This window comes from Quercus lobata, chromosome 3, assembly GCF_001633185.2.
Source record: "Quercus lobata isolate SW786 chromosome 3, ValleyOak3.0 Primary Assembly, whole genome shotgun sequence".
Taxonomy (NCBI): Eukaryota; Viridiplantae; Streptophyta; class Magnoliopsida; order Fagales; family Fagaceae; genus Quercus; species Quercus lobata.
In genome coordinates this window covers 59,144,761-59,216,849 of record NC_044906.1, presented here as the reverse complement: position 1 = coordinate 59,216,849, position 72,089 = coordinate 59,144,761, and the positions used below count along the sequence as shown (strand labels likewise).

The 72,089-nt window shown below is 33.2% G+C and overlaps 2 protein-coding genes across 2 annotated transcripts; one reads left to right on the top strand and one right to left on the bottom strand.

Moving 5' to 3' along the window:
* Positions 1-19,805: 19,805 nt before the first annotated feature.
* On the top strand, positions 19,806-21,149 carry LOC115981675 (F-box/kelch-repeat protein At1g23390). The gene has a single exon (XM_031103972.1). It carries the CDS (start codon positions 19,874-19,876, stop codon positions 21,017-21,019), a length of 1,146 nt encoding a protein of 381 aa, XP_030959832.1. The 5' UTR covers positions 19,806-19,873; the 3' UTR covers positions 21,020-21,149.
* A 10,428-nt stretch (positions 21,150-31,577) lies between these two features.
* Positions 31,578-32,540, bottom strand: LOC115981169. The gene has a single exon (XM_031103340.1). The coding sequence runs from the start codon at positions 32,538-32,540 to the stop codon at positions 31,578-31,580; it is 963 nt and encodes a 320-aa protein (XP_030959200.1).
* Between the last annotated feature and the right edge of the window lie 39,549 nt (positions 32,541-72,089).

Sequence of the window (72,089 nt, the reverse complement as noted above, 5' to 3'; positions counted from 1 at the left end):
GACGAGTAACCACCCCAAACAAAGAGAGACGGACACGTAGATGAAGATTGGGAAGGAAATACTAGTATAAAAGGGAAGCTCGTTGCATTGAGAAGGGGACTCTTTCTGGAGGAACCAGAGAAAAAGGAGGAGGGGAGAAAGAATTCATAAGAAAGAAAGACGGTGAGGACAAGACGCTCCTCGGACTAATTCCGAGGAGAAAGATCTTCTCATCACATCTGTGTAAAGCTTAGCCATGCAGGCCAAACTTAGCTTTGTATGGACTTCCATGAAAATCTCGACCAAACCGTCGCCCAACGACCAAGGTCTAGCCTTCCAAAGCCCACTCTCTACAAATCGTATTGTTAGGGCCCCTTTCATATACGAGCCCATCCTTGGGTCGTTAAAAATTGTGTCCCTACAATATATATATATATATATAAAATCAAAGCTGAAATAAAATATAATTATATCTCAAATTGGAATATAATTTTATGTCATGTTTCTCATCCAATTTTCTTAATTTTAATGTAGCTATTCAGTACACTACAAAAATCAAAGTGTACAATCTAATTATTATTATTATTATTGTGGGGTACTGGAATTCCAGTAAGGTAATTGTGCCACGTGTCATACTTGTGGCCAAGGAAGACCATTATCATGCTGAGGAGGTCACACCCTCGAATAGTAAAGCCACGTCAATAACGCATCACTAGGGGAAGTTGCATTGAAGAGAAAGAATTTCGGAGAAGGAATTAGCACTGACGTGACTGAGGGTTTGGCGGCTGCCACCACATTTAATGCATCCCACCAAACCTCCTAGCTGCATTTATGTGGAGAAGACTACTGAATAGTGCTGCATTGGCTGCCACAACTCACAAGGGGTTTGGGAAGGTGTCTAATGGGACAAGCACTCAAGTAGCGGTCTGGATGATCAACAAATAGAAGGGCAAGATCATCTAAAATGAGCTATATAATGTAGGAGACCCTCCAGGGATGGGAAGGAGGAAAAAGGGAGAACACATTGTAGCAACAAGAACTATAAAAGTATCCAAGTTCAAAAGAAATATATATGCAGGATCATTCTTCCTCGAATTTCACCAAGAAAGGTTTTCTTTACATAAAACTTGTTCTTCTTTACTTTCTTACTGTCTTTGACCCGTGGCACGTGTTCTTGGATCCATTGAAACCTAGCTTTTAAGCCCACTCTCTATAAATTTATTATATTGGGCTCTTTGGGCCTTAACCCATTCATCTTTTGGGCTTAAGAACTAAAATCTGCCCTTACAATTATTATTATACAAGTAGTGGTTGGACAAACTAAAATTGAAAATTTCATGGATAACAATTTAAACGATTTTTTTTTTATTTGTTTCAAATAAAATTATAATTATTTTATTAGAAACTATTTTATATTTTCAAATATAAAAACATTATATATATTATATATAAACTTGTTAAAATTTTAATGCGCTTTTAGTTATACTTATTTGTAAATATATCACATAAATATGCATGAGGAGACAAACTGGTTCTCTTAATATAAGGGAATTAACTATCTAAAAATTAATAAAATATGTAACTTAAAATTAAGTTTCACTTAAATTTTAACCCAGCTGAAAAAAATTAACATCAAAATATCCAAAGAATGACATGTGGTTTAGTTTCAATTTTCCACCTTGAAGTATCTTAGATTTTTTTTTAAAATTATTATTTTTTGAAAAATGTGCAACCAGCACCAATAATTTTGGTCCTAGGCAGACAGAAGTCACAGAACAAATTTTTTCCACATTTTAAATGATTGCTACGTGATTAAAGTACACAAGAAATGAAAAAAAAAAAAAAAAATGAACGTAATATAGGGAGAAAAATAAAATAAAATAAAAAAGAAAAAGAAAGTAATGTTGGATAGAGGATATATGACAGATAAGTAATTACTCATCAAAACCACTCATTCTCTCCTATTTTCTATTCAAATTGAGGAGAAAATCATTTCACCTTAAATGGTGGGCCTAGGGAGAAAACTTGTACACCTTACCAATTTTACTCCCACCTCCCTTCCCATCCAAACACATATTTTTTGTTTTTCCCCTATCTTCTCTTCTCCTTATTTTCTCTCCAACCAAACCAAACCTAAAAGAATAATGAGAGGCATCTTGAAGACCATTTTATAATACATTGGATTTCAAATTTCAGTTCTCGGCACTTGTACTTTGTAGGTGTCCATTGGACCAAATTCTACTTCTTATTGGTCTTTATAGTCAATACATCCCAATAGGATAATTTGACTTTATTTTTAAAAAGCTATAAAAAGGACTTTCTTATTTACTCAAGAAAGATTATGTTATAATTCAGATGACTACAAATGAATAACATCATCTTTTTTCTGAACAATTGATAACATCATCTTATAAATTACACCCTAAACTAGTGAAGGTAACAAAAGAGTTAGGAAATGTGTCATCTCTTGAAATGAGAACTTCAATTTATGCTTGAGATTTTGACGAGTAATTCAGCAAAAAAAGAAAGAAAAATAGCTTATGCCATGCATATCATCTTTTAATCTTTTTGGACATTTGATAATTGTGTTATTATCTTTCAATCCAGTGTTAACCCGTTCTTTTAAATCTTAAAGTTGTCATATTTGACGTTTCTCACACCATTATTAGTGTTATTTTTTTTACCATTTACAACTTTTATTTGTATTTCGAGTTTGTTTGGGATCCGCTTATTTTGTTGAAACTGAAAACTTTTTGCTGAAAATACTGTAAATAAAAGTAAAAGTTAGTTAAGATAGTACATGTGACCCATGAATAGTATTAAAAAGTACAATAAGACGCATGAATAATAACAAAAATAAGCTGAACAGTAAAATAAATTGGCAAAATAATTTTTATCAAACACACACTTCTTCCCTATGGTACTTGTAATTTTATAACGATCCCAACATAAGGTATAAGTACTAATTCCATCCCATGTTGAAGGTATTACAATATTCATACAACCTTCTTATCATTGTTTGCTGAAATATCCTGTGTCATGTGGTTCTTGTTTTATTTTATTTTTATATAAATACTTCATTATATATACACGTATCTTTGTAATTAATTCACCCATCCAACCGAATTTAAACTTAAAAGCCTTATGTCGATCACTTTGACACTAACATCTCTATAGTCTATAGGCTGTCCTCATGGATGTGATATACTTTCCCATCATTTGGCCCTTTCGTTTTGATTTGGATAGTGACTAAAATCATTAGTTATATTTCATGTGTCTAAAATTATATATAGATAATTATTTGAATTGTCGTGTAATAGGTTTGAGGAACTTTCTTTCAATTTGATTTGGACGTAAGTTGTGTCTGTCTTTAATCCGTAAACTTTTTAGTTTTAGTGAGCGTTTGGTTTCAGTTGAAACCAACGTTCACATTTTCATTTCCGAGTTTCTGTCCTCTTTTTTTTTTTTTTTCTTCAGTGTATGAACAGTAAATTTACTGTACAGAGACAAAAATTACTATTTAGGCACTGTAGCAGTACTATTCATATACTGTAACAGTACTGTTCACGCATTAAAAATAGGTCTCACGATACTTTTCACACATTTAAAAATTATTTTGCTACAGTGTTTTCAGTTTTCAGTTTCAGCAACAATAAGCTCAATCCAAACGGACCCTTAAGAGTAATGATCATCATATATTTTTTATTACATATTCACCATACATATATTGTGCACATATTAACTAAAAAAAATTGATTACAAACAAATTAACTAACTTTGTATTAAAACTAAACTAACTTCGTTATTTGCCAAACATCGCAAGAATTTGTAAAGATGAATTTTTCATGTTTTCAACCTTTTCGTTATCGCATTGTTAATGTGTGTCAACCTGATATGCAACATATCTAGCCAATTGAGCTGTTGTGACTTTGAGGCCAGTGATTAAGATTGATATGAGCAGGATAGGGTCACTGGCTCACAGCCACGGGTTTTCATCAAAGTTCAAGGTATCAAATAGTTAGATAAACACATTAATATTGGATCTTGTTCTTATCTTTGTTTTTTCTGGTCAAATTTTGTTCTTATCTGAATCCTTGATGGGTATGTTTTTTAGTATTCCTTATCCTCATTCCTGACCACATGACACAATGCTTGTGGGAAAAAAACTGGACTATACTTTAATATTGGGCCACTCAATTTTTATCCGTATTAAATTATTAATGCTTGACGGTAACCGAAATAATCGTTATACATGACAAGAACTTGAATATCCCAATTTAATGGTTTTTTTTTTTTTTTTAAGGAAAATTACAAATGTAATTTACACGATATACCCTTAAAACTTAGAGCTATCATGTGCTTTATTTTATGATACTTGCCTCCCTTTCGGTTTTGGTTTTGCTTTATAAGGCATTTATCTCATTTATGATTTGTTTTACGAGGCATTTTTACAAATTTTAACAGAATTTGATAATGTGAACCTCATTGAGAATTTCATTTTAAAGAAAATGATTTTTTTTACATAAAAACCTACTCCTAATAAACAAACATAAACCCAAATGAGTGAAGGAGAATGTTAGAGAGAGAACTAGAAATGTGATGATTTAATAATCTTTTCTTCAATTATTTCTATATATGTATTGTATTGTTGATACTTATCACATTATCAAATTTCGTTAAAGTTACTGGAAGTTTTTCATAAAGCAAATCATAAGAGATGTATGCTTTAAACCATCTGTCTGGTACTTTGATTTTTATGACCAAATCAATTTCATCCTTGAACTAGAGACTTATAAAATGTCAACAAAAAAGATTGAAAACCATAAACTTTATGGTTCTCCATTTTTTATTTCAAAGAATATATTTCCCATTCGCTTGATAATTTAGATATTGTATAAGAACTCTTTTTTTTTTTTTTTTGAAAACTATAAGAACTCATATTTATAATAACATAGTTAGCATTTAAGATGAAAGTGTAACATTTTATCAAAGTTTAAGGGGAAAAGTGTAACATTTTCAATTGTACAGGAAGAAGGTAAAAAAAATTATGTTAAAGTATATGAACATAAATACAAACTTCATGCAAAACAATATTTTAGCCTTTATTTTGAATTTCAATATCAAGATCAGAGAGTTCTCTCAATCTCATAATTCATTAATTTGCTCCAACTAATCAATATTTTCATATATTCTAGTATATAAAATGCCAACCAACTTTTCAACATTCTCCTCAAGACATGCAGAAAGCTTTTAATATAGTGTGAAATTTTCAAAAATTGAATACAAAACTTAAAAATTCTTTCAACAATTCTTTATTCTCAGAGAGTCTGATGAGTCTCTCAGTCCAAACCATCAAACTCCGTCTGTTAAGGATCTTGTTGAACATTCTCCCACAATATCTAAAGACCGATTTTCTACAAATAATGTAGTCAAGGCCTCCAATTATTAGAATTTCTAATTTTGTTATAAGTCAAACTGTCAAAGTGCTCTTCCACAATAAGAATCGCAGTTTAATAATAATTCTAATTTTTTAAAATGGGTTATGCTATATAAAAAATTAACTTTCACAATATTCTTCACAATAATTGAGTAACAGATTTCAATAGGTTCTCATCTAGGTCCATTATCATCATCTTTTTGTGACTCTAGACTTATTGTTGATAGATTGTAAAGAGACCTAATGAAAATATATATATATATATATATATATTTTTTTTTTTTTTATATGACACAAATTATTTTATAACATTTTTATAAACTATTGATAAAACAAATTCTTACTGGTTTTTGTCTGGACTCACTACTAACATTATTTTTTCATTTATCAATAATCATTCACTACATTAGAAGTTTGTAAAAAAGTTTGTGGCTTTAGTTTTTTATTATTATTATTTTTTTTTGAGCTGAATAAGTAATGATTAATTGCAAAGAAGGAAATTGATCCTGCCCATCTGCCATTCGTGCATCCAAAACATGTATAGGAAGGTTGGAGTTGGGAAATTAAGAATCAAAGGACCCCAGACAGCTCTATTTACTTATTTAGTAGGTATGCTTCAGAATTTAGACTTTAGAGGTTTGTGGGAGTTGTTTTTCCCATTTTTTTTGTATGTGTAAGATGAAAGTCTATTCTGATGTGAGTTTGTTAATTAGTTCAGGAGTCACTTTGAGAATTTATATCCATTTTATGATTGTATATTGGTTGGTGAGCAGAATTTGGTTGATAATTTTGTTGTACTTTCCTACTTGTCTTCAGCCGCAATGAATAATTTATAGCTCAGAAAAGAACTCACAAGTTTGTGAACTTCGTGCTGGTAGTTTAACTGTAAATTAATCCTCCTTAAGTCTTCCCAGGAAGGACCCGACCAATTACCACATTAAAGGTTACCTTTCAAAGCTCATCCACCCAAGTGGGTCCATTTTTTTTTATATTTTCGTAATTAGTTCAATGACTTTATCTTGTTTTATTTATCTTTTCAATTTTCTGGCTCTTGGAATTCAATGTATAATGATCTCTCATGGAAATGTCAGCGATGGCCATGGAATCCTAGTTCTACCTACCTTGAATGTCCCTTATCCAAGGTAGAGTTCATTGTTTGTTAAGTTATTGTTGCTTTTTTATATGCCAAACAAAATAATGTACACTTTCTTCACTAAAAAAATGTGATCATCTCGTTGATTATATAGTTAGTTGATCAACTAATAAAGTTTCTGATAGTTAAATAAGAGATCTGCGATTTAACTCCTTGTACACCAAAAACTAATTGATGTTTTGGTCTAATGATAAAAAGTAAAAATCACAAAAACGGATGTCATAAGTCGAACTCTATAAAAAAAAAAGGTGACCAACTTTCCTTCAAAAGAAATAAATGTGACCAACTTGTTTGAGCATTTTTTTATAATCTAAGAGTTGGTTGATCCCAAATTAAGAAAGATTCTACAAAGACCAATATGGATCCAAGTAAGTTTAAAGCATCAAGCGCATACATTGAGCAATGACATCGTGTAGCTGACATAGTTCATACCGAAAGAAAGAAAAAAGAGCATCTTTTAAATTGCTGTAAGTCAGAAAAGTCTGAATGTGAATTATTTCATCTACATGGTGAATTAAATCATCTACAATTCAAGTATTTTGAACTTTATGATTCAAATATTCTAAAAAAAGCTGTGAAAATTTTTGTGTTTATATACCATTATTGTTTATAACTTTATATTGCCCACCACATAGCAGATATAGATCACATTCAAGCTTTTATGACATGAAATTTGTGTACATTTAGCCGGAACCAGTTTTGCTTTGATGTTCCTTTTGTTCATGATATTTAGTATAATAATTTTTGATTCAGCAAAATATATACATCCAAATTTCCCATGTGATCCGACGTACGTATAATCTCTATGTTAGGTAGAGACGTAGGGTCATTGGATTGGATAAGATAGAATCATAGAATTGACTATAGGCCAAACTTGACACTCTTGGATCATACCTCTTTTCTTTCTTTTTTTTCTTTTTATTTTTAATGAAAAGGATAAGAAAGTGTATCGGTAGTTGGGATTTGACCTGATTGCAACTTTAATAGCTTCAACCCACCGATGAATCAATACTAGAAGAACATAAGACGAATACTTAAGGATGAAATTCAAGTAGAAGATATGTAGACATAACCTCAAATGAAATGAGTCATAACTTAACTTCAACCACTCACGATACTGTAGTTAAAATGATGGGTAACAATAATCCCGAGTTGAAATAACATTATGCCATCACTAGTTCTTTGGATTCGTACTTAACGGCCTACCGCACACCAAACATTTTAATCACTGAGTTAACATCTAGACAGGTATTCTTTTCTTTTTATTTAAGATACTTATAATATGTTCAAACCCTTTTTCCCTAAACTTCTAAATACTTTGCGCATAGGAATGTGTTTATTAAACTAAAAGTAAAAGACTTCTATCACTTAGAAGATTATTCTTAGAACTCACTTGCGTGTATATTTTTATGATATCCATTAAAATTATTTTTGCAGTACTGTAACGTCATTATTGACAACAAATTAAGCTTCAACTTCCCCTGAATGTAGGGCAAAGCATGAAAGAAAAAAGAGAGGCACATGATGATTATTGATGCCTAATATGTAAGGTGCAAGTTACAAGTTACAACTACAATTTCAAACAAAATATAATGCTTCCATTGAAATTAATCATAAATGTTTCGTCTACGCAATTCATCACCTGAAAAGGATGCAACAGACTTATGCCTCTTTTATCATTCAAATTGCATTTACTTAAAAAGTCGTTTCTGGGGTTGTTGGGCTACGAATACAATGCTACACGATTATGACTGAATTCCGATTTTGAAACTTCTGCTGTATATGTTTTATTACACCCTCCAAACTTCAAATATCAACGTGACCAAAGACCAATCAATGATTTCTATTAACTTTCTAACGCTTTTGATAAGGTTTCTGATGAATTAAATAAAAATTTCTACATTGGCTGCTATTTGCTTTTTGGGTAACCGAATTTGACGATGTCCTTTAATTTGTCTCAACAGAGAAAAATAAGAAAATATTAACATTTACGTTGTCAACTTTGTGGGTTCCATATAAAATACCAAGAATTGGTTTTGGCCAATTAGCGTATGATTGAACTTTTGAGTCAGTCAGTCAGTCAGTCAGTCAGTCAATAAAAATTTCATATAAAAAAACCCAGAAACTAAAATAAAGAAAGAAGAGTCATGATCAACAACCCGGTTGGTGAAGGTCACGGCTAGAACTAAGATCCTTAACATATTGTAGACTGAAATAGTAATTAAACAACTAAAATTAGATAGGCAGTCCACAATGGCGGCAACTTGCCAATTTGTCGTATATATAAATGAAGTCCTTCTAGTGCCACCTAAAGTGGCACAAGACTTTTCCATATAAATGAGATAGTTTATTTCCTATCAAAATTACTTCGAGTCGGTTTAGGATGATTTCCTACTAAAACTTTTTGATGAAAGCGTACTAAAGTATACTTATACTTAAAAAATTTGAAAAAGTGAAAAAATATGAAAAAAAGTAAGATTTTAAAAAGCCACACATAAAAGTAAAAAAAAAAAAAAAAAACCTAAAAACTGAGCTTATAAGTTATAAATTTATATCAAACACACTTTAAGTCTATTTTTGACATTGGGTGATGCTAAATTGATATCAAACACACTAAAAAACCTAAAAACTGAGCTTATAAGTTATAAATTGATATCAAACACACTCTAAGGCTATGTTTGACATTGGCTTAAAAAGTCAGTTTTTTTTTTTTACAATTTAGTTTATTTTTGTTACTATTTATGAGTTTCATTACACTTTTTGGTACTATCCATAGGTCTCATTGTATTATTTCAACCACCTTTTAACTTTATAAAACTGTTCCAAACGGACTCTAATTAAGTTTTTTTTTTTTTTGCATGTAACAAATTAATTGATACTTTCATACCAATCATTATCATTAAAATCCATTCTAACTTTTCGTAAAAAAATTGAGAGAATACCCATTCAACTGGGATTTTTCTTCTTTATGTATAAGACAAGGATGTACTACATACATACCGTTAATCCGAGGATAAAGGAAGTGAATGTTATATAATAATAATATCACAGATAGAATCATAGAACCTCAAGATTCTAGACAATTTTGGGGGTAGTTCGTGACCTAATGCAATTTAACAAGGTTTTTATGTTTTTGACAGTTACTACCTTACTATTATTTATATATATATATATATATATTTTTTTTTTGAGGGGGCCCTTACTATTATATTCTTAATGAAAAATGTAATATGAATATGATTCATAGAACTATTAAAAAAAACTGCAACATCAAAAGTTTTACGGTGCAACAATCATTTTCACTGTTTCTAATAGAGACCTGTACATGCGAATATATGGAACCAAACACATAGTAGCAGAACCAGAATTTTAGTTTAAGTGAACAAGATCTAAAAAAGAAAAAGAAAAAAAAAGAACCTAAAATTATTAATCGAAACAACAATAATTGCCATACAAAATCTATTAAAATTTAAACAATTGTAAAATAAATAAACAATTGTAAAACATTTCTGACAATCAATCATCAAATTAAGAGATTAATCTATATACATAAAGTTTAGACATTTAATTTGTTTCCTCAAAATAAATTTCAACTTTTCTTTCTCTATTTTTCAAATTATTTAAAATTTGGATTTCTGATAAAACTCAAATTTTGAAACTATGAAAATGCAAGAAATGAAGGAGAAATAAATAATGGATGCTTTATTGCTTTAGTGCCATACAAGACATTTTTTTTAGAGAGACAAGACATTATTATTATTATTATGTGTAAAGTTTGAGTTCCAATTGCTTAACCTAAAATGAAGTAAAGAAATTTGGATAAGTTAAAAAAAAAAAAAAGAAAAAAGAAAAAAAGGATTGAATATTGGTCAAAAGTGTAAATAGGTTTGGTGGCATTTATTTTGTATCAGGCTTATTGTTTAAAGTTGGAGGAGTTGTTTGAGTAACGCCACAAAATATCACAATATTTTTACAATAAATTAAAGTATCAATACATTATTAGTAAAAAAAAAAAAAAAAGAATATATATATATGTTCTGAGATCCCTCCCAATTAAAAATAAGAATGTTGTGAAAATATTGTAAGATGTTCTCAAATAAAAATGTATATTTTATTTATTCTTAATTTCATGTTAGGAGTATGGTTTGCTTTATAGAAAAATATGAAGGACTTTTTTGGGAGGAACCAGGGGCAGGTGACCCCTCGCCACCACTCTGGCTCTGCCTCTACAAACACAATTGATATCAAAATTTGTGATGGTTGATCCCTCTGCAGGTGGAATACTTTTTAGTTCTAATAGTATTTTTTTTTTCCAAACCATTGACGATATCGATTCCTATTCTCAATTCTCACTGTGCTTTGATCATTCATACTTTTTTTTTTCTTGTTATAAGTATTCATACCGGCTCTTGCAGTATTCATACTTTTAGTATTAATATTTCTTACGGTACTTCCGAATGAATTAAGGGAAATAGATTCGTACGTCCAGTGAACTCATCAAGGGTTTGTGATGGTTGTGAATGTATGCTTAGAGAGTGAATCAATGATGGGTTTATTCATTTGGGCTTGGTTGGGTTATGAATTTTTTTACGCTAAAAAAGTCCATCAATCTCTATTTGTTTGTTTTCACCACCGAAAAATTGATTTGGTTTATTGTCGAAAGTCGAAACCCCTCATTTGGTTGCTGAGAAGGACAAGAGAGGGGAAGAGGTTTTATTTTAAATTCAATATTATATGTTGTTTTGAATTTTAATTATTGAGGAATTTGCCTTGATAAACTTTAGTGCAAAAAACTTGGAAGTGATTAAACATATGATTTAACGAAATTTGATATTTAAGAAAATTTGGTTTTTGTATAGAACTTAGAAAGAGGTTGGCATGACTCATGACTGAATGGTGGTGTAGGTTGAGTTGCTACTAAAAAAAATAGAGAAAAGAGGGAAAAGCATTGAATGTATTTTTTTTTTCCTCCTTAATTGGTGAAAATGATGGAGTTTTGATATATTAAATTTACATTATTTTGAACTTACGTGACATTTAATGGTTACAATATTATTACCAGATTAACTACGTGATATTCAAACCACTCTAAAACATTAAAATTATAATTATAATATTAAAATTTGGCAAGCCAAAATAAAAAATACCCTAAAAGATGGAGAAAAGCATTGAATGGATTTTTTCCCCCTTCACATGGTGATAATGATGGAGTTTTATCCAAGAAATCAATATCATACCAGAAACTGTTTCGGTATTGATCATAGGTACAAAATATTTCGATACCGATTGATATCAGTGTACCATTTTGAAATTATCACTAATTATATATATATATATATATATATATATATAATATTACATTCTAACCCAACCCAACATTGTAATTGTAAAATTATAATAATAATATAGATATTCAGGTACATATATAGATCTTTTTCTTTTCTTTTTTTTACCTTGGATTAATTCCTAAAAAAAAATGTAGATTTATAATGAAAAATATATAAAAAGTATAAAAAATAAAAATAAAATGAAGTTAATTCTTGAAAAACAGGCGGAAATGGTCATATCATATGAGTACAATTCAATCAACTAAAAAAATAAAGAAAAAAGCTTAAATTTTAAATTTCAAAAAGACTGCGGCTGTTATCCACGTTGAAAAAGGCAAAACCTAAAGCTTTTTTCAAACTCTTAACACCCTTCCATCAACCACATGTCCTAGAAACTCACTTTTAATATATATATTATTATTATGCTCATGCGATACACGGCTTAATAAAAAAATATTTTGATAATATAATTAAATTTAATAAAAAATAAAATGAAAAAAGAATTAATTCAAAATTTAATATTAAAAAATAAATTGTACTTGTACACTTAAAAGAAATTTAATTTTTATTTCTTATTTTGATATTTAAATCATTTGTTTTAGTGTTGATTTCATTCAAATGATTATAAGTTATATCAACTCTAAACCAACATATATATCCATATATAACATTCTGAATTAATAATAAACAAAAATATAATACTCTAACTTAATGTAACATTCTAACTTACTAATAAATAAATATAACATCCTAACTTAAAGTAATATTTGTAATTGTATTGTGTTTTAACCTTTAAGAACACATATATTATTTTTTTTATCATAAAAAAACACAAATATTAATATTACACATGAAAAAATAATGAATTCAATAATTGAAACGGTTGAAAACAAAATTAAGCCAAAACCGCAATTCATTAATGAAAAAATATCCAAATTTTTGAGCTTAAAAAAAAAGGGAGTTAAGTAAAGATAAACTTACATAGAATTTTGGACGGATGGATTCTCTCGTATCCAATTTCATGTTTGACAGCAAATTTTGCTTTTAATTAAAGAATATAGATTACATGTAACAAAGCACCAAACAAAAGCTATAACAAATTAAATCCACTATAAAATAATGATGTCAACAAAAAATAATCATGTAATAAGAAATTAAAAAATACAAATATATTGCTTGCTATATTGACTTTTAAAAAAAACACTAAAAAATGTGATCAAACATAGAATTTCAGCCTATCTATAAAACTTGTTGATAAAAATCATATTATATATAATAAAAAGGCAACAAATACACAAAATCTATTCAATTTGATGAAAGAAAAAAAAAATTACTTGCAAGGTTGTAGGTAGGGCAGAGGGGAGAAAGGAAGAATATAGCAAATAATTGTAAAATACGTAGTAGAAATAATGAAACATCAAAAAACTCTATGTATATATAGTGAGAATTTTAGGTTGTGAAGAAAATGATATGAATAAAAAGAAGTAGTTTAAGTGAAAGTCAAATATATATATTTTTTACTTTATTATTAGGAGAAAGATGACATAAGAAGCAAATTTATCACCAAAAGAAAAAGATGACGTGTTCCCTCCTTGGTGAGATCACTGGGCTACATTACGTGTTGGGGCCTATGATTTTAGGCTTGGCTGTACCAGATGGTTGGCCCATAGGATCAGCAATAATTGATAAGCTTGAATCCTTCGTTTCGTTAATTCTCTTGCCAACTTATTATGTGCTCAGCTACAAGAGCTTGGTATGCAAGTTTATCTTTTTTTTCCTTTTACGTTTTTTAAAGAGACGTATGAAAAAAAAAATGCTAATTCGAATTTTTTTTTCTTTTACATTTTTTTATCTCTCTTTTTTTATTTAAATTCTATCCTTAGGTAATTTTATTTTATTGATTTTAGACTTTGTTGATAACATTTTAGATAGACACAACTATTATAGTTGTAAATGAAATACTACTTTCTTTCATTACTTGATTTATCATATTTATCCAAAAAATATGTATGTATCTATTTTTAAAATCTAAAATTTTATTAAAATTTTTGCAATTTAGTGAAACCACTTGGTGTAATCACGGCGTCTAAGCCTAACTTTTATTTATCTCTCTTTTTTTATTTAAATTCTATCCTTAGGTAATTTTATTTTATTGATTTTAGACTTTGTTGATAACATTTTAGATAGACACAACTATTATAGTTGTAAATGAAATACTACTTTCTTTCATTACTTGATTTGTCATATTTATCCAAAAAATATGTATGTATCTATTTTTAAAATCTAAAATTTTATTAAAATTTTTGCAATTTAGTGAAACCACTTGGTGTAATCACGGCGTCTAAGCCTAACTTTTATTTATCTCTCTTTTTTTATTTAAATTCTATCCTTAGGTAATTTTATTTTATTGATTTTAGACTTTGTTGATAACATTTTAGATAGACACAACTATTATAGTTGTAAATGAAATACTACTTTCTTTCATTACTTAATTTGTCATATTTATCCAAAAAATATGTATATATCTATTCTTAAAATCTAAAATTTTATTAAAATTTCTACAATTTGGTGAAGCCACTTGGCGCAACTTTTAGTGAAGCCACTTGGCGCAACTATGGTGTCTAAGCCCAACTTTTATTATATATAATATGATTTTTTAACTTTTGCATTAAGAAGAGCACTAATCAGCGTACAAAACAAGAAGGAAATAAACTTGGCATGCCTTCCAGCCAGATCTTCAGTACACCCACAAGAAAAACATGTAAAACAGAGGAGAACAAGAAGTAGGGGTGAGAAGAAAGCTGTAAAATCGAAATAGTGCAAGAAGGAGAAACAGAGAAGGTTGCAAGGTTGAAAGCGGTGGTGATAACATTTTCTTGGCTTTTTTCTTTTTTAGTGGTATGTTTTTCTGGTTTTTTCTTCACAGGCCTGAATTAGATTTACCGGCCAAAACACCCAATTTTCTTCGGTAATGCCGGTACAGTCTGGTATCGGCCGAAATTTGAAGCAGAACGAAACGTAAGGTTATGTTTGGTAACAGTTTTTGCTTTCTATTTTCAAAAACTTATTTTTGAGAATATAAAGAAAAAACAATTTTCTTGTATTTTTGAAATCAAAAACATGTTTGGTTAGTTGAAATTAAAAAGATAGTTTTTTGAAGAAAAAAATAGAAAATACTAAAATATGTTGTTACTAGGATTTGAACTCTAATGCTAACTCATTAAATGAGGCAGATTCATTAAATTAAATGTGTGTTTTTATTGACTTTTGAAAATTAGAAACTGAAAATAGCATTTTGCATGCTTTCAGTTTCCTTCACAAATTGAGTTTTGAAAACAATTTTTGTTTTCTGTCCATTTTGGTTTGCCAAATAAGTTTTTTAGTCTCAAAAATAGAAAATTGTATTTGGAAACAGAAAATAAGGGGAAAAAACTATTACCAAACATACCCTAAGTGTTTCTGTACCGGTTCACCAACCAATAAGAAAAATACCGGCCGTACTGGCCAATACGGTATGGTATTGACTTCTTTTGTTTTACCACTGGGCACTTTGGCGCAATAGACTATAGTTACTCTATAAATATAAGTATTTTTAGGGTATGGGAGATAAGGGTCGGGATTCAAGTCTCCAGAAAGGGGTTTCACACATATATACATAAGGGTGTTCACCAAATCGTACAAACCGCATCAAAATCGCCTGCAAAATAGCATAACCGCATCACACCACAAGTAACAATAAACCACATCGCATGGTGCAGTGCAGTTTGTGGTTTTATAATAAGAAAACCGCACAAATAGCACTGCACTGCACTTTCTCTATATATTAATATATTTATTTATTTTTAATATTTAATATTAAATATATTATTAATAGTTTAATAACCCTAGTTTTCCAAAAAAAAAAAATTGATAACCTTAGCAAGTGTTGACTAGAAAAGCCAACCCAAAATAAAGAAAAACTAGCTAAATAATTTAAAACTTGGCCAAAAAAAAAGGGAAAAATTAGTTTTGGGATGGGTAGGAAATGCCCAAAATTTGAAAAATATACCAACTTCAAACCTCATCTTATATATAGCACCGCACATGTGACCGCAAAAATGAGGTGTGATGCGGTTATGTTTTGGTTAAACTCTAAACCGCACCACATTGCAAATGTGACCGCAAAAATAAGATGCGATGTAGTTATGATTTTAGCTAAATCGCATCGTAAAGTGCAGTGCTCAAAATGACCCAAAACCAAACCGCATTGCACCGCGACCACTCCTAAATTGTTATTATACACTTAGATTATTCTAGAATAAAATTTTATCTTGTATTAAAAAAAAAAATGATAGAGTTTTAATATATTAAAATTACATTATTTTGAACTTACATGACATTTAACAGTCGCAATATTATTAACAAATTAGCCAGATGATTTTCACACAGCTCTAAAACATTAGGATTAAAATCATAATAATACAATTTGATAGGCCAAAATCAAAGTGCCCTAAACTTAAAATTTTAACAGGTTCTTATTTGCATGGGATCTCTACACCGAATCACATGCCAAGTCCAAGTATGAGAGAATAATTTGACATTTGATTAACAAATATAATATATATATATATATATATATATATTAGGCTAAAAATTCAACTAAAATACTTTAAAATTACAAGTCAATTCTTTAAGATTCTCAAAAAAAAAAAAAAAAAAAAAAAAGAAGTCAATTCTTTAATACAACATGGGGAAACGAGGGAATCATATCTGCAAAACCCTTTTATTTTTCCCTTAAAAGAAAGTATAGAAAATATAATTCTTAAAATCTTCTATTTGTATTCCTTCTAGATAAACTTTGAGATCAAAATCATCTTTAAAGAATGGAATTTATAAATCTTAAACTCATTACTCATCTCGTGAAGATCTTTGCTGATACACTTTTATATACCTAGCTATATCTTAGAACTCTTCCTCAAAAAAAGAAAAAAGAAAAAAAAAAAAAGAAAGAAAAAAGCATGCTTTGTGACTTTAAAAAAAAGCATGCTTTCATGGTTTTAATATTATATCAATCGTAATATGCTCGATCTATACATTTGTAATGGTAAAGGTAGGCAAGTCGCTCTAACCAAGCAATCGGATCAATTGCACATTACTTGCAAGTTACTTGTAAATTCAACCTTTTTTCCCCCTTAGCTCTTTACATTATTTCTTTCCCATTCACAAATAATTAAACTTATTATTAATTTTTACCCCAAAAAAAAAAATGTTATTAATTAAAACAATAAGAGAGGTAGCACTCCACTCGTGTCCTTATGAGAAAACACTTAGATACTCTTGGAGTATACTAAAATAATGCTCCCTCCTCTTACATTCACGGTGGACCCTACCATGAATTTAATAAGTAAACCTTACCATAAATGTGAGAGGAGGGTGTACAATTTTTCCGTACTCTGAGAATATATAAGAATTACTCATACTTATGAGACATTGAGAGGAAGCTAGCAATTAATATTTTACTTTTTTTAAGGGGGTTATTAGGTTTAAATCAATGTCATAAATTTTGTTTCATTCCGAACAGAATTTCTCATACCGGTATGCAAACCAAAATGGGAATGGCCTCTGTTCCACCTTGGATCAAATTCCGGCTAGTTTCAGACATTTCAGTCAATTCCGAGTAATTTTGGCCGAAATGCAATTTTCAACTGGAATGAATTTGGCTTCTTCTTTTGTTTTTTTTCAATCTATAGATACTTTTCACCATTACATGCAAAAAGATTTTGAGTTCCATGGATTCTATTCTACCTCACAGCATCAAATACAACCAAAATAATCTACAACAGTGAATTGAAGAACACACATAGAGAGAGAGAGAGAGAGAGAGAGAGAGAGAGAGAGAGAGAGAGGTAAAAACCCGAAGGTGAACTTCGATCATTCTTTGAGCCTAAGGTGGATCACTCATGAAACTTCAACCTTCACATATTTGCAGCACAAAGAGAGTGGCAGAGCGAGTTTTGCGGCAAAGAGAGTGTTGTAACTTGTAAGTTAAAAGTTAAAAACTCAAACTTAAAGTAGAGAATTTCAACACTAGGACTCGAGTAGAGGAGCTAGGGTTAGGTGGGGGTAGGTGAAATCTCTTAAATGTGTAAGCAAGCAAATGGTGCCATGGTCTTTCTTTGAGTAATGGTAGGGACACATAAAAATGCACAATTTTATGCCACAACTCGCCACGTGACAAGTTGTGAGTAATGAAGATGTGTCCCCACATGGCTCACCATCACACTTTCACCAATCACAAGAGGCTACGTGACAAATTGTTGTACAAAGTTGTACATTTTTATATGTGTATTACTCTTTTTCTTTTCTAGCAAATAGTGCCACATAACCTAAGGCTAAAAGTCTAATATGAACTGACAATTAAAAATAGTACTACTTGTTTAGAAAAAAAAAAAAAATATATATATATATATATACACATTGTTCAAAAAAAGGGCAACCAATTAATAGTATATAAATAATATTAAAAAAAAAGGAATAATCACATTATTATTTGCTTATTTGTGGTTACTTTGGTAATTAATTACTTATTACCTTTTGCTTTCAAAAAATTACTTATTATCTTTTGGAAAATTTATTGAAATATTTATAAAATTTCTTATATATATATATATATATATATATATATTTATATATATTTATTATATAAAAGAACATCACAACCTTTTAAGATGATGTGCCATGCGTATGAACCCAGGGGCGGAGTCAGGAATTTTTTGTTTAGGGGGGCCAAGTTGCAACTCTAATATATTTATCAAGACAACCCTACATACACATATACATACGTTTTTTTGTTATATATACACACACACCAAATAACAATGAAAAGATGTTAGTAATTTCAATCAAAATTATGTTTGGTGGTGATCTTACATAAAATAAAATTCATTTTTACTATTTTTATAGTGAAATTCTTAAAAAATTTCATTTCGATACGAATTATCAAATTTTATACTAAAGTAAGTAAAAAATCTTTTAATTGAACTAATGAAATTTTCAAACCATGAATGATCCAAAACTTAGAGGAATAAGTTAGGTTTCAAACATATTTGAAGTTATCTTACTCTAACTCATTATGTAGTAACTAAAGAAACATTCCATATATAGTTTTAGTGATATTATTTTTTTAATGAGTCAATGACTTGTTAATTGCCACATAACTGGTTGAAAAAGATATAGATTAAAATATGTTTGGTGTCAAACTTTATCAAATATTTAATAGATATAAAAACATATTTTACAATAAAAAATAAAATTGTGAAAAATAATGTTATGTCTCTATAATTATTAGACCGGTTTTTTTTTTTTTTTTTTTTTTTTTTTTTTTTTTTTTTTTAAGAGCATTATTGTATTAAATCAAATATTTGGAGGGGCCAACTCTTATTTTTTAGACTAAATTTTAAAAACATTAAAATAATTATATATATTTTTAAAATTTTCAAAATTTTGGGGGGCCATGCCCCCACCCTTACACATAGCTACGCCCCTGTATGAACCTAAACTGGAATCAAAAGCTTCCATAATAGAGCAATTAGGGAAAAACTTAAATTTAAAAACCTGATAAAAGAGTGAGTCTTTGATGACAACTCATACTTGACCTTTGAGTACCTTTTAAATTAAAATTAAATTTTAGGTTTCTAAAAGAATAAAAATCAAAACAATGTAGGTCATGGTAGTTAAACAATATTTCTTGTGAGTTGTCTACTTTGAACACCCCTTACAAGACTCTTTCTTGGTAAATGACTAAAAACAAAAGAAAAGAAAAGAAAATTTATACGAAGAGCCAAGTCTACGGTCTATCCGAAGTTTCTTTACTGTTACAGTGTTCCACCTCACTCATTTTTGCCTCTCTCTCTCTCTATATAAAGGAGCTTCCGAACCAGCCTTTTCCTCTCAGTCTCTCACACACCAATATACAAAACCTCAAAATATAAAACAACAATGGCGAAACACCAAACTGTAGTAGATGAAGAAGAAGAAGCCCCAATCCACGGTGATATTCTAGAGGCTATTCTCACGCATGTGCCACTCATCGACCTCGTCCCGGCTTGCCACGTATCCACCTCGTGGAAAGGCGCTGTGTTTTCCTCTCTTCGTCACCTGAACCCGGTCAAGCCCTGGCTCATTGTCCACGCCCAGTCGACCCGGTATCCGTACACAACGACCTCGCACGCTTACGATCCTCGCTCGCACGTGTGGGTCGACATCGAGCAGCCTTCGATCAAGTACGTCTCGACTCTCCGGTCGTCGCACTCGAATTTGCTCTACATGCAGAGCCCGTTCCGGTTCGTTTTCTCGTCCGACCCGCTTCAGCTGACGTGGCACAGGGCGGTCGCCCCGATGGTGTGGAGGCCCGACCCGATCGTGGCGCTGGTGGGGGAGCGCGTAGTGATCGCCGGAGGCGCGTGCGATTTCGGGGACGACCCGCTCGCGGTGGAGACTTACGACTTGAAGACTCGCGCGTGGGACACGTGCGACGACATGCCCGCGATACTCAAAGATTCCTGTGCCTCCACGTGGCTTTCGGTGGCTGTGGACAAGTTAAAAATGTACGTGATGGAGAAATGTTCCGGTGCGACGCACTCGTTCGATCCTATCACTAAGACCTGGCAAGGACCTTATGATCTCCGACCTGACCAAAACGTTTTCTCTTCAATAATCGGATTTGTCAATGATCGAATGTTCGTGGTGGGTTTGGTCGGAGAGGCTGAGAATGTCAAAAGCGTAAAAATGTGGGAAGTGAAGGGTGAAATGTTGGATATGAAAACTGAAGTCAGTGAGATGCCGAAGGAGCTGGTGGCGAAACTGATAGGGCAGAGTCCACGCGTGACGTCGATCGGGATGAACTCGGTGGGCAATTTCGTCTTTTTGCACAACCCTTCTGACCCGGCGGAGGTGATCGTGTGCGAGGTGCAAAACGGTGCGTCGTTTTGCAGCTGGGGGAGTGTGGGGAATGCGGTGGTGGACGACGGGAGTAGGATCGTGAAGAATTTAGTGTACACGTGTGCCAACGTTGGACTCGGAGAATTGCACCAGGCTTTGAGGTCTGGTGATCGGAGATTCACAATTAAGGAGGAGATGGAGTAGATTTACAGAGAGTACGTGGCAGCTGATAATTGGTTGGTTGAAGGAGTTCGCTCTCCTTGTATAAAGACTTTGGAGTGTTCACTGCCCGCATTTTGCAGTTTATTATGGCCCTTTTTTTTTTTTTTTTTTTTTTTCATTTTATTATTATTATATATACATATATACATTCGTTGTATATTAATATTTGTATTGATTACTATATTGGTGAATATATATATATTTTTACTTGTTATTAAATTGATATTTGTAGTTCTTTTTATTTGTTAATGACAGTTTTAGTTATAATTATTAGTAAGTTCTGTTCTGTCACAGTTTTAAACCTGAAACTGGTGTCTTTTTTTTTTTTTTTTTTTTTTTTGCAATCGAAACTGAAATGGTGTCTTTGGTACCATAGGGATTAAAATTTTAAATGTCTTCCTTATATATATATATATATATATATATATATTTATATATCATTTAACTAAAACCATTAACTCACTTTTTAAAAATAATAATAATAATTTGATGAAGTATGACATAAGTGGACTGAATGCTCAAACTTGGAATGTGATTAAAGACCAAAAAGAAGAGCAAACACAATGGAAGAGCACTGGTGTGCTGTCAACCAAAGACCCTTCAATGGTTAAGTTAGAATTTCTCTTAAGATATTCATAAACTCTGAGAGTGTAAGGGTTAGTAAATTTCTTACGTACCTTTCATTTGAGGAAGTCTAATCTTTGTGTTCGTATGGCATGATTAATTTTGCCAACTTATTTTACTATTTAATTTATTTTTACTATTATTTATGAGTCTCACTATACTTTTTAGTACTATTCATGAGTCTCACAATACTGTTTCAGCTAACTTTTATCTTTACTTTCAGCAAAAAATTTTCAATTTCAGCAAAATAAACGGATCTCAAACAGACCATTTATTTAAGGTATTTTGAGTGGGTTTCCCTCTTTCGTACCACTCTCCTCATTTCAAAGTAGTGGACTTATGTGATAAATCCTAGTTTAGAGTACTTGTAGCTAAAATTTAGTGAGTGTTGGACATGAGTTACTTTAGATGATCTCATCAATCGGATGAGCTCTTAGATGAGCACTTTGGACATTAGCTCATTTTAATTGCCCATCATAATTCAATAATTAGGGATTAAGAATTTAAACTTTAAATGTCTAATTTAGAAATATCATGAGATACCAACTAATTAAGCTTCAAGATGTTGACATTAACCCAATAATTTCGATTCAAGAATATTTTTTTTATCAACCCTTCCTTTTTTTTTGGGGGGGGGGGGGGGGAGACTTGGACTGGGAACAAACACCGTGGGTGTTGAGTGTTATCAATCTAAATAAAGCAACAATAAGAAAGCCTTTGTCAAATTACAAGAATATTAAATTGAATCAAATGACAAGCTTACACTCTTTGAGAGTCTCAGTATTTTTTGGCAACAAAATCCCGCAGGGAATGAACGCTAAAGAGCTGATTTCACAGGAGGCAACAACAAATTCCAGCAGGAGATTGGGTTTGGGTTTGGGTTTTGTCATGAGTCATGACCCTCCGGGAACAAATATATGGAGTCTTGTCTTGGTTTGTGAAATGATTTGGTTTGAGCCATATGACTAAATGAAACCCACTAGTGGTTTTTCTTGGGCTTAATTGCCATGAGTTTGTCTCTGGTCCCTGTGTTAGCTTTCTAAGCAATCAGTTTGCTTTTTGGAAGAGTTTATTTAGCTCATGCTAGGCCCCTTACATTCAACACAAGGCCCCCGAAAGTGAATCTTTTTTTTTTTTACTAGAAAGTGAGTCACTTATAAATAAATAAATTCTAAAACCATAAAAAATTACACAACTTGTATCACAACTGTGCACGTGACAGATAGTAAATTGTGAAGAAAAAGTAATGAGTCTATGTGAAAGTGACAAACAACAGTCAATCACAATTTGACATATAAAATTGTCAAATTGACACTAGAACTACTCATAACTTCAACCATTTTATTCATCAAACCAACAAATAAAAATATTTACTGTTTAAGGGAACAAAATCCGATTCATTTTAGTTCAATTTCATACCTCGGAAAGAATAATTATATGGTTCATTTTTGTTGCATCAGAATGCAATGGAACGAGGTCGATTTGTTTCATCAGATGTTCCTTAAAGGTAGGAATATCATACAAAATTACAAATCCTTAGGCTACAAGCTCTTGTAGTAACCCCTTGTGCTTTTGGAACTTTCAAACTTTTCTATAGAGTTCTTTCTTAATTGCAAGGTTCAAACCTTGGATTCAGGTAGTACATAGACAAAGCTAAAATATCAAGCAAATTAATAGCATCACAAAACCATAAGAATGGTACCATAAATTTTAAAATTGTGTTTTCTGATCAGGCATACTTGGTGTACTTGGCCACATTAGCTATTATGCTTTTCATTCATTTACTAAATTATGGGCTTAGTTTAGAATCTACATTGCAAATTATGCATAAGTAGCAGACTATCTGATATTTCATGCTTATACCATGGATAAAATTGCTGTTGCAGTTCACTTCTATTAATTATGATTGATAGTTCCTTGGATATCAGTAGATTGATAAGTCTCGAACGCTGATGATCTTTGGGCTGTATCCTGCAAACAAGAACACTGAATCAGAGGAGACCGGTGAGGACCAGCCAAAAGTCCTTCGATGGTGAAGTTAGTGAACTTGGAATTCTCCGTAAGAAGGGAGTATTTTCTTAAATAAAAAATGTCTGAAATCCCTTACCTCTCATCGAAGAATCCTTATATAGTATATGTGGAATGGTTATCTGTTTGATAACCATTCCTAATGTCGAGGAGTCCAGAGAATTGGAGGTAACTTCCATAACTGCTATGAAAGTTACCTCAGTTGGACGGCTCGTTCCATAGTAGTTAATGTAGAATTTGGCACTTATTAGTTTAATCCAGCAAACTCGTCCATCTTTCATTAAGGACGGACGAGACTATCTAGGACGGCTTGTCCTTGTCCAAATGATTAAGGATGGATGATTCCCATGGGATCTCGCCCGTCCAGAGACGGACGAGGTTAGGAAGGATGCTTGGGACGATCACTTCGCTTGTCTGGTTCGCCCTAGCTTGTCTTTCATTGGACGAGCCATATGGACGAGTTCAGGAGTAGATGTTTTTTGTGACACCATCAGTTGGCCCCTTGTCCATGTGGGTCGTCCAACGAGTTAGGTGAGTTGCCGACACGTCCTTGGACGTGTATAATTGGTTAATAAATCAATGTGCCACGTGTTATTTTTTTATTGGTGACTGATCTAGTCGATTTAGTTTTTCGAGGTAGATGCCACGTGTCATTTTCATATTGGTGGTGTCGTTTCAAATGCCCAGGTCAGCATCCTATAAATAGTGGAATGCCTCCCTTAACCCTTCTCATTTCAGAAATTTTCTTCCTTGACATCCATATTCTAAAGCCTCGTCTAGGAGTTGCTAGAGTCCTCTTCTGTCTAGAGCCAGGTATTCTTCTTCTCTCCGTCTTTAGGTTCTGAGTTTCTTTTGTCAAAAATGTCAGTTGCTTCTTCGTCTACTGATAGCCTTGATAAGGCTATAGACGAGTATTATGAGGATAGTAGTGATAGGTCTAGTTTTAGCAGTACTAGTGACGGTAGTGGAGGAAGTACAGACGAGAATTATTCTTCTGGGGCCTCTGGGTTCCCTATTGAAGTCGTCCAGGAGCAACTTAGAAGATCTTGTGGCTTTCAAGCTGGCTCCCCATCTAGCGTCCCTCCATCTAATCCGACAGACGAGGAGGAGACCGTCTTTAGTTGTGCAGTAGGCGTTCATTCTAAGATGGATGAACAAAGATTAAATAATCTTAAATCGTGGTATCAAATTCCGGACGAGTTTAACCCTAGGCTGCCCGTCCGTGGAGAGTGGTGTTGTGATCTTCGCTTTGGAATAGGCGTCTATGAAGCTTATTTCCTGGGTGGCCTTAGGTTTCCATTAAATGCCTTTGCTAGGGAGTTGTTGGTCAAGTTAGGTTTAGGTGTCTGTTAATTTAATCCTAATACGTGGAGATTAGTTATCTCCATGCAAATTTTGTGGAGGGAAGTTTTTGGTGGGGTCCGTCCTCTCACTGTGGACGAGTTCCTTTATTATTATAAACCTTCTGAGATAAGTCAGTCTGAGAGTTTTTACCAGTTCACTACTAGGGGGAATGATTGTAGGTTAATCAAGTCCCTAGCTTTGTCTGATAGAAAATGGAAGACGGAATTCACCTTTGTCTTTGGTTTCTAGGTAGGGAACCCTGTGGACATTGGCAGGGATCCCTTTCCTCCTTATACTGGGGACTTAGGGAACCTTCTTCTATAAGATACGTCCCTTCCCCTTGTTTATCTTTATCTTTCTCTTTCTATTTGATCTGTTTACAATTTCTAACCTTTGTTTACTTATTGTGTTGTAGCCGCCAAGCGTCCGTCTTTAAGCAAATTTCATCGTGACTACGTCCATAGGGCTCGTCTTCACACAAACAGGAGCTTTCGTTCTCTTGTCTTAAACGTCTTGCCAAATGGGGTTTGGGTCTTGAGCCATCAGATGAAGCTATTGCACACAAGGTTACTATGCGTAAAAGTAAGTTTTAAGCTAAGGGTTTTTTGTTTGTTTTTTTTTTTGAAAGTTCTATGTTATACATTCCTAATCTACTTATTACCTTGTTTTAGGAATGTCAACAATGAAAGAAAACAAAGGGAAAGAAGTTGTGGGTGAGGGAAAACGTCCTGAGGCTCAGTCCTAGGATCGTCCTGAGGTTCAAGTACAAGTTCGTCCTACGGCTGGGGATAAAAGAAAGTTCTTACCAAAAAACATTGATTTAGAAGGGCTCCCCAACCGTCGAGACAAAAGAGTGAAGCACGGTTCGTCCAAGGTGGTTAAGTCTAAACCTCCACAGTCTCAACCTTCCATCCTGATAGTTGATGTGGACTCGTCCACTCTGATTGAGTCCACACCGTCTAAGACTCCTCCGTCCAAGACTCCTTTGTCCAAGTCAACTGTTCCTGGCTCGTCCCAACCCTTTACAAACATCATTGAAAATGAGGATCTAGCTTGGGAGCGTTTTCAGATGGTTGTCTTGGATGAAGACATAAACATGTGTTATAACATGGGCTTAAAGGAGTTTGAGCATTCTGGCGTCCATGACCTCTTTAAGGTATGCTAATATTCCTTTCTCGTCCTTGTTAATTTAAAACTTTTCTTCATTTAATCATCTTATGTTCTTTACCTATTTATGGGCCATGTCAAAGTTTATGGCAGCGTCCAGACAGGTAACAAAACTGGACAAGATGAGGGTTTTGTTGGAGACGAGGATTCAAGAAGTGAATGCTGACTGCAAAAAATGGGCTGGGGCTGCTGCAAAAGCTAAGGAGGAAGTCACTGAGCATAAAAAGCTGATCGAGGAGCTAAGGACTGATGCACTGGAGAAAGATACTCGTATTGACCATTTGCAAAAGAACGACGAGCTAAGTGCTCGTCTCTCCAAGGCAAAAGAGGATGTTGTGGCTGAATTCAAGTCATCCAAAGTGTACACGGACGCCCTGGATCATAATTATTCAATTGTTTTTGAGGATTTTAGAATGGATGCTATTGAGAACTTCCCTGAAGTTGACTTTAGTTCAATCAAACTCAACCTTGCTGCTGCCACTAGCTCTCTTATTCAGACTGGCTCCGATGATGTCAATGTGGAGGACGATGCCAGCACTCAGCCACCCCAGAACGAGCCCAATGCCCATGCCCCCTCTTCTTAAGGACGAGACTTTCACACTTAATACAATCTATGTTTGTTTTCCTTTTATTTGGTTTTTGTTTGGTCCTCTGTTTTGGGACCTTCTTATGTAACCAAAGTACACTTGCCTCGTCCATGGTTTTAGGACGGGGTTTTTAAACAATCATTTCAGTTTTTTTTGACTTAACAAGGGCTTTTGGACGTAGGATGCCTACCCTTTAAATGAATGAAGGCTCATTTTCTTTGCATGGACGAGTGTTGTTATGCTGTTATTTATATCAACTCCAACTTTGGCTTGTCCATGGCGAAAATATATATATTCTTCATATTATTTGTTAGTCTAACTTGTTTTTGCAGGTAGTATTTTTATTCAGCTTTATTCGTCTTAAGACTTACAAGCTAATTTTACATAACATCCAATTTATTTTGCCTAACTTTTCTCTCGTCCAGAGGTTGGATTGTTTCAGTTGGCTTTTGATTCTCGCCATTAAATTGGGCGAAAATGCTCTATAAGGCTTTTCCTCATCCATAAGTTGGATGAGTGTACCTAAGGTTTTTTCCTTGTTTTACTCAGGAAAATTTAGACGTTACATCTCTGCGTCCAGAGAATTTATTCGTCTTGAATCTTTCAGTCCCCTTGTGGGTTGGGTTGGACGAAAATAGCATGGAGATGTAAAATTCACACAACATTTTATACATAACATAAATATCGTTTACAGATAAGACACATGCATACTAATGCCTTTTTATTTAAAAAGTACAAACTTCATAACTTCGTCCATAATCATAACACAACATAGTAAATAATAAGGTAGTAGTATTAAACACAAACAGCATCAAACATAAGTAGTATTAAACACAAACAACATCAATATTAGTAGAACGTAAGTAGACGGACAAGGTCCAAGCTCGTCCATAGGTTCACTTTTACTGATGGTACCTCCTCAGGTACTCCACATTCCAAGGACGTTCCAATTTTCTCCTGTCCAGGGCCTCAAAATAATAGGATCCTTGTCTTTTACAGTTGATAACTCTATGCAGTCCTTCCTAATTTGGGCCCAACTTCCCATGTGCCGGGTTTTTGGTTGACAAAGAGACCTTTCTGAGGACGAGATCTCTTATGTTGAAACGCCTTGGCTTTACCATCGCATCATACTGCCTAGCCGTGAGATTCTTGTACTTTGCTGCCCTATGTTCTACATCTGCCCTTACCTCGTCTATCAGATCGAGGTTCAAACAGAGTTGCTCCTCATTATCCTTGTCTTGATACATCATTACCCTGTGATTGGCCATATGTACTTCTGTAGGTATGACTGCGTCGCTTCCATAGGCTAGCTTGAAAGTAGTCTCCCCCGTAGGGGTTCTCACTGTGGTCCTATACGCCCATAAAACTCCTGGTAACTCGTCTGGCCATACTCCCTTTGCCCCCTCAAGCCGAGTCTTGATGATTTTCAACAAGGATCGGTTTGCAACTTCAGCTTGGCTGTTGGCTTGGGGGTGTGCAGGCGAGGAATAATGGTTTTGAATTCCAAAGTGTAAGCAAAAGTCTCTGAAGAGTGCATTGTCAAATTGTCGTCCATTATCAAACACCAATACCTTCGGCACTCCAAATCTGCACATAATGTTCTTCCACACGAAATTTTTTACATTCTGTTGTGTGATATTTGCTAACGGTTCAACCTCCACCCATTTGGTGAAATAATCGACGTCCACCACTAGAAACTTCATCTGCCTTGTGCCTAGAGGGAAATGACCCAAAATGTCTAGTCCCCATTGTGCAAAGGGCCACGGTGCCACCATCGGGGTGAGGTATTCTGATGGTTGTCTGGGGACGTTCCTAAACCGTTGGCACTGGTTGCAAACCTTAACGTATGCTTTAGCATTAGCTTGCATATTTGGCCAGTAATACCCTGCACGAACGACCTTGTGGACAAGTGACCTGGCTCCTGAGTGATTGCCACATGCTCCTTCATAAACTTCTCTTAGTACGTAGTTTGCTTCGTCCGGAGCCAAGCACCTAAGATAAGGTTGAGAAAAGCCTCTCTTGTATAGCACTTCGTCCATAAGAACGTACCTAGTTGATCTCACCCTCAATTTCCTGGTTTCGTCCTTCTCTTCTGGTAGTCGTCCGTCTTTCAAGTATGATATAATCGGAGTCATCCAATTTCCTTTGCTATCAACCTGTTGTACTTCCGGGATATCTATACTTGGCGTATAATGAACTTCATCAAATTCGTCCATAGATTCATTCCCTAAGGCTTCTTTTGCTATGGTATCAGCTTCCACGTTCTCCTCCCTTGGGATTTGAACGAAGTCAACTTTTTCAAATCTTTTCATAAGGCGTATCACCCTACTAAAGTATTTCCTCTTCCGTTCTTCCTTCGCTTCATACATCCCATTTACTTGCCTCATGATCAACTGAGAATCCCCCAGGATGAGTATAGACTTGACTTCCACAGATTTAGCCAATTCTAGCCCTTTGAGAAGGGTTTCATACTCGACTTCATTGTTAGTTGCTTGGTACTGTAGACGAACCTTATGTTTCAGTTTGTCTCCTTCTGGGGATTGTAGGACCACACCAATTCCACCTGCATGCTATGTAGACAAACCATCCACATGGACGACCCATCTCTTACTGTCTTCTGTCTCATCATGACTTGGGGTAAACTCCGCAATGAAATCTGTTAGTGTTTGGGTTTCTATGGCATGCCTTGGTTGATATCTAATGTCAAACTCACTGAGCTCTACAGCTCACTGGATCAATCGTCCTACAGCTTCCAGTCTATTCATTGCCTTCTGAGCGGATGATCTGTCATGACATTAATAACATGTGCTTGGAAATAATGTCTCAACTTCCTGGAAGCGGTGATCAATGCGAAGGCTAATTTCTCCATTTGTGGATATTGTCCTTCCGCTCCCTTCAGTGCCTTACTCGTATAGTACACAGGTCTTTGCACTTTATCTTCTTCCCTTATCAATGCTGAGCACACGACATGCGGGGTTGCTGTTAAGTATAAATATAACTCCTCTCCCACCACTGACGGACTCAGCAACGGAGCCATGGTAAGGTATGCCTTCAAATCTTCGAAAACTCTCTGACACTCATCGGTCCATTCAAATGCTTTTCTAAGAACCACAAAAAAGGGAAAACATTTGTCAGTGGCTTTTGAGACAAACCTATTGAGTGCAGCAACTCGTCCAGTAAGGGATTGGATTTCTTTGGTATTTTGCGAAGGCTTGATGTCCAGTATTGTTTGAATTTTACCAGGATTCGCTTCAATTCCCCTGTGGGAGACCATAAAGCCAAGGAATTTCCCTGATGATACTCCAAAAGCACATTTGCTAGGATTCAGTTTCATGTGATACTGTCTCAGTGTGTCAAATGTCTCTTGCAGGTCGTCTAGATGCCTTCCCTCGTCCTGACTCTTCACTAGCATGTCATCTACATAAACTTCCACATTCTACCTAATCTGCGGACGAAACATTTGGTTGACCAATCTCTGATATGTTGCCCCTACGTTCTTTAAGCCAAATGGCATCACCTTATAACAGAATAAGCCTTGACTGATGACAAAGGATGTTTTCTCTTGGTCTGCCTCGTCCATCCTTATTTGATTGTATCCAAAAAAAGCATCCATAAAGCTAAGCAACTTGTGGCCCACAGTTGAGTCTACCAACTGGTCAATGCGTGGCAGCGGATAACTATCCTTGGGGTAAGCCTTGTCTAAGTCAATGAAATCTACGCACATTCTCCGCTTGCCGTTTGCCTTTTTGACCATTACTACATTGGCTAGCCAATCCGAGTAGTACACTTCCCGAATAAACTTCGCCACCATCAACTTTTGAACCTCGTCTTTGATAGCATCATCTCTCTCAGGGGCAAACACCCTCTTTTTTTGCTGCACTGGCTTGGAGGAAGGACATAAATTCAGACGGTGGGTAATGACAATAGGGTTTATACCTAGCATGTCCTTATGACTCCACACAAACACATCAATATTTTTCTTCAAAAACTGGACGAGGTCCTTCTTAATCTTCTCTTCTAAATCTGCTCCGACCCTGGTACACCTTTCAAGGTTATCTTTATCCAAGGAAATATCTTCCACTGTTTCAGTAGGCTATGCTACAACTTTCTTTTCTTCAATATTCATGGCTTGAAGTTTTTCATCCATGGCCAACATGGCCAGGTAACATTCTCTTATTGCTAGTTGGTCCCCTTGTACCTGTCCTACTCCGTGTTCTGTTGGAAACTTGACTGACATGTGGTAGTAGAGGTAACAGTCTTCAAACTATTCAAAGTTGGTCTTCCAATTATGGCGTTGTAGGAGGATGGACAATCTATCACAAGGAAATTCACATCCTTGGTGATTTCTCGTGGGTATGCCCCCACTACCACTGATAAGGAAATAGTACCCACGGGTTGCACCTTCATTCCACCGAAACCTACTAGGGGGAGTTTACTAGACGGAGCTGGTCTCGTCCTAACCTCATCTGCTGAAAAGCTGGATAATATAAAATGTCTGCCGAGCTTCCGTTGTCCACAAGCACTTTCCTAGTTGTGTAGTCAGCAACTAATAAGGTGATGACGAGAGCATCATCATGGGGGTGATGAATTCTCTCAGCGTCTTCGTTCGTGAAAGTGATGGCTTGTTCGTCCGTGGACCTTGCTCTCGGTGGTTGTCCAGAAAGTTGGACGCTTTGCACTACCTTCAAGTATGCTTTCTTGGACTTGGACGACTGGCTAGTTGAACTTTCCCCTATAATGACTCTTATTTTTTCGAGCGGTGGTCGTGATGATTCTTCCATCTTCCCTTTCTATTTCTCGTCCCTGTGGTCTTGTCCAAGGAAATTCCTCAACTTCCCTTGCCTTATGAGATTTTTAATTTGCTGCTTTAAATTGAAACACTCTTCTGTATCATGACCATGATCCCTATGGAAGCGACAATACTTGTTCCTATTGCGCTTATTAGGATCTCTCTTCATTTTTTTCGGCCACTTCAAGGAAGGATCATCCCTGATCTGCATAAGGACCTGCTCAAGTGGGATGTTCAAAGGGGTATATTGCTGGTTCCGTGTTGAAGAGCCTAGCTTCTTACTATCACGGTCCTTCCTTTCTTCCATTCGTCCCTTCTTTGGACGAGGGCCTTGCTCGGGATGGCGACTGGGGTTTGCGCCTACTCTCTTAGACCTCTTCCTCTTCTTAGCAATGATCGCGTCTTCCGCATTCATAAAATTTTGAGCCGAATGGACAAATTCGGCCATGGACCGGGGCTCTTTTTCACAGAGTTTATGTATAAACAAATCTGAATTCACCCCATTATGGAAGGCTGTCAATAGGAGTTTATCATCTGCTTTGTCCACATTTAAAGCTTCTCTATTAAAACGGGTGATGAACGACCATAGGCTTTCGTTCTCCCCCTGCTCTATGGTCAACAAGCTAGACGACGAACGCTTGTGCCTCTGTCCCCTAATGAAATTGTTAACGAACAACTTGCTCAACTCTTCAAAAGAACTTACCGAATTCGGGGGTGTTTTGCTAAACCAGACTCGTGCTGGGCCCTTGAGGGTGGTAGGGAAGGCTCTACACATTATTTCATTAGGCACCCCTTGAAGATGCATGGTAGTCTTAAAGGTGGCGATGTGATCAAACGGGTCGCGTGTTCCATCATACGAATCCAGAGAAGACAACTTGAACTTTGATGGTAGAGGGTGACCGTTGATGGAAGCCGTGAAGGCGGAATCAGTTTTGTGAACTAAATTGATAGTTTTTGACTCCATAAAACACAATTGATTTAACCTAGGTAATTAGTCAAGTTGTTACTTAGTCCAAATTCCAAGTCTAGGTTATCACAATCAAACAATCATATCATGCATAACAACGGAAAATAAATAAGACAATGATATGATCACCCAGGAAAACCAAACCGGTAAAAAACCTGGGGAGGATTTAGCCTAACTATCCTCAAGGTAAAAAGCAAATCCACTAGAAAGAATCGAAATTCATACAATAAGACTTACAAGCCCCTCCGCTCGACTTCTTATTGCTACCCACCAGTAGAACTTACTGACACGACCACGTGCAAGCTCCGTATCCACGGACTCCTTTTTTCTTTGGCCTTTGCAAAACACAAACACCCCCGTTTGTGACTTTGAGATCCCACTCAAAGGTTTAGCAACACAAACTCTCCCGTTTGTGACTCCAAGACCACCCTTGAAGGTTTAGATTATCAACACCTTTGATGACAAGAGAAGGCAGCAACTTCTACAATACCAAATCTTGAGATTCTTCAAGGAATAACACCGGTAGAAGACATAAGAGAGCTTTTTAGAAACAAAACCCTAAATACAAAAGAGGCACACTCTTTTCTCTCTGAAAAGCCACATAAAAATGTGCTTAGGGTTTCCTTTATATACTGGGAGAAGTAGATTAGAAACCCTAATCCTAAATGGGCTTGAACTGCTGTTTGGGCTTAATTAAAATTCTGCAGATACGACTTTTGATCGGTCGAGCCTGTCCTTCGATCGATCGAACCAGGCAGAATATGAAGTCTTCTTCTTGCAGCTTGTATGTTCTTGAATCTTGACTTGAATCACCTTGAGCATTGTCTAATAAAACCTATAGACTCTAAGATCTATATCTAGACAAGTTTGTGTTCACGATTTGCCAATTGTTCTAAACATTTAGAACCTAACAAACTCCCTCTTTGGCAATTCGTGACAAAACTTCCATACAAAGTGAAATGCTCAAATACAAGAACAACCCAATACAATAAAATGCCCATTACAACAAAAATCCCAATCTAAGACTCCTAACCTAGAAGTTGCAAGAAGAGGTAGAACGTCTTGATCAGAATGCACCTGTCTTTCCTGAAACACTCAACAAACACATCACCGCATGTGTGGAAAGAAAGACATATAAACAATAATATGAAACAGAATATAAAAAACAAAAGTAAATTCTAACTCTCCCCCTAAGTTAGATATATTAAAAAGTTTTTATATTCTCCCCCTAAACAAAACAAACAGATCATCTATGTCTCCTCCTTTTTGTCACGTATTGATAAAGACTACCTAATTAGAAGGTAGACAGAAAACATACGCAACAGAGTAAGAGAAAATAGAGATAACTCCCCCTAGGAAGAGCAACAACACCCCGTAAGAACCACAAAGGTTAAAAAAAATTTCTCCCCCTATAAAAATAGGAAAAACAAAACAAGTTTTGAGAAAACAGTTTTGGGGAAAAATAAAGGGGTTGGGGATAAATAAAAAGACACAAACCAAGTTTTAAAAAAAACTAAGTTTAAAAAAAACTAAGTTGAGGATACACATGAAGAAAAAATATTCTCTCTTTCAATAAAATGCAAACATGGCACTATGTGATCCATAAACAGTTGCATGAGTAGAGAAAATATTTGCACATTGATTATCCACCATATCTCTTAAGAAAAATATTTTCTGCAGTTCACACATAAAAATAGCATATACTAGAAAGTACATAGCTCAAAAATTAATCAATCAATTTTTGATCAAGTTGAGTACCCAATGTAGCAAAGTGTATGCATGGTATGTGTGAAAATAATGAGAGATATGACCGCAAAATTGTAAGATGGATACAAAAAACAATGCAATGCATGTGAATCCTAAATATAAATGATGCATGGAAAAATCAAATTTTTGAAAAAAAAAGAGCAATTTAACGTAGAAACTCCTCAAAGCACAATATTTTATGAATGAAATGCATGAGTATAAGATTAAAAGTTTTTCAAAAAAAAAAACTTGAATTCAACCCAGATCTTCCAAAAACAAGATTTTCAATCAATTTGTCCTCAAATCTCAAACTTTAAACACATTTTGCATCAAAATCAAGGAACTTTTAATCTTGGATGGCCACAACAAGATCACACACAATATAATGTACCAAGTTTAACAAAGAGTAACTTGTGTAGTGTGTGCAACTAGCAAAAGCTTGAGATACATATGAGGTGATATGTGAATAGCAATCAATCACAAAGTCTACAAAATTCATCACATAGAATTTAAAAGAGACTATCACTTAAAGAGTTACATCATATAACTCCCACATCTCCTAGATCATAAGCTTGCAATCGTGTAAGTTTCTTGTATTTATGCCTCATAATATACATACCAATTTTAAGTCATGTGAGTTTGGCATCAAGCCTAATAGTACACACCAATTTTAAGTATAAAGCAATTTAAACCGAGGCTTCACCTTATGTTTTTTGTGTGCATGTGCTACACTTTCTCGAGCACAAAATTTTATGATATGCACTAAGGTGTTCATGATTGGCTAGTGAACAGTGGTGAGATGGTTATTTATGCTTTTCTCAAAAGGAACAAGTCTGACAGTCAAATAACATGTGACTTCAAGATTAAGACAAAGTGATAAACACCATAAACATCTTTCCCACACAACATGCACTACAAAGTTTCAACTAGTCAAATGCAATAAATAAGCTCATCAAAGCTAAACAAGGTACATAAACTTGTTATGTAAAGATAATATGGCCAATCCTTGATTATAAATCCAAGATGTGAAATACAAAATACAAAAATCTTTTTGGTTTTAAAACTATATGACCAAAAAAAAAAAAAAAAAACACATATTATGCTAAATGAACAATGCAAATGCAATGCATGACAGTGCTTAACAAAACTATAGAGGGTACACAAACAAGAAATATCAATTTCTTAATTAATCCATGAGTACATGTACAAACTAGTACATACTCACACAAAATCAGAAATAGCTTAGCACTTATTTAACACATACTATTCAAGTTTCTCCACAATGTCAAGCATGTTCTAAATCAAGAGAGAGATATCATAACTCATGTAATCCTCAAGAAAAATAAAACTAGACACAAGATAAAATATTTTTATCTTTTTGAAATTTTTTCAATGTTTTTGGATTTTTTTTAAATAAAAAACAACCTAAAAAAAACACGACCAAAAACAGAAACAAAACATGTCCACAATTAATTGAAAGAATTAAATCAGGGTCAAGTTAGCAACACTCACCTTGGAGAATCTTTTCTCACCCATCTAGCATGAGTCTTCGGCTTTGTAAGTGAAAATCCGTGTGAAGCAGAGTGTATTTGAGGGATTACACCAATCTTCTGAGAAAGATTGAAATCCTGCAAATTCCTTTCACAAGCCAACAAGCTCAAATTTTTCAAAATAATATGAAACAATTTATATGGACTTATGGCAGGAGAAATATCATCATATATCCTAGATTGAAATACAGAATGCTTAAATTTCAATTTATGACAATTAGGACGAATGTGACCACAGACACCACAAAAGTGGCAAACAGGAACAAATTTAGGAACATCAGTATTCCTAACAACAAATCTAGTCTCAGATTTTGGTTTTTGTCTCAACAAAGAACAATTTGGTCTAATATGACCAACAACACCACAAAGGTGACAAGTAGGCACAAACACTGATTTATTATGCTCTCTAATAGTAAGTTTAGACATAGGTTTAGAAACATCAGCGTCAACATCAGAACTTTTACTTTTGTCTAACCTAGCAAAATAAGCATTTTCTTTATTATTCCTCTTGAAAGGAGGGATATAAACTTTCTCAGTTTTAGGCTTAAGAAAAACAGAAACACTTCTGTTATCAACAGTAGGCTTGGTACTAGTCAAATTTTCAATTTTAGCTTTAGATTCAACTAACTCTTGTTCCAAGCTTTTCATCTTCTCATCTTGAGAGGAAATTTGATTTCTCAAAAATTCATTCTTTTTATTAAATTCATCTAATCTAACAACCAATTCCTCTTTTTCAAGATTAGCCAATTTTAACTCTTCCTTGAATTTCTTAGCAATTTTCATGGATTTCAATAATTCCTTACGAAGAGTTTCACAGGCATTAATAGAATCAACAGAAGCATGAGCAGAAACATGATCAGAAAGACACTTCAAATTATCCATGATAACAGGGGTCAAGGATCAGCTCTTAGATCAAAAGATCTAAAACAAAAGAGCAACCCGCTTTGATACCACTTGATAGATTTTGACCCCTTAAAACACAATTGATTTAACCTAGGTAATTAGCCAAGTTGTTACTTAGTCCAAATTCCAAGTCTAGGTTATCATAATTAAACAATCATATCATGCATAGCAGCAGAAAATAAATAAGATAATGATATAATCACCTAGGAAAACCAAATCGGTAAAAAACCTAGGGAGGATTTAACCTAGCTATCCTCAAGGTAAAAAGCAAATCCACTAGAAAGAATCGAAGTTCATACAATAAGACTTACAAGCCCCCCCGCTCGACTTCTTATTGCTACCCACCAGTAGAACTTACTGACACGACCACGTGCAAGCTCCGAATCCACAGACCCCTTCTTTCTTTGGCCTTTGCAAAACACAAACACCCCCGTTTGTGACTTTGAGATCCCACTCAAAGGTTTAGCTACACAAACTCTCCTGTTTGTGACTCCAAGACCACCCTTGAAGGTTTAAATCATCAACACCTTTGATGACAAGAGAAGGCAGCAACTTCTACAATACCGAATCTCTAGATTCTTCAAGGAATAGCACCGGTAGAAGACATAAGAGAGCATTTTAGGAACAAAACCCTAAATACAAAAGAGGCACACTCTTTTCTCTCTGAAAAGCTACATAAAAACGTGCTTAGGGTTTCCTTTATATACTGGGAGAAGTAGATTAGAAACCCTAATCCTAAATGGGCTTGAACTGCTGTTTGGGCTTAATTAAAATTCTGCAGATACGACTTTTGATCAGTCGAGCCTGTCCTTCGATCGATCGAACCAGGCAGAATATGAAGTCTCTTCTTGCAGCTTGTATGTTCTTGAATCTTGACTTGAATCACCTTAAGCATTGTCTAATAAAACTTATAGACTCTAAGATTTATATTTAGACAAGTTTGTGTTCACGATTTGCCAATTGTTCTAAACATTTAGAACCTAACATAAATCTTCTTTTGGATTCGCCCTCCTCATATTCTCTTTCATTTCCTCCATGATTTTCTTCATTTGGTCCATTTCTTCTTTCAAGTGTGGTACCGTTTGTGAAGTAGTGCCTCTGAACTGACTTCCAATTTCAGTATTCTTTCTATCACCATGACTCTGTGTTTGTCCTCCTTCTTCCCGTTCTTCACGTGTTTTCCTCCTCATATTAATCTCCATTCTTAACTCTTGGTTTTGGAAAGTCAACTCCGCCATGGATTGCGCATGTTGGACAGATGATGTCTGCATGATCGGTGCAGATTGGCGATTGCGATGAGGGTTGCTGCTTCCCTAATGGCCTGGGCTAGTAGCCCTTAATCTAGTCCGAGCCATCAACCTTTTGTCACAGAGAAGTAAACTGTAAAACAATCTCTTCCCATAAACGGCGCCAACTGATAGTTCCTTGGATATCAGTAGGTTGATAAGTCTCGAATGCTGATGATCTTTGGGTTGTATCTTGTAAACAAGAACACTGAATTAGAGGAGACCGATGAGGACCGGCCAAAAGTCCTCCAATGGTGAAGTTAGTGAACTTGGAATTCTCCGTAAGAAGGGAGTATTTTCTTAAATAAAAAATGTCTGAAATCCCTTACCTCTCATCAAAGAATCCTTATATAGTATATGTGGAACGATTATCTGTTTGATAACCGTTCTTAATGTCGAGGAGTCCGGAGAATTGGGTGTAGCTTCCATAACCGCTATGGAAGTTACCTCAGTTGGGCAGCTCGTTCCATAGTAGTTAATGAAGAATTTGGCACTTAGTAGTTTAATCCAGCAAACTCATCCATCTTTCATTAAGGATGGACGAGACTATCTAGGACGGCTTGTCCTTGTCCAAATGATTAAGGATGGATGATTCCCATGGGATCTCGTCCGTCCAGAGACGGACGAGGTTAGCAAGGACGCTTGGGATGATCACTTTACTTGTTTGGTTCACCCTAGCATGTCTTTCATTGGATGAGTCTTATGGACGAGTTCAGGAGTAGATGTTTTTTGTGACACCATCAATGATAATGTTTGTTTTCTTGGTCAAACCTTACAGACGTATATTCTTTGGTGTTTGGAGGACTTTTAATCTGGTGTCACGCTTCCATGTTTTTGGGTGGTGGGATCATCTTGTTTTTCCCAGCCTTCTTTTCATTTTTAGTTTTAGGATCAATCTCTAGGAACGTTATGGTGTTCCATGACTGATCTTGGTTTTGTTTTATCATTTCCTTCTTTGCCAAAGGCTTTCAAATTAAAAATTAGCATTGCCATTTTTTCTTATTAGGTCTAAAGTAAGGTGAGGCTAAAGCAATGTTTTGGTGGCATGAAGGATTTCTTGGAGCACTGGGTGCCTCCATGAGCTATGAAAAGCATTGTCTTGATAACCTCATGGTCCATCATCTAACGCAGCAATTCCCAATGTCTCCCCTTGTAGGAAATAAGATTTGTAGTCCACTAAATGGGGAATTGATTGACAATAAAAGTGTAGACTCTAGTCTCTATGCATCTTAGAATCAGCTCGGATCTGATTTATTTTTTTATTTATTTTTTCATATATAAGATAAAATTTCTACTCTAATCTAATTTAAATGTATATATGTGTGAAACTCCCTTTTGGAGACTTGAACCCAACTCTTACCCTCCACACCCAACAAGCACATATACTTGTGGAGTAACCATCGCACCAAGGGTGTGCAGTGGTCTGATTTATTTCTACAAGTGAAGAGATTGGTAACCTATTTTATTCATGGGTGGATTTGGGTTTACAGTTTGTCCATTCTTTTTTTTTTTTTTTTTTGGAGTGATAATTCTATAGTTTACAATAATGGGAAATTGGGAAGAAATGATTTGAATCCTGGTTCTCTTAATTATATGCCTAATGAGTTATAAATTTTTTGCACCATTCTATTAATTCAAAACAAGTGGCTATTACACAAGAATTATCCCTAACGTAATACTTGTGCATTTTTAAAGTTTAGGACAATAATGTTTTTTAAAAAAGGGGCCAAAAATGACAATCAAATTCGTTAAAAAAAATTTAGAATATTCATCCAATATTCAAGAATTGGTTTTCAAGAAGAAACAAAGCAAAACATGACTTATATTAGAAAACTTAAAAATTAGCAAATATTATTTGAAATTTTGAAGGATTAATTAAACAATAAAGTACCTTATGTATTCTAATTAGTTTAATTGGAATTAGAGGTGGCAAATGGGCGGGTTAGGTCATAAATGGGTTGGGTGTGTAATTACCCATTTATCCATTTATGACCCGTTTATGTATAAGTTAATTATCCATTACCCGTCCAACCCATTTAATTAGTAACCCACCCATTTAACCCAATATGACCCAAATAAATAAATAAATAACTTACAAAATTTCTCATAAACCAACAAGACCCTTGAAAATTGGATTAAAATCTTTTAGCTTTATAACAACATCAACCACTTCATTTTCATTTATTTTCCCAAACTTTCTCACAAACCAAACAAAACTTCTCCTCACCCAAACCAATACCTAGCTAATCAAACAATCTTTTAAGCAAACAAACAAATACTTTCCCTAACTTGAACTTTAGTCTAAACTCTGAACTATAGTTTTTCCCTAATTTTCTCAAAACTTTCTCGGCAACCAAACAAAAAAATTCGAAAAAAAAAAAAAAAAAAAAAAAAAACAAACTATTACCAGAACACTCAAATATTTTTCACTGACTTAACACTTTCTTGTGAGCTTCACACCGAACTCAATGCCAACAAGTGCAATGAAGAAGAAGAAGCCATGATACCTGACGATGACGGCAATCAGAATCTGCTACAAACTCTCGAAAACCAAAACACCCAAACACTTTCTAGTGAGTTTTGCACCAAACAAGAACAAAAAATGGTTTTGACGGCACAAACACTGTTTGATAAATCATGGATTTCTCCAGTGTTCACGCCTCCGCTTTCGAGGACGAGCCTAATCGGCGATATTGTTACAAATATTTGTACAGCCTTCGTTATCGGGCCGGTTCTCTAGCAGGTCACCTATAATCTCGATCTGGAGCTACCGGTTCGAGAAGTTACTATCGTTGAAAGCGAACACAAAATTAGCATCTGTAGAAGCCGATAAACTACCTCCGGTGAACTCCGATTCCATCCCCGTTCTTTCTCTGGAATTTCCTTTTGTTTGGTTAGTGAGAAAATCTAAGGGAAAGTGTTTGGGAAAGTGTTTGGTTAGTGAGAAAATTTGAGGGAAAGTGTTTGGGAAAGTGAGACTGAGGGCTAGGCTTAAAAATATGGAGGGTACATTGTTTATTAGGTTCAGTGGGTTCATTTAATTTTAAATTTTAGATGGGTTTAGTGGGTATTAGTGGATTTACCCATTTAGACCCATCTAATTAAATAACCAAATAGGTAAGGGTGTCCACGGCTCGGGTCGGCTCTGATTTGGGCTCAACCGAGAACCGACTCGACTCTATCGGGTTGAAGGACGGCGGACCCGCTGCTAACTGCGAAAAACAACAGGTCGAGTCGGATCGGGCTTGGGTGGACGATGGTTGGACCCGTCTCAACCGAAAGACAAAAAATAAAGACGGAACTTGGTACAAATTTCACAAATCTTAAGAACAAATCTACAGACTCAAATATCAGTAACCATAAATCTGAAGAACCCAGACAAAAATGGAGAGAAATAATTGCAAATCTAAACTTGCATAAGACTAAAACGAAGAAATAAAGAGTGTTACTGGCAGATCGGCGGCGATGGTACAATGAAGGAGATCCGTAGCTCAGCAATGGTGGATGTTCGAAGATCTAAAGATTCAGATCGGTGATGGTGTGATGAAGCGATGGTGGAGGTTTGAAGATCTAAAGATTCAGATTGGCGATGGTGGAGATTCGAAGTTCTAAAGATTTAGATCGGCGATGGTGTTGGCTGTTGAGCGTGAGAGAGATCGAGAGCATGAAACTCTGAGGCGAGACTGAGCGAGCGAGTGGACAGAGAAACTGAGGGTGAGAAGCCGTTGATGGTCTGAACTGGAGTGGTGAGTATAGAATGAATAAGAACTAGGTTTATATACACGGTCGGGTCGAGTGGATCGGATTTTGGAAGGGAAGACTTGCCATCCGACCCGCGGGAATCAGTTTGAGATGGCAAGGACCCGCCACCAACTGTCAGGTAGTCGGTTAGGGCAGTTTTCGGTTCGAGTCCGGTCGGTTTGGACACCCCTACAAATGGGTCTATATCCATTTAACCCAAATACTCAAATGAGTTGGGTTAAGACCTATCCAAATAAGATGGGTAATGGGTTGGTTAATAGATATGGATAAGATTTGCCACCCCTAATTGGAATTTATTATTATTGAATAAGATGCTTGAGTTCAAAAGTTCAAATCACATTTATACCAAAAAGAAACATTTTTGTATCTTAGCATTGGTGGTAAAAGGCAATTATCAAGAATGAATGTCATATTTATTATTCTAGATATAGGATGTTCAAAATATGTAATATCATCTTATTATTAATTTGAGATACATTTGCTATGTTACCCTGCCAAGAACATATCACATTAGTCTCTTTGCAACAATGAAGGTGAGAAATTTGAAGAAATCTACTCAAAACCTAAATGCAAAACAGCTTGGCGGAAAGTTAGCAGCTCCATTGTTCCAATAATTTATCGTGTTTTCAGACATTGAACTCAAGACTAGAGTAGACTGATGTGATCTATAGCATCATTTTAAGGTAAATGAACCAATATAACCACAATCCGAAGGTATTGATGTATATAATATGACGAAATAATGCTAGAGGCTCAGATACCAATTATGGATACATATAAGAAGCTCACAGGTTAAACAGAAATTAAATTAATTCCAAGCATATGATTTGACAAAAGGGCAGTAAATGAACTAAACTTTTTATGAACAGTTCGAGTTTGTCTAAAAAAAAACTTGTTTATATTTGTTTATTTAGAAAACAAGCCAAGCCCAAACCTTAAGTTTAGGTTTGCTTATTAAATAAGCCTAGCTCAAACAAAATATTGTGTTCATAAACAAGTTCGTAAACACGAGGACCCAATTTAACTATATATAATATTATAATTTGAACTATATATATTTATATAAACTTGAAATTAGATGGTATAAAATTGTCAATAGGTTTATAAGATTTTAAATTATTTTTTGTAACTTGTTAATGATATAAACAGTATATTCATAGTTAAAATTCATAAAATTGTAAAGAGATAAAACATTTTAGTCATAATATCACACTATATAAAAAAATAAAAATTTTAATCAAGTTGCTCGTAAACAAGCTCAAGCTTACTCGACAAGAAAATGAGTCAAGTTTGATCATAAAATCTTGTTTGATAATAAGCTCAAGCTTAATTCATATTTTTTTTTAAAAAAATTAAATCAAAAAGCTTGAACATTCAACACTCAGCTCAACTCGTTTACATTTGGCGGTCAGCCATCTTCAATGGCAATACTTCGAACTTCTACGCACACGCCTTTCTTCAATATCATATATGTTATCAACTAGCCTTTCATCGAACATGCACTCATATATTTCAAGAGCCTTAACGAGAATTTTTAGTGTGGACATTTTTTGTTAATAAGGAACTAATGGCATTGATTGAAATGGCACCATTTAGTATTTACTTCATTAATAGTTTTGATCAAAAGCTGTCGTATCATCTGGAGAGTGTAGTTTTCATTTCTGTTGTTAGTTAGTCCCACATGTCAGCTTGTTATTGGTAGGTTAGAATAACTGTTTTTCCCGCTTATTGTGGGAGGTTTGTTAGTCAATTTTCTTTATTTTTCTTCTCTTAGATTTTGTATATAAGGGACTAGATATTTTATCTATTTTCAGTTGCATGTATTCTCTCATAATCAATAAGAAAACCGAGTTCTATTTAGAGAGAAAGAGAGAGTTATCTGTTTTTTACATTTTTCCAGGAACTAATTTTAGTAAAGACAAAATTTAAAAACAAAATTGACTGCAGTTTAAGGCTATAACCTTAGTAAATAAAATAAACATTATTACATATTTTAAAAATCTAACCATTAAATTACAAGTTCTTTACGCTTTTAATACAATGTCAAATTTTACGTTAATTGGATATTACTTACTATATGATGCTCATATTTTATGCATAATTTTAATTAAAGCAACAATAAGAAAGCCTTTATCAAATTACAAGAATATTAAATTGAATCAAATGATAAGCTTACACTCTTTGAGAGTCTCAGTACATTTTGGCAACAAAATTCGGCAGGGAATGAACGCTAAAGAGTTGATTTCACAGGAGACAACAGCAAATTCCAGCAGGTGATTGGGTTTGGGTTTGGGTTTGGGTTTTGTCATGAGTCATGACCCTCCGGGAACAAATATACGGAGTCTTGTCTTGGTTTGTGAAATGATTTGGTTTGAGCCATATGACAAAATGAAACCCACTAGTGGTTTTTCTTGGGCTTAATTGCCATGTGCTTGTCTCTGGGCCTTGTGTTAGCTTTCTAAGCAGTGTCAGCTTTCTAAGCAATCAGTTTGCTTTTTGGAAGAGTTTATGTTGCACATGCTAGGCCCCTTACATTCAACACAAGGGCCCAGGAACTGAATCATTTTTTTTTTTTTTACTACATGAAAGTGAGTCACTTATAAATGAATAAATTCTAAGACCATATAAAATGATATAATTTGTGCCACAACTATGTATGTAATAGATAGTAAATGATGGAGAAAAAGTGATGAATATATGTGAAAATGACAAACAGCAGTCAATCACAATTTGACATGTAGAATAGTTGTGGCGATTTGTGTGGCACTAGAACTACTCATAATTTGAACCATTTTATTAGTCAAACCAACAAATAAAAATATTTACTGTTTAAGGGAACAAAATCCGATTCATTTTAGTTCAATTTCATACCTCGAAAAGAATAATTATATAGTTCATTTTTGTTGCATCAGAATGCAATGGAACGAGGTCTACTTGTTTCATCATATGGTCCTTAAAGGTGAGAATATCATACAAAATTACAAATCCTTAGGCTACAAGCTCTTGTAGTAACCCCTTGTGCTTTTGGAACTTTCAAACTTTTCTATAGAGTTCTTTCTTAATTGCAAGGTTCAAACCTTGGATTCAGGTAGTACATAGACAAAGCTAAAATATCAAACAAATTAATAGTATCAAAAACCATAAGAATGGTACCATAAATTTTAAAATTGTGTTTTCTGATCAGGCATACTTGGTGTGCTTGGTCACATTAGCTATTATGCTTTTCGTTCATTTACTACATTATGGGCTTAGTTTAGAATCTACATTGCAAATTATGCATAAGTAGCAGTCTGTCTGATATTTCATGCTTATACCATGGATAAAATTGCAGTTGCAGTTCAATTCTGTTAATTATGATAATGTTTGTTTTCTTGGTCGTACCTTACAGACGTATATTCTTTGGTGTTTGGAGGACTTTTAATTTGGTGTCACACTTCCATGTTTTTGGGTGGTGGGATCATCGTGTTCTTCCTAGCCTTCTTTTTATTTTTGGTTTTAGGATCAATCTCTAGGAACGTTGTGGTGTTCCATGACTGATCTTGGTTTTGTTTTATCATTTCCTTCTTTGCCAAAGGCTTTCAAATTAAAAGTTAGCATTGCCATTTTTTGTTATTAGTTCTAGAGCTGAGGCTAAAGCAATGTTTTTGTGGCATGAAGGATTTCTTGGAGCACTGGGTGCCTCCATGAGCTATGAAAAGCTTTGTCTTGATAACTTCACGGTCCATCATCTAATGCAGTAATTCCCAATGTCTCCCCTTGTAGGAGATAAGATTTGTAGTCCGCTAAATGGGGAATTGAATGACAATAAAAGTATTAGACTGTAGTGTCTATGCATCTTAGAATCGGCTCTGATTTGATTTATTTCTACAAGTGAAGAGATTGGTAACCTATTTTATTCATGGGTGGATTTGGGTTTACAGTTTGTCCATTCTTTTTTTTTTTTTCGGGAGTGATAATTCTGTAGTTACAATAATGGGAACTTGAGAAGAAATGATTTGAATTTTTTATGCCTATGAGTTATAAATTTTTTGCAACATTCTCTTAATTTAAAACAAGTGGCTATTAGACAAGAATTATCCCTAACATAATACTTGTGCATTTTTAAAGTTTAGAACAATTATTTTTTTTAAAAAAAAGGGGGCCAAAAATGACAATCAAATTCGTTAAAAAAATTTGGAATATTCATCCAATATTCAAGAATTGGTTTTCAAGAAGAAATAAAGCAAAACGTGATTTATATTAGAAAACTTAAAAATTAGCAATTATTATTTGAAAGTTTGAAGGATTAATTAAACAATAAAGTAACTTATGTATTCTAATTAGTTTAATGGGAAGCTTATTATTATCGAATAAGATGCTTGAGTTTAAAAGTTCAAATCACAATTATACCAAAAAGAAACATTTTGGTATCTTAGCTTTGGTGGTAAAAGGCAATTATCAAGAGTAAATGTCATATCTACTATTCTAGATAGAGAAGGTTCAAAATATGTATTATGATCTTATTGTTAATTTGAGATTCATTTGCTATGTTACTCTGCCAAGAACATACCATATCAGTCTCTTCGCAACAATGAAGGTTAGCAGCTCCATTGTTCTAATAATTTATCGTGTTTTCAGACATTGAACTCAAGACTACAGTAGACTGATGTGATCTATAGCATCATTTTAAGGTAAATGAACCAATATAACCACAATCCGATGGTATTGATATATATATTATGACAAAATAATGCTAGAGGCTCAGATACAATTATGGATGCAGATAAGAAGCTCAGAGGTAGAAACCAACAGCTTAACTAAATGGAGGGAAAACATATAGAAATCACATCCAGCATTCCGATATGTGATACTCCAATTTGATTAATTATGTGATATGTGTGGGTTGGTGATGAGTCTCACATCGGGTATTTACTGGGTAGATCAAGACTTTATTAACAACTACAAGAAACCACATCTATGATTAGTCCTTTGGAAGTATGGTGCAAATATGACTAGCGTTTTTGCTTATATCGTTACACGATATCTCTAGGATCTCAGGTTCCATGCTTAGATGCAGAATTTGTTTAAGAAAGCTAATCAGGAGAAAAAGAAGTTTAAGAAAGCTAATTAATAGCAAGAGTATCAGGAGAAAAAGAAGAAGAAGAATATGACGAGTATGACATTGAGTACCAGGAGAAAGAGAACAAGATGATGAAGGAGTAAATGAAGAAGTAAACGAAGATCATCAGGAATTCTTCATAGAAGGATATCGGTTATTGGACATAGCGTGCCAACTCACAAAACAGTACCAACACAAAATTCACCATTGTCAGATATAATAAACTAAGACCACGATACAACCTGCCAATCATTCAAAAGTGAACACGGTAAGTGGCATTGGAATTAGTGAGACCAATAAAATTATTTTTCCTGTAAAACATTTATAAAAATAGTTTCTAATAAGTCAATACTTTTAGAGCATTTATTAACATTTTTCTAAAATTATAAAAATAGAGTTTTGTTGATGTGTGCCATAAGGGCATAACATTAACACAATAAAATTATAAAAGTAGAATTTTGTTAAGAAATTAAATTCAAACCACGCATAAATTTGTTCATGTACAACCAAATAAATCAATGATAGTTTTTTTTTTTTTTTTTAAATAATGAATAATAGACTTTCATCAGACAAAAACTAGATATTCAACAAAGCTCCAAACAAGTGAACAACCACAACACCTCAACAAGCAACAAAAACCACCTGCAACCCACCAAATAACCGTCAAAAACCAAGACATCAAGCCCAACTAACAACCACCCAATACAAATAGGAAAAACAAGTTGCAAATCAGCTTTACACCCAGTGCACTCTAGCAAAAGGACCTATACATGTGACCTATACTTGTAGACTCATATACTTGTAGAACAAACATATTAACCTTAGGTTAGTTATGGTTAGTTTTGAATTAGTCAAGTATTCTTTAATATATAAACCCTTCATTGTAACACAAGTACTTAATATAATATGTACTAATCATCAAGGGCTTTCTCATGGTGGGGGTGTGCAGAGCCAACCCCTCAATCCGCCAAAATTGACCCAATATAACCTAATTCGATAGATTGGGACGGTTTTTAGAGGTTGGGTTGGGTCAGGTGTGGATCGGCAGATTCTCAAATCCGTCTATCCCAACCCGACCAACCTATTTTTAATATATATATATATATATATATATATATAGAGAGAGAGAGAGAGAGAGAGAGAGAGAGAGAGATATGGGTTCAAGATACACCTAGTGTAATTCTAAAGAGTTATACATTTTCTAAACCATTAGATTTAAGTAGATCCAACGGTTAAAAAATAATACTCATTAATGCCAATATTCTTATTGATCTCATTTATTATCCCTTATTTATGTCATTCCATACTTATCTCTAAATCCAAAAAAAGGTATATGTATTTCCTTCTTTCTCTCTCTCTCTCTCTCTCTCTCTCTCTCTCTCCACTGCAGTACGTCTCTCTCTCTCTCTCCTCCTTTTCTCTAGGTTTCCACCTCCATGGCCAAATTGTCGATAGCAAAATATGTATACTCTACCAAGTGATATGCTGATGTGATGATTGTATATTCCATCAATTGAAAGATGAGTAGAGGCAACACTACTCTACCAATCAATCCAAATTGGAGACAATCATGGATAAATTTAAATGGTAATCTGCAATTTTTTTTTATTAAAAATGAACGGAAACAGAGATACACAGCTAAGTCTGGTGGTAACTTTTTTATTAAAAAAAATGAAAAAAAGAAAGAAAAGAAAACAATTCTTTTACCGATTAGCCAAGAAGTCCTAACAAATCCAATAAGTGTGAATGGCTCATAAGATTCAACTGTAAACATATTCTCTCAAAATAACCTCTCCTAAGTCCTAACTGATCCAAGAAGTATGAATGCCTTGAAAGCTTTAGCAGTAAACACACTCTCTCAAAATAACCTCTTAAGTCATAAGAAATCGATGCTCGTAAGGTTTAATAGTAAGCATACTCTCTCAAAATATGGCTTAAGTATATAGTTTTTTTTTTCATTCCTATAACAAGGACATCATATCCAATCATGAATGGTTTTCCTTCAACTTTATTGAGGTTTTCACTAGTAAAACATCATGTGATAAAGTACCTATTACTTGTACTCAAATGCTTAGACTTATACAATTTAAATATACACACACGCATCCCACCATGTAAAACGTAAGATGCCCGATACTCTCATACCTATTGCCATTCAAAATAATAATTATTCTCATTTTAGAATCCAATTTTTAAAGTGCTTTTATTTATTTATTTAAATTTTGTGATTCAAATTGCAGTATTTAAATAGCATGGAAATTGGATAAAATTTTATATTGGAGAAGCAGTTTGTTAGAAGAATGATGAAAATGTTTAGGTGGAAGTCTATTAACAATTTTGCCAAAACGTGTTAATGTCTCCAAGGATGGCTTTCAATTAAACATTGTCAACATGTTGTTTTATAATGCATTCGCAGACTACCTATTATCTTGATTCAGGACCCTTTTGCTTGTAGAAATCGATCAACAAAATTGTATTTTCATCCAAAGATAAAATACACATGTCAAAAAAAAAAAAAAAAAAAAAAAGACTAGTGCAAAATGATCTCATAAGAATGAAATGCAACTAGCAGTTGTGGCTTTTTTTGTAGCTGGCGACCTGTCCATAGAGGTGGAACCCGAGAGAGAGAGAGAGAGAGAGAAAAAAAAACGTATTGTAATGAAGGAGAATACGTATACATTTTTTAGGTTTAGAGATAAGTATGGAATGACATAAATAAGGGATAATAAATGAGATTAATAAGAATATTAGCATTAATGAGTATCTTTTTTGTAACCGTTGGATCTATTTAAATCTAATGGTTTAGAAAATGTGTAACTCTAAAGAGTTACATCATGTGTAACTTGAACTCATCTCATATATATATATATATATATATATGGTTTTATTATTTGTTCTTTTGGTTTGATGAATTACCAATAGGTTTATATGATTATAAATCTACTAATATTTGTGTTGGTTTGATGCACTAATCAAATAATTTATATTGATTTAGTATTATACTCAAGTTTGATTAGTAAATTTGTTTTTTGTTATTAATCTTATAAATTTATTATTTTACTACTCAAAAAAAAAAAAAAAAAAAAAAACTATCAAACCTGTGAGTTCAACCCGATCCACATGAGTTGGGTTGGGTTGGGTTTTTTCAATCCAATCCATGCACACCCCTAACTTAGGCCGAACCATATAAACTTTTGTATATACTCTCTTTTTCACGCTTCTGCTCATTATTCAATTATTATCACACAATCACATGACAACTTTCTCACAAAAATCCTTAGGTGTATGACGCAAAAACACTAATTAATCTTAGGGGCTACTGTTTCCAACAAGGGTATAAATATAGGGAAATGTCAACAAATGCCTTAGAGCATTTTTTAGTAAACCATTTTAGGAACTTTTTTATAGAAAAAAAAAAAAAAAAGCAATTAATGTTTCCACATCTTTTTCTAAAATGATTTGTTAACAATTGCCCTAAAGGAATCCGTTAACATGACCCACAAATTCATTGTACCATTATCAAAATTACAAAGTTGTCCCTAAAAACCCTTATTTTTATGGTATGTTTTTTGGGACTGGGTATTACAAAATTTACAATCTCCCCAACTTATAGAAATTCAGTCCTCTGAAAGGTTACCAATCTGCACAACTCTAATGCCATATAGTTTGTAGCTCTCTAAAAAAATGTTCTTACTCATCTATCATAGTATAAGGATTACTAAACTATGAAAAGAATATCCTTCAAATACATATAATTAGTTCTTTCAGTTTCTTTTTCCTCCAAAAAAAAATAAATAAATAAATTCTTTCAGTTTCTTCTACAATGAAAGAAAAAAAAATTTCAAGGCCTATTCGTTCAAAATAAATCCTGTTAAAATGATAATTCCGCAATAAATAATCTCCAATAAATCAAAATGATGAAGGAGTCTCCAAAAATTATAATAAAAGAAAATCTACAAAATCAAAGTTCATCATAAATCATTATGCTCTGACATCTAACTAATTCTGTAACGCAAGATTAAGTAATGTCTACATTCGATTATAAGTTCAAAACTATTTCCCAATTTATGTATAGACTTTTCCTTCCTCAAAGTTATAAACTGGAAATTCTAGAGTTTTAAATAGCCAACCGAACACTAATATAATGTCCATTTCATAGAACACCTCAATGATATCTCAATCATATAAATTATTTTTGCAATTGAGCAAAATTTTAATTCAACTTTAAACTCCATATGACACTTGGGCTGAACTCGATGAAAGAAGCGGGTTCCTGATAATTAATTAATTATTATAATCAAAGTATACATCGGGTGGATGGGAAAAGTCCATAAAATATTAAAATGTCTCAAACCCTTTTCTTTTTTTTACCTTGCAGAAATTTTGTCTCAACAACCTAGAACTTATAGAGTATAAAGCAACTTTATAATCTGATTCTCACCCAAAAAAAAAAAAAACTTTATAATCATTAACCATCTGTCAATATAAAAAAAGAGTACTAAAATTGACTATAATTTCTATATGCAATACTGTTTCAAAATAATCTCTCTTGCTACCCCAAACCTATCGAAACATCCAATCAAAGTATAGGTCACTGGTCCAATTAATTCAATAATACCACAAACATTGTGTTCTACAAAATTTATAAGATTGTCATGTCTAATTCAGTCAATCCATTAACTCATATCATCTAAAACCAAAGAATTGCATTTGTAACATCAAAACTCAACCCCCAGTATATTAAACAATCTTCCAAGTCTATAAAAAAAGAGAGGACCTCAAATTTCTAAGTTCTAAGTGACTAAACATGTCTCAAAACATATAAGGAATATCTCACTCATAATTTAGGTTATGGACAATCCAAGCTAATCAACCCTAAGAACAACTATCCGAACCAAAAGAAAACAGAGGCATCTTTCATGTCTTCTTCTTCTTCTTCTTTTTTTTTTTTTTTTTTTTCAATTTTCTCTGGTGATGATGGGCTTATCGTTTATTATTCTAGGATAGATGACAAACCTATTATAGCTTTAATGGGATTTACTCCCATCTAAAATAAATTCTCGAAATGTCACCTAAACTAAATGGCAAATATTTGCACAAAAAAAAAAAAAAAGATAATTAAATATTGTACAAATTTTACAAATGTGTACAACATTTGCCAATTTTTATGTGTTTACAATCTATATATAAAAAGAGCCAATAGGCTCATGACCAGTAATTTTGGTTTAGTGAGCTACCATTTTTCCTTTTCCTTTTTTTTTTTTTTTTTTTCCTTCAAGTTCGCCAATTTGGTTTGAGCTTGTTTTTGTTTTTTTGTTTTGTTTTTTTTTTTTTTAAATTTATTTAAGGATCTTTATATAAGCATAAAAAGTGGCAAATATTATATACATTTGCAAAACAAAAATGATAAATATTGTACAAATTTTGTAAATATGTACAACATTCACCAATTTTTATACGTTTACAATATAAATTTACATTGTAAGTACAATGTATATTTTTATATATAAAAAGAGTCAATGGGAAAAGCTATAGCTGTAGTAGATGTGCTACATTATTTTTGGTTTGTCCAATTCGCATTATTTCACATTATAATAAAATATTAACACAACAAATTGGCACAATTCACAATTGTTGAAGTGTTAATTTCCTGTAAGTCAAAATAAAATATTAAAATATCATACTGGAACCAACCACAATTAAAAATAAAGGTATTGTGAAAAAAGAAGTGCTACATTCATAATATTTTTCACAACACTTTCATAACAAATCATCAATGGTAAATTGTTATGGTTCTAATTTAAACTTACTAATGAAACTATTTTTTTACCCATCAATAACAACCTGTAACAACCTATTATTTATGATTTGTTGTGAAAACGTCGTAGACATAGCATTTTTTTTTTTTTTTGAAAATTTTAAGACATCTTGTTGTCGTCATAATATTTTCAAAACTATTGAACTGTCAAATCTTTATAAGTCAAAATAAAATATAACAAAATTATAAAATTATTATGAAAATGTTGTGCCATTCTGTTGTGATTTTATAAATTTTTTTGTTGGTTTAGTTAGCTTTTTTGAGCCAAAATTCATTGTTTCACATACAATTTTCTTGGGTTGACTTATTGTATTTTTTTTCTTTGCACACCATTTTAAGTAAAAACATAGTTTTACACACAAAAACAAAAACTTAAGAAAAAAACACTTTTCATCCCTTATGTTTGAAGTAGTTTACAATTCCTTTTTAAACTTTAAAATCAAGCAATTTTTCTTTTAATATTTTGGAAAATAACAAATATGTCATATGGTTATTCTCTCAATTAAACCTTAATGAAGGCTTATAATTCTTAAAATATTTTCTTATGTAATGTCTAAATTACTTCCAATACATTTTAACATCCTAAAAATTTCTTCATGTATTTTGAGTTTTAGATAGTAGTAATTCTTAAAAAGTTGGAATGATAATATAAGGTTTTTTATTTTTTATCTAAAAAATATTGATTTATAGGTTTAAATTTTCAAAAATTATAATTTATCTAATGAAAAATTCGATGACACATGCTTTTTGTTATCTCATTTTTTTTTTTTTTCCTTAGCAAAATTTAGTTGTTTATTGTTAAAAAATAATGATATTCATTATCATTCATAGAAGTTTTTAGTGAGTGGATATTGATGGGAATATGTACGAAACTCCCAGACCTGTGAGATGCAAAAATAGAGAAAAATATATGCCAAAGAAAATTAATTACACACAAGATAGTATTTACGTGATTCGACAACTTGCCTACGTCTACGGCTTAAGCCTATCGGCCTAAGCCTTCGCTCCATGGACTAAGCCTCAGAAAATCTCCCATTAAAAACTATAACAATATTATTTCGAGTCAGATCATAATCTGGATCAAACACAACTAGACTCCACAAAGCCTAACAGATATATTGTCGTCAACAAATAGATACTAAAAAAATTATTAGAGTAAAATAAATATTTATATGTTAAATAGTTACCCTAACTTTGTGGTTGATCAAAATTCTTATACGAATGAGATTAACTTTTTAGGACAAAATTTTGAAAATTAATGTCGCTTTTGATTAATGTAAATCTTTAGATACTTTAAAAATCAAATGATCTTAATTTATATATATATATATATATATAAATAAAATTTAAAATTGATCTTAATTACTTCTTTTTTTTTTTTCCCCCAATGGCAAGCACATGTCTTACCCATTCTTCCTTAACTACTTAACTAGTAATAAAGAAAGGAACGAATCTCCAGCCAAATAGAAAAAAGAATTAAAATACAAAATAAGAACCATGCTAGTGATAACATACCAGAAGACCAGACTCCAAGAATCTTCACTGGTTAGAATCAGCATCACAACTAAAAAAAATTAGGAGAAAAAAAGAAAAAGAAAGAAGAGATCGTAGATATTAAAATAAAGAAATAATACCTGTACTTCCTTGGTCTGTCGCCGTCCTGGATTTCGGGAAATACGTCGTAATGCTGAAACCTCCCGACGAGATCTATGCATGAGGTCACCATGAATAAGAAATAAGGAAAAAGAGTAATCATCACTTGGATCACTCTTACATCGATTTCTCTAGACACAACGGAGAATTCAAATGAGCGACCCTGCTCCTTTTCAATTTCACAGATCAGATGATATAGCAAAGCTTCACGTATCAACTTCCGGATGCATAACTCCAAGAGTGGCCTTTTGCTTGAATCCAGCGACGTTGAGCGCGGCGGTGTCTTTGCTTATTCCGGCGGTGGATGCGCCTGTTTCCCACCAACTCCAAACGAAGTCGTGGATCGTATAATGCCTCACGACACCTATAATCGCTTTCTCTTAACTCGTGAAGCAAACGCGCCATCGTGCTCATTCCTGATTCTTTCTCCACGTCCCTGATAAGCCTCAGCTACATAACTTTGCCTAAAATGAGCAGCGAAAATTACACGTTTAAGGGTATTTATCCTCCTAAAGAAACCACCCCCACCTGTACATGATAGTAAGTTAATTGAATAAATATATCACAAACAAGCAAACAAGATAGCAGCAAGAAGGAAAAGAATTTTCCTACGTCGAACTCCGTGGTCATTTTCCATACTTTCCAGCACCTCGTTCAGACTTCTTAAAATCAATCCAACGATGTCAGCCATGGGGACTCGCCTAAGGATGCCATCAATGGGGCCTGGCCGAGGGATGTTAGCAATGGGGAGTCGCCAAATGATGTCAGCAATGAGAGCTAGCAAAAGTTTCCCAGCCATGGGGCCTGAGAGCCTGGGGCAGTCTATGTGGCGACGAAGACAACGGGAGGAAAAGGAAATGCAAAATATAGCATTAATTAATGACAGTATAATTTTTTTTTTTTTTTTTTGAATGCTTTTACTGAAATACCCTACTTTAATGGATTTGAGGTAATGAATTTTGTATTTGAAATTTGCCGTACCAATCCGTACAGAAACAACCGGCTTCAGCATATTTGTTCGGCTCAATAAGAGCATTCACATCAGCTTGTTTAAAAGATTCCATCTATTTTACATCAAAAACCTACTTTTTCTATTTTATACTATCACTTTTACAAAACACCCATATCAGTTCATCTATTCTATCACTCCTCTTATTTAAATAATCAATTTACTCAATTATTTTATTATTTCTCTCACCTCACCCGTTTTAATACGTGCTCTCTCTCCCTCTCCCTCATATTTTCTGATTTCTCCCTCATATTCTCTGATTTCTCTCTCTCTCCCTCTCCCTCATATTTTCTGATTTCTCTCTCCCTCTTCTATCTCTCCATACCCGGTCTCTCCCTCTCGGTTTATCTCTCTGTCTCATCTCTCTCCCTCTCGGTCACAAACCAAACCACATCATCACAGCTCCGATCACAGCTCCGATCACCGATCCACAGCTCCGATCACAGCTCCGATCACAAGCATCGATCCACAGCTCCGATCACAAGCATCGATCCACAGCTCCGATCACCGATCCACAGCACCGATCCACAGCTCCGATCACCGATCCACAGCTCCGATCACAAGCATCGATCCACAGCAGCACCAATCCATAGCTCCGAGCTCCGATCAAGACCCATACCCACGAGCTCTGACCAAGCGTGACCCATGAGCTCCGATCGTTCCGATAAGCACCGATCTGTCTCTTTTTTGTTTTTCCGTTTGGGTTTGTTTGTTTTTACATTTGGGTTTTTTTTTTTTTTTAGCAAGTATATCTCTGTGTTGGTTTTTAAGCACCGATCTGTCTCTTTTTTGTTTTTCCGTTTGGGTTGTTTGTTTTTCCGTTTGGGTTTTTTTTTTTTTTTTTTTCGTTTGGGTTTGTTTGTTTTTCCATTGAGGTCATTGTGCACGGAGAAGAGAGAGAAAAATTGGTGCGAACGGAAATTAATAAAAAACTAAATACACATGCTACAGTGCCCGTGTAAATTTACACGGGTACTGTAACTCGTTGAAAATTTTAGATGATTATGTATGATTTTAGCTGGACTGATGTAGTGTGTTTTTTGCTTCAAAATGTGTAAAAACGGTCAAAATGTGTATTTTACACATTTATACACAATTATGCAAGAGCTGATGTGAATGCTCTAAGAGATATAAATTATATAGCATCTGTTTGGTAATGTTGTCCTACGTGTAAGTAAAAAAAGGTATTGTTGAAATTTGTTACGCAGGGTTTTATGGAAGATTATTCACGTCAAGCACATTTAAAAGATAAATTTTAGGTAGAAGATGAATCTTGCGACCTACATGATTTTCTAACAAAAGAATAAAAAATATGCTATAAGTTCATTTAACATATTTTTCTTCTAATACAAAAAACTTTATTATGGCTTAAAATACTTTAATTTATTAGTTGATGTCTTTTTACTTGATTACCGTTCTTTAATTTATTAGTTTACTTTTTTTGCAAATATTAATTTACTAGTTTACAATTGTTTAATTGTTTTATTTATTTATTTATGCGTTAATGCTTAGAGAATCAGCATTAATGGTGCTAAAAATTTAGCAATTTGGCACTATAAAAAGGTACTTTATCTATTTTATCACCCTATTTTACAAAACATCTAACATTAGTGATTTCATTTTAGCATTCAACATAATAAAATAACACAAACAATACAATAAAATAATATAACAACAACAATAAATAACAACCATCACCACCAACACAATAAAATAATATATCTTTTAATAAATTGTTTTTTTCCCAACTTAGATATAGTGCACAGGCTCGGCCATCTTTGGCTATGCACTGTAGCACAGCAGCAAAAAAAAATATGGGTTTAACTCCACTAATACAGCCTAATTTTGCTATATTTTAATGGTAAATTTAGCATTTTAACAAAATGCCTACGCCAGTTCTAATGCTCTAATCTACTGACCTGCTCAAAAGTGCAAAAAGACAAAATCTCAAAACTCAAAAACACTACAAACAATAAACACATAAAAAGAGATGGTCAAAGGCTCAAAACTCAGCAAAAAAAAAAAAAATCTATTAACTATATAAAAAAAGGCAAGTGGTGAGCTGCCTTTTCATTTTTCAACTAGACGAGTTTACTTTGTGATTGCAATTTAAGCTTACACTGTAGATACGACAAACATTATACACATTTGTAAAAAAAATGGTAAATATTGTACAAATTTTGTAAATATGTACAATATTTGCTAATTTTTATGTGACTAGCTATAATATAAATTTACATTGTAAGTTCAATGTATGCATAGAAATATTGTGAAAATGTTGTGACACGTGTGTCAATTCCTTATGGGTCAAAATAAAATATAATAAAATATCAAACTGAAATCTAGCACAACAAAAAATAAAGGTATTGTATTGTAATAATGTCATGACATTTTGTTGTTAGTACAATATTTTCACAACTACTGATGTGTAAGTTTCTTATAGGTCCAAGGAAGATAATAAATATTGAGATCCACCACAGTTTAAAATAGAGATATTGTAAAAATGTTGCAATATTTTATTGTGTTTCTAGTTTTTTTTTTTTTTGGTTTAGTCAAATTTGGTAAACCAAAATTCACTTTTTCACGCATAGTTTTCTTTGGCTGGTTTTTATTTTTTATTTTTTTACACACTGTTTAACATTTAAAGAAAAAAAAAAAAAAAAAAAAAAAAAAAAAAAAAAAAAAGAAGAAGAAAAGAAGAAGACAATTTTACACCAAAAGTGAAAAATAAAAACTGGGCCCTCTAAGTTTGGGGTAGTTTTATTCCTCCCTAAACTTTAAAAACGAGCAAATACCTCTAACTGTTACTTGTTGGGGATATTACACAAAGTAATAATAGAAAAACAAGATTAACATAAAAGACAAACAGGAAATAGATAACTTGGAGGCACTATATCGTTTTCCTTAGACAATATTTGCCCCCCACATTTTTGTTGCTAAAGGGTTATCGCAAATTTATCTCTAGGATACAACCAATATATTGGGTTCTACAAATAACAATTTTGGAAAATGACTATAGGATTTCTTGTGTTTCATGAAAAGACACGTATGTAGAGTTAGTTATTTTTTCAAGTGAATATAAGCCTCTATTCATACCCATAATGTTATGTTTCATGAAAAGGTATGTATGGAGAGTTAGGGTCCGTTTGGATACAATTGAAAACTGAAAACTGAAACTGAAAAACACTGTAGCAAAATAATTTTTAAATGTGTGAATAATACCGTGGGACCCATTTTTAATGAAAAAGTTGTTGAAAATTGAAATTTGTGAGTCCGTAAATAGTACATGATGTGCATTGATTGGCTAAAAAAGTGAGAAAAATCAAACTTTACGGCTACTGTTCATTGAACAGTGCATGAATAGTAGCCGCAAGTCTCACAAATGTGTGAAAAAAAAAAATGGAAAAACCCAGACGCAGACGTGTTGGATTTTCAACTCAATCCAAACGTAGCCTTAGTTATTTTTTTCATAAAATGGATAACAAAGATTGAAACCTCTTCAACCTTTCTAAACACTAACCAGAAAATTTTGCAGAAAATTCTAGAAAATTCCAAAAAATTCAAATTTTCAAAATTTTCACTTAGAAAATTTCAGAACTTGAATTTTCACATTATGAAACCATATTCTCCAAACTCAAATATTATTATTACAACTCATCCTTGTATATACCTATATATACAACATTACTCTCTCAATTAAAACATTTTGAAATCTTATGATTCCTAAAATGTTCTATTGTACAATGTCTAAAATACCCCCATTAAATTTAAATATCCCAAAAAATTTCTATGTATTTTGAGTTTGGGCAAAATTTAAGTACAGTATTTAGGAATTGTTCCTTAAGTTTCCCTTATAAATTTAGCCATGTGGATATTTGACTATATATACACTTCCATCCCATAAGAAAAAGCCATATGGCTGGATTTTAAAAGGAGAATTTAAGAACTAACACCTAAGTTTTGTCATTTGAGTTTTATGTGATACTCATACTTGAAAAGTTAGAATGGTGATATAAGGCGTTCTATTTGTTACCTAGAGGACGTTGATTTTCCTAGGTTTAAATATTCTAGACTTGAAATTTTATACAATTGAAACTTCAATGACACGTGTCTTTTGTTATCTTTTTCTTTTTTTCCTTATTTTCTTTTCATACTTAAAAGAATGTTCATTAAAAACTAAGTAAGCTAAATATCATGGCTAGAGTTATAAAATGTAAGATAATAAAAATGAAGTATGAATAACAAAATCATTATTATGGATAGTTGCAAGTATTTGAGGAAGACCTTCAATTGAAATATATGACATCATTCATTACAAAAATTTAATTATTTATTGTTGGAAGAAGATGATATTCGTTATCATTCTTAAAAGTTTTTAGTCAGTGGATACTGTCTTTAGCAAAGAGGTTCTAAGAAACTATCATGACAAACAAATACTCATATATTAAATAATTACTCTAAGTTTAAGTACATGGTTTCATTCTTCTTCGATTAGAAGTTTTATTTTAATTTTCTCGCTTAAGGAGGCCGCACGTGCGTCGCATGTGCCACCCAAACTACTAATTATCAAAACGTTCTAACCACATACATGGTGAAAGAGAGTATATCAAAACACTGACACACACACCGAAACGATGAAAGAGAGATAAAGAGAAAGAGAGTTGAAGATACTAGATCAAGCAGCGGTGGTAGATAAGGGACAGACCAGGCGTCAGCAGATCGTGGGTGACACAGTGAAGCAGCAACGAGGTTGGATTTTTAAGTCTTTGAGACCTTTGGGTTTGCGGTTTGGAGAGTGAAGAGGCATTGTGGAAGAGGATTACATTTTTCTCTCTTTAGGTTTGGTTTGGCATTTTTATTTACTTATGATTTTTTAAAATTGATTTATGGGATTTTTTTTTCCTGAGATAAAAGATCAAAATTTTCTGTTGGACTTGGAGTTGCTAATTTTCTTTTTCCCGGAGTTTAGAAGCTAAATTCAAATGGGCTTAAAAAAATTAGGGTCAGGGTCTGGGACTCAGGGTGTGCAAATTTTTATTGTATGGGGTCAAAACAATTTGTTTTTTTTAAATGTTATATATAATTTTTTTAGGTGTCATCACTGTAGTGCCGCCCCTGCTTGATTTGTACTGCATTAAATATCAGACCGTACCAAGATTGTTTTGCGATACTGAGAAACATTTTGCGTTTCAGCTGGTAAATAGGTACCGGATCAGTATTGAAATTGTTCTAATTTTCTGCAAATTGTTGAGAAAGAAGAGATGAAATGGGGGAGCACTCTGTATTCTGCACAACGCAAGAACTAGGCTGACTGGTTATGCAATGTTGATGTTTGAACTTTGAAAGACACTAAAGAGAGTGTGTTAGAGCATTTGTAGCAGTGGAGCTAAATAGCTATAATGTTATTTTAGCTCCACCAAAATATCAAAAAGGGCCATACAGTAGTGTAGGCATAGGTATAATTTTTAGCTGAACTGCTACCGTGCACATCTATAGATAGATGTGCACCGTAGCAGACATCTAAAAAAAAATTTAATTTTTTATTTACCCTTGGATTAAAATAATACTGCTTTGTTTATTTTTTTTCATTTCTTTTATTCTCGTCTCACCATCCTCTCTATGTGTCACTCTCAAGCAATCTAAAATTTCTCTCAAGCTCTCACCTCTCTGAAACTCTCAAGCTCACTCTCACCATCTCACCCGAAACTCACCATCTCTCAAGCTCAAGCTCTTAGACCGACGCCATCCCAGCCAAAGCTCGACCTACCACCGTCCTAGCCGCCGATCGCCTCAGACTAACGTTGTCCCAACCGCCCATCTCTCTCAGATCGCCTCAATGCTTGCTCATCGATCAGTGGTGCTTCACCAGACCCACGCCGCCGATTGGAGTGCTTGCTCACCGATCGGGCAGGTCTCTAGTGATTTTTTATTTTGTTTGGTCTAGGTTGAGAAAAAAAATTGGAGATTTGGTTTTTTTTTTTTGCTTGCTGTGTACTGATGGTGGTGGTGGTGGTGGTAGTGGTGGTGGTTGTGGGTGTGGGTGTGGTTGATGGTAGAGGTGACTGTGGCCAGTTCTGTGTATGTTTTTTTTTTTTTGTAGTGGGATATATTATTTTATTGTAGTAGTTATATTATTTTATTGTGATGTTTATATTATTTTATTGTGTTGAAAGCTAAAATAGATTCACTGCTACAGCATGTGTGTAAATAAAATAGATAAAATAACTTTTGGTGAAGTTAAAAGGCTAAATTTTTAACTCCATTGCTATGGATGCTCTACTATGGATGAAACAGGTAAATTTTATATCTGGTCCTTAATATTTACATTATGTGTTAATTTAGTTCCTACTTTTGCTATTGTATCGAAATACTGAAAATAGTCACTATAAAATATATATATATATATATATTGATATGACTAAAAATTGTATTAAAATATTTTTTTACAATTATATTAAAAAATATTTTTTTGCCATCTAAACTGCCATGTGTTCTTAATATAAAATTTTAAAAAACCTGCATCTTTGGAAGCTGGAATTGGAGTGGAATGAGATTAAGGGTCCGTTTGGAAACTATATATTTAGCTGAAATTGAAATTTCTTGGTTAAAAGTACTGTAAATAAAGTTAAAAGTTACTGAAATAATATAGAGGGATCAATGAATAATACTAAAAAGTGAAATGAGACTTATGAATAATAGTAAAAAAAGCTAAATAGTAAAAGAAACTGCCCAATATAAGCAATATCAAACGTAACCTAACAGCACGTTTGGTAGATTGTAATGATATTTACATAGGAATAGGAATAGGTATTATAAGGTATATAAAATGCTATAATGTAATATTTGTTATTATTCATTTGTCTGATGACAACACAATAATAGAAACCCAGAAAACAATGGAATGAAAGCATTTTAAATCAAACTTAAGATATATTTTAAGAAATATTTTACTTATATAATTATATTTCCTAAAAAATGTTATTTTTCAAATTTAAAAGAGAAATTAGTTATTGATGAAGTGTGAATTCATCAGTCGAAATGGGCAGATGGAACTCCCTGTCAGCACCAATGTATCCTCTAAAAGGGTTACCGGTGTGGTGCCTGCCACAATGCCTCCAATGCCAAAATTAGAACAGAAAAGCAATTCGCCAAATGGGAATGAATGAACTAGAAAAGTAATAGGTATTTTCTTAGAATATCAGTATGTGTACCTTGTGCTGCCAATGCAAGGACTTTATATATGTGATTTTGGTTGCTAGCCATTGGAGTGTTAATGCCTTTCTTAGTAACGCCTCCAGCCCAATAATGGGGTTTTTAATAGGCTCCCAACGGTCTGTTTTGCTGGTTTCGTAACTGCTCAGGCTACTGGCTGGCATCATTGAATGACTTTCCTTCCCTCGTCAGTGATGGCTGATTTCCTCGTCGCTAGGGATGACCTCGTCATTAGTGTTGACTTCGTCAAGGTAATGCATTCTCGTCACTCCCATCAGTTATTTTTTATGATTTTTTTTTATTTTCATAATTGTTATGTGCATATGAAAAGTTTATTTATTTGAAAATATATTAATTTTAAAAATTAATACACCTACTAAGAAATAGCTATTACAATCCTTTTAGAGATGAATAGCTATGTTTCATTTTAAAGAATAGCTATTCATAAAGAATGACTGTTCTCTATAATAAAAACATAAGGTATGTTTGGTACACTAAATAGAGATTACAACATAAATTGTAAACTTTATTACTAGAAATAAAATGTGTTGTAATATAATAACTAAACATATTCATAAGTTTGGTTGTGAGTTATAACATTAGAATAAAAATTAAGATTTATTTTAGGAAATATCTTACTGGCTCATACAATTATATCTCTTTAAAAGTTGTTATTTTTTAAATTTAAGAGAGATATATTTTATTTTTGTAATGATTTTTTATTTTTATAATTATTAGATGTATATGGAAAGTTTGGTTATTTGGAAATATATAAAGTTTTGAAATTATTGTATTTACTAAGAAATAACTAATAAAACTATTTTAAAGAGGAATAGTTATTCTTTATTTTGGAAAATAGATATTCATAAGAAATAACTATTCTTTGTAATAAAAATATAATCAAACTAAAGAATAACTAAATCATGAGAATAACTATTACATTACATATAGTGCCTATTACAATCTACCAAATATACCCATAACTAAACTACTAAATAGTTAAATCATAAAAATAACTATTAAATTACAGTACTTATTATAGTCTACTAAATATACCCTTACCCTTAGATTTCGAAGCCTTTCCCTTAAAGTTTGAACCATTCCAACGTCACAAACAAGAAATAATACCAACAAAAGAGCCCCACCAACCAAAAGGTCCAAAGCACAACCTTTGATCTTTTTTTGTTTTTGTTTTTGTTTTTGGGTCTTAAATAACTTCACGTGTTGCTGACAAACATGTGAGTCGACGCTGAGTTTCAAGTTGGGCTAGTAGAGCCAGATTAATTCCTAAGTGGGTTGGGTCAACCCGATTTTATTCTTCTCAGCCGTGTCTTCCCCTGAGATTCTCTCAATCTCTCTCTAAACTCTCTTGGTTCAAGTCGAGCCCAAGGCCAAGACTTGCTCTACTGTTGGCCACCACATACAACCGGCGATCTCAACTGTACCAACACCACAGGTGGTTGCCGTCGTTCTCTCTCTCCTTCTCTCTCTATTTCTTTTCTCTTTTCTGTTTTTAAAGCTCCCCCTTTTCATTGTTTGTGTTTTAGACTTGCTTGGGTTTGGGGATTTTGGTTGGTTAGAAAGAAGGTAGGGTTGGGTGTGACTATTGGTAGGTCCATGGGTTTGGGTTTCTGTTTGGTTTGAGGGTTTATGAAAGAAAGGAAATTTTTTGGTTTAGGTTTGGGTTTCTGTTTTAGGGATTTGTGTCTGATTGGGATTTTGATGTTGATTTTGGGCTTGCCTGTGTGTTAGGTTCCGTGGTTATGGTGTATGTATATGTTTGTGAATCCAAAAATATGTTTATGTGGATATGCTTTATTTTTTTGGGCTAAACAGTGGATATGCTATATTTGTAGGCCAAAATGGCCAAATACCACCTTTTTTGGAAATTTTTAGCAAAAAAATATTGTTTCGGAAATAAATGGACAACTACCACTTTTTCCAGAACTCGAGTTTCAGAAATTCGAGTTCCTCATCAGTTCTACCACCATGGAACTACTGAATTGGAATTGTGCGATTAAAAAAAATTATGTGGTACTCGAGCTTGGTAAACTCGAGTACCATGCAACACAATACTCGAGTATACCAAGCTCGAGTACTTTTTATAAATAAAATGTAGAAAATTTTTTTTCTACAGTACTCGAGTTTACCAAACTTGAGTACCGTGTAATTTTTTTTTTTTTTGTTTTGTTTTGTTTTTTTCTTTTAGGGATAATCAACAAATAAACATAAAGATAAAAATAAGTAGCTTTTTTTTAATGTTTTTATTTATTTAAATAGAAGCATTGTAAAATATAGAGATTTTAATTTTGAAATATGAATTTAATTTCTACATTAATTAAAATTGTTCATTGTTTTCTGTATAAACAATTTCTACGATTTTGCATAAAATTATTTTCTGTTCAGCATTATTTAAGAAATTGTTCGCTTTCTTTTTTGCATAAATTATTTTCTGTTCACTATTTAAAAAATTGTTCACTGTTTTCTCATAAAACACCTAGTGAAATCGTGTTTTCTAAATTTAAACGCCAAATCTGAATGTTTTTTCATGTTTGAATTTCACAATAATCAAATATATTTTTCTACATTGATAAAATCTGTTTCTACATTAATAAAATTTTCTCTCTGCACATCATATTTACTGTATATTCAAATCTGCTTACTGCATTCATAAAATCTGTTTTTTGCATTAATTAAAACTGTTCACTGTTTTCTCATAAAAATTGTTCACTCTTTTCTGCATAAACTATTTCTAGCATTCTACATAAAATTATTTTATGTTCAGCATTATTTAAAAAATTGTTCACTCTCTTTTATGCGTATATTATTCTCTGTTCACTATTTAAAAAATTGTTCGATGTTCTCTCATAAAACACCTAATGAAATCGTGTTTTCTAAATTTAAAAGCCAAATCTGAATATTTTTTCATGTTTAAATTTCACAAATTTGATTATTGTGAAATTTAAACATGAAAAAGCATTCAGATTTGGCTTTTAAATTTAGAAAACACGATTTCACTAGGTGTTTTATGAGAAAACAGAGAGCAATTTTTTAAATAGTGAATAGAAAATAATATACACATAAAAGAGAGTGAACAAATTTTTAAATAATGCTGAACAGAAAATAATTTTATGCAGAATGCTAGAAATAGTTTATGTAGAAAACAGTGAACAATTTTTATGAGAAAACAGTGAACAGTTTTAATTAATGCCAAAAACAGATTTTATGAATTCAGTAAGCAAATTTGAATATACAGTAAATATGATGTGCAGAGAGAATTTTATTAATGTAGAAACAGATTTTATCAATGCAGAAAAATATATTCAATTATTGTGAAATTCAAACATGAAAAAGCATTCAGATTTGGCGTTTAAATTTAGAAAACACGATTTCACTAGGTGTTTTATGAGAAAATAGTGAACAATTTTTTAAATAGTGAACAGAAAATAATTTATTCAAAAAAGAGAGCGAACAATTTCTTAAATAATGCTAAACAGAAAATAATTTTATGCAAAATCATAGAAATTGTTTATACAGAAAACAGTGAACAATTTTTATGAGAAAACAATGAACAATTTTAATTAATGTAGAAATTAAATTCATATTTCGAAATTAAAATCTCTATATTTTACAATGCTTCTATTTAAATAAATTAAAACATAAAAAAAGCTACTTATTTTTATCTTTATGTTTATTTGTTGATTATCCCCAAAAAAAACAAAAAACAAAACAAAACAAAAAAAAAGAAAAAAAAAAATTTACACGGTACTCGAGTTTGGTAAACTCGAGTACTGTAGAAATTTTTTTTTTTTGCATTTTATTTATAAAAGGTACTCGAGCTTGGTATACTCGAGTATTGTGTTGCATGGTACCCGAGTTTGCCAAGCTCGAGTACCACATAATTTTTTTTAATCCAACTCAATAGTGCCACGGTGGCAGAACTGATGAGGAACTCGAGTTTCTGAAACTCGAGTTCTGGAAAAAGTGGTAGTTTGCCATTTATTTCTGAAACGGTGTTTTTTTGCTAAAAATTTCCAAAGAAGGTGGTATTTGGCCATTTTGGCCTATATTTGTATAGAATCTATGTTCAATTTGCATTTGTGTGACATGAAAGTGGCACGTGCATATAGATGTTGTGCGTTGTGTGTTCAGAGGCATGCTTGTATGAATAACAATGATGCATACATGTTTTTTTGTGCAATAGTACAACTGTTTGCACAAATCTAAGCATCTGAACATGTAAAGTCTAACAAGCATTGCATAAATATAAAGTAAATTACCATGGAAAAAGGTTGTGTTACCTTCAAGTTTTGCCTGTCTACTTCATTCTTTACTTTGCCTTCATGCCTTGCTGCTTGCTTTTGTTATTGTTGCTAAGTAAATGGAAAAAAGTTGGGGCCTCTTTTTGTTTGATGGTGAAAAAAAGGGGTTCTCTCTTGATTACTTGCTGGTGTATTTGTGTTTTCTTTGAGAATGGTTTGTTGTGGTCCTTGTGGAGGAGTTGTTGATGAGAATGGCGTTTGAAGGTTTCGGGTAGATGAAAAAGTCTGGATTTTTCTGTGTATTTTAGGCTTTAATTGAGGGCGACTCACCTCCGGTTTATAAGTCTCATATTTCCTCCCATTTTAAAATAACTAGTCGCTAACCCGTGCGATGCACGGGATTGTTTTAAATCAAATGTTAACATGTTAAGGTTTAAACATTTCTCAAATTTCAATTATTAAAAGCTAAATTGGCTCTAATATAAGATGAAACATGTAATATTATAATATTAAAAATGAGATAAATACAAATATTATGAAGTAATATGTTACAATAATCATAATGTACTCTTATATTTGGTTTAATAAGTATTACAAAAGAACCAGTAAATAGAATAAATATACAATTGTTCTTACATCTTCAAGCTTTAAATACAAACCCACAGGATTTTCTTGTATTCAGCTTTGGACATGTAAATATGTAACGAACAATACTATGAAACCAATTAATTTGTACCTGGAAGGAGTAAATATCTAGGAAAGCAAGCGTACCTAGGCTTAGGGGAAGGAACAAACATAATTTATGAGAATCCAAAATAAGCAACTGAAAATTGAACTGCAAAGAACGAAAGGTCAACGTGAAACAAATATATGAGCCAAAGATGGTAAATTTGTTAAATAATTTAAACTGAGGAATTTAAAAAATCAAAAAAAAACAACCATCGATACCCTACCTAAAATAACCCTAATTAAAAAAAGCAAAGGTTTTACAAATCAATGTCAAGCATCTGTTCTTCCTAAATCAAAACCAAACCCACGAAAACAATATCAATATAAATATGGAGATTAACCCAAATACTCAAAAGAAAATCAATTCTGAACATAACAAAAGAATAAGATAGAAAGAAATTCCAACATGAGACAAATTAAGCAAAGATGACATCATGCGGGTAGCCATTGAGATTCAAGGGAGAGATAATGCTTTCATCTAAGCAGAAATATCCAACCCAAATCCAATAGGGACCACCTGGTTTCCATGTCTTTGGAGGAAAGGAGAAATATTACATATAGTTGATGACTTCAAGCAAGAGTATCAAACGGTATAAAGCTAATATATACAGATGAATTTTAAGTCACGTGTCAAGTCAATGTACCTGACTCAGTTTCATTTATCTTTAAATTCTTGAGCAAGCTTATATCTTCCAACATCTGCTTTCTCTGAGAGCTTAGGCCATGGAGAGCTTTGCCACCTGAAAGAGCCAACCGTAGATTTGTTAATGTCAAATGTCGGCATAGCAAAAATAGTTTCGGAAAGCATATTTTCTAAGCCACAATGTTATGCCAATCTTTCATTATCAAGTACATTTCAAATTGACAAATGACTTGAAGAGGTTTTTTATAATCATCCTTAATTTCACAACCTATTAAACAAACTCACAAATTCTTTTTATTTTTTTCTTTAAATATACGTTTCTTCACTGCATATGACAAAAATTACCACAATAGCAACATCAATTCCAAATATGGTATAGTATGGCTAAAGTTAAAAAATGACCATGGTATGAATGCAGCTTAGGAAATTCTAATTTTCCAAAACGTTATCAATTTATCACAATGACATCCAAATGTTTACCTGTGTCCCTTTCCTTCAAACTTTTATTCTTCGCCAAGTAGACATCTTCAGCTTGTGGCCTTGTACTATCACAATCAACTTTATTTGCTGCTACATTGTATATATTGTATAGCATTGTGCACACCATTGGACAGCATCATTCAATTTTTTGGACAAATTTCAGAAACCATTTGTGATATGACCCAATCCATCTTGCAATAGTGCTACAACATAATATTACAAATTAATATCACAACTCAACCCTTCCCAGATAGTCTCACCATAACACTATTATGATAATCTTTACTGAAGTTAGATTGACCCATGATGGATGGAAAGCACTTAGAAAGTTTATCCTTGACAACTGGTATACTTTGGACTTGTGTGAGAAGTAAATGTTAATCAAGGAAATGAAGATCTTACCTATACTTAAATCATGAGATTGAGATCGCCCATACTCATTATGAGATTTATTAATTCCCTTCAACCAAACAAAATAACAGTTTATATTAATTTGTTAGCAACTGCGAGTTCATAAGAGATATTATGAGGTAAGAAAACAATTTAACATATGGTAATCAAAATTTAACATACCTCCACTTTTTGAAATTCCAATAGAAGGTTAGATTGCGATCGCCCAATACTCATTATGAGATTTATTAATTCCCTTCAACCAAACAAAATAACAGGTTATATTAATTTGTCAGCAATTGCAAGTTCATCAATTTTTTCATAAACACGTATAGCATGCATAAACTATAAGATATATTATGAGATAAAAAAAACAATTTAACATATGGTAATCAAAATTTAACATACCTCCACTTTTTGAAATTCCAATAGAAGGTTTATCAGTTCCAAAGCTAGTCTCTGTTGCAATAACGCAAGAATTAGCTTGGGTTAGGTTTTGAATTATTGAAATCATATTGTATTTTAAATACAAGCCCACAAGATCTTCTTGTATTCAGCTTTGGACATGTAAATATGTAACGAACAATACTACAATACCAAAACCTATCAATGTCAAGCATCTGTTCTTCCTAAATCAAAACCAATCAGACTACAATACCAAAACCTAAATCATATTTCCAAATTAAAAAAAAAAAAAGAGAAATATTTCCTCTGTTTTCATCATTAAGTAGGCTGCCTTTACTTTGTTTGGTTTCAGTTGAAAAACTTAAAATCAGAGAAAAGAGAAAGAGGAAAGCAAGCATACCTAGGCATTGGGTATGGATTTTGATTTTCAATGTAGAGAATGAGTTGCATAATAGGGAGAGGAAAACCAAAAGATGCAGTGGTGGTGACCCATGGTGGCGGCAATCCGTGGTGGCAGCGGCGGCGGTAGGAGAATCTGAGTTTTGGGTTTTGATTTTGGGGGAAGGAAAGGGTGAGTTTTAGGTTTAGGGGAAGGTGATGCTAGCGTGTGAGAAGAGGAGAGATTTTGAGGAAGCGTTAGTTCTAGGTTTAGGTTTTGAAGAAGTATCGGTTTTGTAATGGGTATTTGGAAATTTTTGTTTGATTTCTTTCTTTTTTTTAAAGTGATTATCGGGTTTTAGAGTAAAAAAAAAAAATCAAAATTTTTGTTTTTTTGTTTTTTTTTTAAATGATGCTGATGTGGAAAATTGTGGTGCTAGCAGAAGCTTCGGTTTTATATATATATATATATATATATATATATAATATATATATATAGATAATATTATAAAATAAAATATAATAAAAAGACATTTTAATTTCTGTCATTTTCTCTTCTATCTGTTACTCCTCTTCACCCTGCAACATCACCACGCCAGACTAAAAAAATACAGCATAAACTGAAAACCCAAAACCCACCATGTTAGCCAAACTTAGCCATACTAAAATCCCAAACCACCTACGACCACAGCCAGACAGAACAAATGACTGCCACCGATGGCCTAAATCATCAACCTCAAGCTTTCCTTACACCAGTGACCTGCCGCCTCAACCCAAATCTACAACACTGTGACCCACACCGCTAGGGGCGGAGCCATGTACATGGGTGGGGGGCCATGGCTCCTCCCAAATTTGGAATTTGTCCTCTATATATATATATATATATATATAACAATTTTAATGTTTTCAAAATTTAGTTTACAAAAACAAAAGTTTGGCCCCCAAATATTTGGATTAATCCAATGACGCTCTTAAAAAAAAAAATTGGTTTAATAGTTATAGAGACAATTTTATTTTTCGCAATTTTATTTTTTATTATAAAAATGTGCTCTTATGTTTGTTAAATAATTAATAAAATTTGGCACCAAACATGTTTGAATTTATCTTTTTCAACCCGTTATAAAGCGATTAACAAGTCATTGACTCATTAAAAAAATATTATCACAAAAACTACACATGAAATGTTTCTTTAGTCGTCACATAATGGGTTAGAGATAGCTTCAAATATATTTATAGCATAACTTATTCCTCCAAGTTTTGGATTATTCATATTTTTGAAAGTTTCATTAGTTCAATTGAAAGATTTTTTACTTACTTTAGTATAAAATCTAATAATTTGTATTGAAAATAAAACTTTTTAAGAATTTCACAATAAAAATGAATTTTATTTTACAAAAGATCACTGTCAAACATAATTTTGATTGAAAATACTAAACTTTTTTTTTTTTGGTTGGATGTGTGTATATATATAACTTATCAAATAAAAAAGTGTATATATAATAAATAAATTAAAAAAAAAAGCGTGTATATGTATATATGTGTGTGTGTAGGAGGTGGTCTTGATAAATATATTAGTGTCGCAACTTGGCCCTCAAACAAAAATTCTTGTCTCTACCCCTACATACTGCCTACCTACAACCCAACCCAGACCCGTAACACCACAATGCTACTCAACCCAAGACCAATGCTTTTGAGCTGTGGAGGTGGACAGTGCATTTCATGGAGATTTCAGATTAGCTAAGGTGGAGCGCAGAAGGAAGGGATTGAAAGGCGATAAAGCACATGTATTCGTTCAAGAGGTGAAGTTGTTGGCCAAGAGAGAAGTCTTAAATTTGTTTTGTTCTGTTAAATTTTATTGGGTTACCTTAATTGAAAATTCTTAGATATTATTGGAATATAAAATTACATTTTATTCTCTCACATTCATGATGGACCCCACCATAAATTTAATAAGTGGACCACCATAAATGTGAGAGGAGGAAGTACATCATTCTCTGTTCTCGAGTACCTATGAATTACTCCACCTTAATATGGTGGGTTTTGAGTTTTGAGTTTATGTAGAATAATTTATTCCACTTGACTTTTTTTTTTTTTTTTTTAGCAGTTGCATTAATTTTTCTTCCACATGTCATCTATTTAAAAATGGGTAGAAACATAAGACTTATAAACTGAAAGTGAGTCACTCCCCTATTTTTGGGGTTTTGGAGGGGTTGAAGGGCTGC

Bases quoted from the DNA above. Each gene is read 5' to 3' on its own strand.
- LOC115981675 (XM_031103972.1), top strand. From the start codon at position 19,874: ATGGCGAAACACCAAACTGTAGTAGATGAAGAAGAAGAAGCCCCAATC.
- LOC115981169 (XM_031103340.1), bottom strand. From the start codon at position 32,540: ATGGAGTCAAAAACTATCAATTTAGTTCACAAAACTGATTCCGCCTTC.